Source organism: Phalacrocorax aristotelis, chromosome 6 (assembly GCF_949628215.1).
Source record: "Phalacrocorax aristotelis chromosome 6, bGulAri2.1, whole genome shotgun sequence".
Taxonomy (NCBI): domain Eukaryota; kingdom Metazoa; phylum Chordata; class Aves; order Suliformes; family Phalacrocoracidae; genus Phalacrocorax; species Phalacrocorax aristotelis.
In genome coordinates, this window is record NC_134281.1 from 35,205,187 (window position 1) to 35,276,070 (window position 70,884).

The following is a 70,884-nucleotide window of genomic DNA, read 5'->3' on the forward strand; positions in this document are numbered from 1 at the left end:
CGCCGTATCCGCAGGGCCAGATTTGGAGGAGGAGGAAGGAGTTTCAGGAAGGGAGACTCTTTTTCATTAGTTTTGTTTGCAAAGGGAAGAAAAAGAAAAGGGAAAAAAAGACAAATGAGCATTTTCTTTTCCCTCCAACTGATGGAAGAAAAGAAACCTTGCAGTGATTTGTCTCCATGTTTTGCTTGTCTAGAAGGAAAGCGTCAAGAAACTGCTGTGTTTTCACCAAATGCTTCCCCCTGCCTCCCCCTTCCCTTGCCATAAGAAGGCATCACTTGACTGGGGGGTGCCCAGGGGGACGAGCCTGGTGAGGGTGCAGCAAGCAGTACCGAGAATGGCAGCAGGAGCTAGGTGCTGTCTCTGCACTTGTTTTCCCAAGGCATGCCAGGTCTTGGCATCTCAGGGACATTTCTCAGCCACGGCTGAGGCCATGGCTGCAGGAGCAAGGTGTGTCACCACCATAAGCTTGGCCACCTCCTTGCAGGTTCAGACAGGGAGGCACCCTGGGGAGCCCACGGGGACAGGCAGCTGCTAGCAGGCATGAAGAAACCTCTGGGTGGAAACATTGCTCTCTGGAGAACCAGTTTTTCAGCAGCAGCTGTGAGATTCAGACTCATTTTTCTCCACTTCCATTTAAGGAGGTACCAATAAAAAACAAGCACAAAACCACATTGTGGTCCCATTTTTCAGTTTAGAGGAAAGTGGGAATTACACCATTTTCTAGGAAAGTCACAATCCAAATGCCAGGGTTTGAAAAAGGATTTTCCCCCTGAAAACAACCACTTTCATCATTATCAACTGGGGAAAAAACGTACAAGTCTTTCCACAGACAATTTCCTGGCTCTTTGGGAGCATCAGCACCCACCGGGTGCCAGAGGGTGCTTGGTGTCACCCTACTTGAGGACACAGCCCAGTGTGCCTGGGCACCCAGCCCTGGCCACTGGCCACCCACCAGAGCAGCCCAAACTGTCTGGTAATTGGGAGCTAATTGAATCCATTCACTATTACCTTTTCCCCAGTTCTGTTTCCACCCCGGAAGGCTCTGCTGTTTCGGGCTGAGAGCAGCATCTGAAATTCTCAGTGCTAATTCCCTATGGCTCTGTTTATTAGGCCAGAGGACTTCCCCAGAGTAATCATACCCAGCCAGAAATCACATTAAACCCACAAAACAAACACTGGTGTTTGCAGCACGAAGCCCTTCCTGTCTCATTAAGATCAATTAGGTTGTCTTGAGCAAACTTTCCCCCTTCTTTCTGCTAAGCCCGGACCATTAAGCCCATCCTCCACCTAAACAAGTTCAACAGCAAATCTGAAGGTGAAAAATACTCGTGCATCACTGCCATTGCTTCCAGGCAGGCTCTCTCCAAAGCTGGTCGTAAAGATAAAGGCATCAAGGTAGGGTGGGTATCCAGGACATCTCTCTCACAGCCCTTCTGCCCTCGTGAAGGGATACAGATGTGCAAGACATCGCCTCTCCATTACTTTCAGGATCACGCCAGCTTCTCTGACCCTGGCACAGGCTGCAGGAGCCTCTCTGGGTGGGTAGGGTGGCAGGCAGCTCAGCCCACGTTAGTGCCTCATGGTATTTATTGGAGACCACAACAAAGTCTTCCAGGGCCAAAAGTCCCAGCTGGTGTAGAGCAGCATGGCTTGTCTGTGGTGCTGATATACACGGAGCATCTGCTGCAAGGGAAGGGAGGGAATACATTAAAGCAGTGTAAATTCGGGTGAAGGATCAGCCCTGGCATGCCCGGCTCCCCAGCAGCCAGGGTTAGCCATCCCTGGCAGTGTGCAGAGTCCTGGGGGAGGACAGCCCGGAGAGAGAGAGAAGGAAGGAGAAGGGGTGTTGGCTGGTCCCCTGGCACCAACTGTATGTGGCCTGGAAGAGCTGCCATCCCAGGCTGAATCCTCACCCTTGCAGGCTGCACACAGCAACAGAGGTGCTGCATCCTAGTGCGGGGGGATGCTCTGAGGCACCAGGGGAGCTGAGGTCCCACACCCAGCGGACTGTGCACATCCTCTCTCTCTGGGCCAGAAGGACCATGCAAATTCCCAGTCCAGCATCAACGACAAGCAGCCAGAGGTAAGCACCCAAAGCAGGGACTTCAACTGCAAACCCTTAGATCTGCAGGCTCTGCCCCCCACCTCCCTGCTGCGTAACAAGGCCATTTTCTTGCAGACATGGCAGAGCAGAGCAGACGTGGTTTTGCTGAGAGCCAGCAAGAAAAGGAAAGACATAATTAAACTCCTGACTCTGGCTACAAACATTGCATAATGAAATTAGCCCCCCTGGTCCCAGGCTGTGAACTTCCTGCAGAGCAGGCGGGCACAGACCGCAGCAGCAGCAGCCCTCTGAGGCTACAGCAGCAGCACCAGCTCACGTTCAGGGGCGTTCGCTGGCCCTGCTCAAGGCTGGGCATCCTCTGAGCTCTCCACAAAGTCACTGCTCCAAACTGCTCAAGGCTTCTGGATGCTGGCACAAACTCATGGGGTTTCCACAGGGAGGAAGCTCTCTGCACTCGAAAGAGGACAGCAAGTTTGGAAGAGGATATTCTCATTCCCAAATGAGAGCAGCCTGGCACAGGAGTGCATCCATGCCAGGCAGCTCCTGGATCCTGCTGCTCAGTATCCCCAGCCACAGAGAGAACAAATTTGCGACTTCTTTGTGAGCCCAAGAAGTCACTCAGAGAGGATGCTTCAGGGGAAAGATGATGTTAATTCAATGGGGAGGGTGCCTGTGTGTTGCTTGGGGTGGAAATGGAGGAGGGAGGGGAGGTGCCCCTGCTGGATCGTGGAATAACAGAAGAATCTCATAGGACTTCTGCTAGAAGGCAGATGACATCAAAGAGCCTCCCGAAATTGTTTGTTTTCTTGGAAACCTTAACAAGCAAGAACTGGAAAATAAATAGCAATCCTAGAGAAACACCAAAGTATCTTATTTTTTTTGGAAGCCAGAAGGGGTGGCTGTGCAGGTCTTGCCTGCTTACTGTGCTAGGTGCTGCAAGGGATGCCTGCAAGGGGAGGACCAGGAGTCATACAGATGCAGCAAAAATGACAGGGTTATGTGGCCTGTTTAAAGGTTTAAACTTAAAAATTGAATTGGAGCCTGGTTCTGCCCTGACGTGTCTGGAAGCTGGTGTGGGATATTCCTCCTCCGCTGTGCTCTGTCCAGCCCTCTGCTCTGTCCCTTCGCCTGCCCAGCCGTGCAGGCAGGGGTCAGCATCTCCGTCCTGTCGGTTGGGTGCAGAGGTACATTTATGGGAGTAAAGCAACATAACAAAGCTGCCTCTTGAAAAGGGCCAGGAGCAGATGGTGTCACGCACATATGCAGTTGCATTTTCCCCTTCCGCCAGCAAAGCTGCTGAACGCCTTGATCCTGCATGGAAGATGTTTGCTGAAATCTACTTTAAAAGTTTGGTGCAACCCAGAGAGCCCATACTTGCAAGGACACAGGGAGTAAGGGGAAGCTTTGCAATGTGGGGATGAAACAGGAAAGAGCTCTCGCCAGTGGAACATGAAATAGTGGATGGAGCAGAAGAGCCATGTTTTGAACAGCAGCCTCTGCACTGAGCCCAGGGGGGACCCACGCTGGAGGGCGAGAAGTGTGAGGTGTGTTTGCAAACAGACAAAGCCATCAGCTGAAAAATTTGAGTGTTTGCAACTAATTATTTTCAGTAACTGACCAGCTTTATGGATGGTTGAATAATATTAATCAGATAAATTATTCATGATTTCTTTCCACTGATCAGCAAATCAATTAACCACAAACCTCTCTTCAATTTTTCATCCAGCTCCAGCAGGATAAATGGGGAGATTTATGACACGGACAACCAACTAAAGTATATTTCAAAACAGGGACCCTTAAAAACCTTAAATCTGGTTCTGAACCAGCTCAAATGACCCAACACTTTGATCCACAGTTAAACTCTTCGAGCTCAGGTCTTGTATGCTGCCTGTAATGTCTCCTGCCACCCAGCATACCTGGGAAGTGAGGCAGCGTGGACCTGCAGGCACAGGACATGGAAAGACACAGTCTCGGAAGGTTGAGCAGAGCTCACGAGTCGTGTGGAAACACACACATGCTCCACGCTGAAGAAACCGATAGGTATGGCCAAGGCAAATACGAGGTCCGGTGCCTGTGGTGTGCATGAGGTCAGGTGTGATGGCGTACAAAACTCTGTGGCTATAAACTCCACAGATATTGGACTGTTGGAAAGTTGCATTTCTGCAAATTAACCTCTACTGTTATAATTCACTGTAAAAGCACTCTCACACCAAAATTAAGGAGTGTTGACAATACTAAGCTGCATAGTAAATGCAAGTAGGAGTTATTAGACTAACAAATAGTCACATTAGCATAAGAGCTGGCTTTGTCTCACTGGAGTAGCAGCCATAGAGGTTATGTAAGTGGAGCATAATTCAGCATAAGTGTGTTAAGCAACCGGGAGTAATCAGAGTGATCTCTAAATTGCCCTGCTTTGCAAGGCTTCACATCCCAACTATATTGGTGCTCCAACTCAGAAGTGAGGCCTTCCTGCCATACCTGGCATGGCCACAGGTCTCTCATAGCAGTCTACAGTATTGCTTATTAATATGGTTGGAAATTAGGGTTGTGGCTGGCCTGCATAGATAAAGCACGTCCAGATGTAGGAAGGCAGCTGCTGTATATGCCAGGCAAAGCTGCTTTTCCTGCAGCGATGTAGGAATAGGCACAGGAATAGCAAGGCACTCCAGGGGAAAAGCATCACTTGCAGCTTTGATTGATCTGGTTAGTGGATTAAGCTCATAGTCATATAAACACACTTGCTGCCTTAATCTGATTTCGTTCAGCTGCCTGAGAGGGCCCCCTTCTCACATAGTCCCATCCATAATTGCAGAGGGTTCATTCATTTGGAGAGGCACCCCCCCCACCCTGCTGGTGTTCACAGCCTCCCCGGGGGCTTATGGGCTCAGCCTGGCACAGTGACCTGCTACAGAGCAGCTTCCAGCCTTTACCTCAAGAAACTGTTGGCTCTGGGTTCAATAACTTTCCAGTAGTTAGCATGCCAGTGCAGAGGAACAGTAGCAAGCTGAGCCAGTCAGTCGTGTCAGGGGTAACTGGTGCTTGAGAGGCAGTGAGGACTCTGGGCCAGCCAATTCTGCATCTCACAAGGGTGCCCCTTTCGTGCCATGAAGGGACAATGATTTCTTTTGCAAGGAGTGAGTGTGCCATGGTTCCCTCTTTGCAAAGTGCTGTGAGACTGCGGGTAGGAGTGGTGCAAGCCAGGCTGCAGGCTGGCATCCCTCTGCCCTTCACCTTTCAGTGCTGCATGTCCTCGGTGATGAAGACAGCAAACCAAGGAGCCACTTCTCGTGGATCGCTGGTTCTGTACCCCAGGAAACACTCAAACTGAGGCTGGATATCTAGGACAGGACTCACCACACTTCAGCCACTGCTGTCAAAAGCTGAGATTGCGGAGTTGAAAGATTTCTCGTGGTGTCAGCTCCCGTTCCTGTCACCCACACACAAAGCTCACCTATGGCAGGGTGCCTTCAGTGCCATTGGGGTCAGAGCTGCCACAGCAATGCCCTCGGTGAAACATCGAACCTGTGGCTGGGCAGGGCTGGGAGAGGTAGGAAGGCGGATCAGGGGCAGGAGTGGGACTGGAAAATTGATACTGAGACAGGGCATATGCCTGGCCTGAGTTCCCCATGGGCTGGTGCAGAACCTCCGCTATGGGGAGACAAGCTACGGGGTGGGGGAAAAGCCTGGGCAGCCCCCTCTCCATTTGATACCAGAGCAGCTAAACCACCCCCGGGGCACAGCCAGGAGAAGGGCTTAAGGACAGCGTCCTGGACTCTGGGACTGATAGAGCTTTCCAGGGTGGTGACAGGGAGTCCTGGGCTCTGGCACAGAGGCTAGTCCAGGGGCTGGGGCTGACGACTCCGGGGCTCAAGGGCTGACCCCAGCCCCCAGGGGTGGGGATGGAGACGGGGGAGAGGGAGTGGGGGGCTGGAGGCAGGGGTTCTGGCGTATGGTGTCGCTCTTAGGTCCCAGGGATGGGGACAGGTGTCCCGAGGTCTGGGACCAGCCTTAGCCCCCAGTGACACAGGGACAGGATCCCGGAGGACGGGTTGCTCTCGGGTGCCAGGAACGGGGATGGGGGTCCCCGACCGCAGGATGACGGTGGAGGAAACCCCAGCTCCCGGGAACGGGTGTCCCGGGGGACGGGGCTGCGCCTGGCTCCTGCAGGCAGGGTGGCGGGTTGGGGGCGGGGGCGGCGGCCGGTTTCCCCCCGGCGGCGCGGGGCGGAGGGGCCGTTGGGGACGGCCTCCCCCCCCCCTTTCCCCGCCGCACCGGCGCGCCGCCCCGCCGCCCGCCCCCAGCGCGCCTCCCGCGGACGACGGAGCGCGGCGCGGGGCCGCGGGGCCGGCGGCGGGGCGGCGAGCGGCGGCGGCCCGCAGCCCCCGACGGCAAGGGCGGCGATGCGGCGAGGCGGGGCGGCGGGCGGCGAGGCGGGGCGGCGGGGGCGGCGGGGGCGGCGGGCGCCGCGGGGCTGAGCGGCGGCCGGCCGGGGCTCCGCGGCCCCGCCGTGGGTGGGTGGGTGGGGGGGGTGGGGGGGCGGCTCACCCGCCCGCCCGCCCGGCGCCGCACCCGGCACCGCACCCGGCACAGGGATTTACGGCGCGGACTGCAGCCTCCGTAGCGGCCCCCGCAGGTAAGGCACCGCCGGCAGCACCGGGGGTTCCCGCCGCCCCCGCAGCGCGGCTCCGAGCATCATCCCCCCCGCGCTTCCCCGGGCTCCGGACGCGGCACAAGTTTCCCCCGTTGCGGTCCCACCGGGCACCGCCTCCCTCCACCCCCGCGCCGCTCCGCCATCGGATGCTGCAGGGATGGGGCTGCCCCGGGCTGCGCCCCCCGCCCCGCGCCGACCGCTGGCCCTCCCCTCCGCGCCCCGCTGTGCCGCCGGCTCCCCCCGAGACCCCCCGCGGGGGAGCGGCGTGGGCCGAGGTCCCACTCGGTGAGTCTGGCCGCAGTAGGGGGGATGCCGGGGGGGCTGCTGGCAATGCGCGCCCCAAAAGAAGGGTCGGCGGCCGGGTCGCGGGGGGAGAGCAGAGCTGGCTGCTTGGGGTGATGCGGGAGAAGCCAATGTTGCTTTTGGACCAAACTTGGCTGCGGGAAACCTGCCCTCAGCACGGGAGCCCCGGCGTGGGACCCGCGGGACGGGGATGTCTTCGAGGTGCATGCTCAGAGCCTCCTGCCGCTCGGGGTGGTGGGTGCCTCGCCTCGGCCGGTGCCCGTCCCGGTGATGCTCCCCGGCTAGGCCTCAGCTGGAGGATGCGAGAGCCGTGTTTGATCTCTGTCCTCCCCAGGGACTGTGAACTGCCTCCAGCCCTCCTCGCAGCGGGGCTGAGTGCCGGAGGCTCGCCTTGCGGGCAGGGATGCTCCCGGTCTGCATGCTGGAAACCCTTCCCCTTTGCAGCCGACCTCAGAAAGCCAGCATGGGAGAGGTGGCACAGCCCGGCTTTCCTCACACGCCCCAGGGCATAGTGAGGGGTCGGCTGTCCCCTGGGGATGCTGTGTTCCAAGTGGGACCTTCCCCTCTCCTACCTTGCTAGCAGAGGCACTGCTCACCTGCAGACCTGATGTGCACGGGAGGACATGGGTAGTGCCAGGGGTCCTGCCTCACTGGCGCTATCTGGTGTGGATTTGACTTGGGGGGATTTTGTGCTCCTGAAAGATCCCCGTTTGCAGTATTTTCCCTCTTTTTCCTGCATGGTTGAACACTGTCACCATCCATTGGGCAGACAGGCTGTGCAGTTGAGCCTTGACTTACTGTGGTTGTGGGGTATCGGTCCGCAGCTCTGCCAGAGCCCACGTGGAAGTTGTGCTCAGCCCAGCGTGTCACCTGGAGAGCCTGATCTGATGCTCCTGAGCTGGAATGGGGTCAGATCCAGAGTCCTCACTCTGACACACTGCTGTCATACTTCTTGTCAGGCATCAGGGCAGCTGGTGGGAGGGTTTAGGTGTCCCATGGTGGGTTTTGCCAGGGATCTGGATGCCTCTTTAGCTGTGAGCTGCCTTCATCTGAGCCTACCATAATGCCCAGTCCAGGTACCATCTACTCCACATCTCCCAAGCCTGCTGAGCCCCGTGGGTCCTGGGTAGCTCCTTGATCTGACACTGGGCTGGGCTGCATTCAGGCTGTGGTATGTCCATGCCGTGGCTGTACATCATAGGTGGCACTTGCTCTCTCACCCGGGTGCCTGTCGGGTGCAGAGGGTACCCTGGCCTCATCTGCAACAATGAATGTGAGTGGAAGAGTCTCATCACTGCATGCAAAATCCTCCTCCAGAACTCCCCTTCTCCTGATCATCACCAATGTAAGATGAAATAAGCATGGATCCTGCAATTCTGGGGCTCTCTACAGGTTTTGCTGCAACCAACAGTAGACCAAGCTGAATATAAAATGGGTTTTTCTCTAGTTCCCAATGCAAAGCTTTTGCCATCAGAATGAAAACAGATGTTTGGCTGCCTGTTTAAGCCAGTTTTACAGAAAATTGCCTCTTGTTAAGACACTAGTAGTACTAAGATCTCCAGCCCCGTCCTGTTTACTTCTGTGGCTTCAAAAACTGCCTCTGCATAAGCGTTCTTAAACTCCCCTGGACCTGGCAGAGCCAGGGTTGCTGCCAGAGAGGTGTCCCCCTGCTCCCTTTAAGATATAATAAGAGAAATCAATACAAAAGACCATGCAAATGCTGGAAGATGGTTTCAGAGCAGTGAGCTGAGGAAGGGAGCATGGTTTTGCACATCGTCACAGCTGGAGCTACGGTCTGGAGCCAGAGTCCTCAACACGGTGTCCCCATGTACCCGTCCGTCTCTGGGCACCCTGCTGTGTGCGGCAGGCACTCCAAGGAGCTCTTCAAAGGAAACCCAGTGGAGGATCTGGGACCTAGCTCCTCTGCTGCTTTGCTGTGGAAAGGCGGCGGCAGCAGCCGGATATCCCCCAGGAGCACCGAGTAAAGACACATACCAACCTGGGAGACAGCCCTGCTTATTCAGTTATTTAGCCCATAGATCCAGAGAGCGTGTTTTCTCCTGCCTGTTTTTCTGCTTTAACAAATTGATAGGTTGCGGCTTATATTTTGCTGTGGGCCTCTAAAAGCACAGCTCGTGCATTGTGGTGGAGCTCAACATCTTGCTGTTTTTTATTTGGCTAATGGGACTGTGACAGGTCCCATTTATTTGGCTAATGGGGCGGTGGCAGGAGGGAGGTGCAGGTCCTGCTGCAGGCTTGGGGTGTCCCCCTGTGTGCACAGGGGGACAGGAGTGAGCTCACGATGGCCCTGAGAGCCACAGCAGGGCTCTGCTGAATCACAGCTACCTGGGCACTCCCTCTGCCTTCGCAGGTTCCTGCTGGTGCTCTGACAAGTAGCTTCATGTGTAAACGGGGATTTCTTCAAAACTGCTGGGAGGAGCAGCTGGCAATGGAATAGGTCTGTGGCAAAAACCTGTGTGTGTGTGTGTGAACGCCAGTATAAACAGGAGAGGGAAAACATCCAGAGTTATGGAACTGATGCAAATGGAGTTGGCTTTCATCTCTCCCTGCAGCATCCTTTGTGGAAGGCATTTGCATTTCTCCAAAGTCAGTCCTTCCTTACCTGTCCCTCAAGCAAATCCAGAGCTACAGAGCAGAGGAAAGCCTTTTCACAAGGTGAGGGATGGCTTTCTGGATCTGGAGAGAGGTGAACTCAAAATATTTGAGAAGGAAAGCTCTTATTTTAAGGTAGCAACTCTGGACACGCTGGAGGATTGCACACACAGATTGCAGTGTGCTGTGCTGTTGAGAAGCCATTCCTGAGCTCCCACCAGGCACCGCACGCGGGTGATCCACCTGGGAGGGAGACGGGGGGCTCACACATGCCTCTGACCTTGCCCTGGCACAATTCCGGGCTGCCGCCAGGACGTGCTCCTGCGAGCGGGTGCTTGGAGCGGTCCAGCATTACCCCGTTTAGATGTGCTGGGAGACCCCTGTGGTTCCCATCTAACGGCTACCTGCTCTGGGGTCCCCGGGTGTCCTCTTCTCCCCACCCTCAGTGGTGCGGGGGGCTGCTGGGACTGGGATTTGCAAACAGCTCCAGGGTGGACTGCTGCCATTTTGGAGAAAGCCTCCAGCTCAGTAGAGACACAAACAAAACACGATTTCATGAGCGCTCTAGCAATAGCTATTAGCTATGCGAAAAGGATTAACAGCTCTGCAGGACTCATCAAGTGTTTAAAACATAACTCAAGCATCAAAGGCAGCTCTTACAGGCTCACATTTTCACATCAAGTAACTCTGAAAATTCCTATCCAACTTAATTAAAACATCCACTAGGCTGGTTAAAAGCAAAAAAAAAAACAAAGGCCTTTTTTCCTCAAGCACCAAGCCATTCTGAAGAGAGGAGTTTACAGCAAAGTATGCAGACTTCTTTGTTAAAGAATCACCTTTGTGAAAGTCTCCTATCCCCAGACCACTGTGTCTGATTAATCTCAAGCTTTCCAAAAAGGAAATAATTATGGGTTTTTTTGTTTTGGCTTTTTTTTTTTTTTCCTGGCTAGGGACCACAGAAGAAGGATGAAAAAGTGAGAAGAGCTTTGTAGAGAAAGTTAGATGAGAGGGTGGGGGAGTGTCAAAACCAGACCTATAATAGGAAACAAGCCACTGAAGTGCTGGTGAAAGTACCTTTCATCTTGGAGGCTCCAAAGTCCTGTGCGGTGCACAAATACACACCAGAGCTGGAAAATAATTGGCAACAACTAGCGTCATGAGATGAAGTCACCACCTTCGCTGGCAGCAGAGTCACCACAGGCAGGTCGCCAGCGCACTTGCCATCAGTCCCTGACTGCCTCTGTGCTTGCTGGATTTGTCACCGGTGTTGTGAGTTGGCTCAGCCAAGCTATTCTGCAAGACCCAAGGCCAAAGTTTTAGAAGCCACACTTGTGTGACACTTACATGAGGACGTATGGTCCTGAGCTGGCCTGGCATGGCCAAGGCATGATGGTATTAACCAGCCCCTTCCCAAGCCTTTCCTTGCGTGCTTGGTCCTGGGCAGCATCACCATCATCTCCCATAGAGTCATGATTTCATTCTCCTTCCCTGTGATGTACCCAGTCTCGGAGATGTTGGGTCATCCCCAGGCTTCAGCATATATCCTCCCTGACCACTCTCACCCTCTTCTGTCTGCCTCAGAGGCCTTAGTTATTTCAAGTGCCCTGGGGAGACTTAAAATAGGTAGAGAGGCTCCCTCTGTACGAGGTATAACTGATGTGGTGTCGCTGGAACTATGGGTGCTTTAAACACAATATTTAAACTTAGTAAATGCTTTTTTGACATCCACAGAGGCTTTGAACATTTTAGGATTTCATTCCATTATGTTAATTTTGTTGGGTTTGATCAATAATGAATTAGCATCCCCCCAAAAAAAGGATTAAATAGCTTCTCCCTTTCCTCTTGTTTACAGGATTGCTTTCTTCTGCTTCATGCTGTCCTGTGTGGTCAGAGGGTGCATGGAAGGACAGTACTGAGAAATGCCATCGGGGCAGAGCTGCTCCTACTGTATCTTCCTGAGATTTCCAGCACACCTTGCCTCTTACTTGGCTATTTTCTTGAGGCAGATTGTAGGACTTGTGCAAACAGCCTCCCGCCCCTGGGTACCCTCTGGGCTGACCCTGGGGACCTGCCAGGCTCTGGTGCTGGGGACAGCAAGCTGCAGTCATGGAGGGCTGGTGACATGGGAAGGTGTGTGAGCACAGACTCTGAGCCTGTGCACTCCGTGCACGGTTGGGATGTGAAATAAAGGAACTAGGAGGAAGACAGGATTTTTACATCAAGCGTTTATAGCACCTTCCTCACTTTGTGTCTAGACATAGCTATAAATGAGGGAGAGGGCTATTACCTAGGAATAAAACAACTGAAACCAGCCCTGGAGAGCTTGTTGCTGTATTTCCAAGGAACTAGGAGATTCCTTATGATTAATGTAACAATATCAAAGGCTATAAACCCACCGCAGTTGGGTACTGAGTCAGGGGACACACTTACAATGTACCTGCCACATGCAGCTCAGATTCAGCATTAACTACAGTCTCTCTCTAGCCCTTGGCCATTCCTAGGGCTGCTGCTTCCTTACAGATCATGGGTTCAGTTCGACTAACTCCATCGACAGCAGAGGCGTAATAAAACAGCCCAGTGATCACTGAGGTATAATTTCTCATTGCAGTGTGGACCAGCAGTGGTGGGGAGGAGACGAGAGGCTGTAAGGAGAGCCCGTGCTGTGTAGCTCACTGGGAAACTCTGCCTTCACACCTGCTAAGTTCAGGCAGGGAAAGCAGGAGCACGCGTGTGGACAGCTTGTGCCACTGCTGACCACTCTGAGCGGTACCGTGTGTGTGTGTGGAACCGTGGTGGGGGGCTCCAAGCTCCTGTACTGATGGGAAGTACCTGGGCTCTGAACTCAAACCCCCAGTCCTCATGCCAAGCCTGACGTGCAAGGTCACGCCCCATAAATACTGGTGGGAGAAGTTAGACTGCAGGATTCTCAGTTTTTGGATGCAAATTCTTTCCTCTGATCTCTGTTTCTACCATGTCCAGCACAGCGGGGTCTCAGTCTCTGCCTAAGGCTTTGCAATACTATTATAGCATCAGAAAAAGTAATAAAGAGGAGGATGGATTCCTTGGAAAAATGCCATGAAGCAAACCACTGACACGCTTTTGACAGTGTCCACAGCTAGAGCACAAAGACTTATTTTTTCAGCTAAGAGGAACCTACCTATGCTAGGTCTGAATGATGGAGCAGAGTGGCAGGGGATGTCTCTTCTGAGCCCTCAGCTGAAGGGCTGTCATTAGAGGATGAAAAGGGGGATAGAAAGGGTCAGATGAAGGTTGGAACCTTTTGGGACCTGGTAGCCCACAGCTGACCTGCTTTCCGAGGGAGGAAGGATGGGAAGGAACAGCAGTGCCAGCAGGTGGTGCAGGAGGCAGCAGGTGGGGAATTTGGGTCAGCATCTTTTTGTCTGCAGGAGACACTCCCCAAGTTACGTTTCCTCCCCCAGGTTAGGTTTCCTCCTCCAGATGAGGTTTCCTCCCCAGACTGTGCACTGTGTCCAGGCTTTGTCCCCCCCTGGAATTTTCTTGTGCCATGCACTCAAGATTAGGAGGTGCTTGGGTAATATGGGCCTCCTAAGTACCTAAGATCTATTAAAAGCTGCTCTCATTTGACTCCATAAAGAGTGCTGTTGGGAATACGGCGATGCTTCTTCGATGTGAATAAATATTGGCCCTGAATGAAGTCGCTGATAATGGGAGATAAGTTATCAACAGCTGTTTAACCTAATATTACTTCCATACAAGATAACACTGAGCTTTTGCAAGAGCTTAATAACTAGATGCAGAATCCATCACTGCATACAAAGACACCTGACAAGCTGCAGCCTTAATTTTTCCCCTGGAGCTTTATTACAGCTGAAGGAGCATGTATCAGGGAAATGTGCTGGTGGGTCAGGCCTGGCTCTGGCAGCAGCCCGAGGCGATGCTGTTGAGCATGTGGCTCTGCGCAGTGGCTGGGGGACGAGCATGTTTCCCTGTGAGTCTAGCTCCTCCAGATCAGAGGAGCTGGGAGGGCATCATTATATAGTTGTAGTAGCAGAGCTTTTGCTGCTGCTTATCAGGCTTCATTCCCTATGCTGGGCAATGCTGGCATTGCACATCCAAGCACAACGATCACAGAGCAAAGAGTGAAGGAAGGTAGGTTATGCCTGGCATTAATAAAAATATTTGGGAGGTGGTGTCAAAACACAAAGTGTCCATCAATTACAGATCACAGGATCTCCACAAAAGGGAATGCAACTGATCCTATACAAGATTTTAGCCCACAGTTATGGGTATATTTTCCACATTGTCTTAGATGGCTACTGGTCTCTGGCATGTCTGTTACAGTCTTCTATTGGACCTATAATTCCACAGGGTTTTTAGAAATAAGAGGTTGGCAAGGGCCAGAAGCACTCAGGGAGATGGGAAAGGCTCTGCTAGTGAACGGTGCTTGGCTCTGCAGCCAGCCACATGCACCAGCCTTCTCTGCAGAAGGGCTTCTCCCCTGACATTACCCAAAGCGTAATGCTGAAGCAGAGGAGATATCTCCAGCCACCTCCTCACTGCTGCGATGGAGGACACTGGCTGTTTTAATTATATTCTTCTCACTCGATCCAGGCCATGGATGCCGTGGCCTTTCAGCTTCAGAAGTCAGAGCCATCTGCTAAGGGAAGGGCTGGGATGGGATGTGGAGGGAGAAGACCACTGCCTGGCCTCCTCCCACTCCAACTGTGGGAGCCACAGAGCTCCTTGGTGCTTTCCCTGGCCACCATCCCCAGTGCTGCATGATCCCTGAGCATCAGGCAGACACGCGGCCATCAGTGTTAATGCCCAGCGGGGACACGCCTTGGGTGTCTCTGTAGACACTGATGGGTTCGACCAAGGCCTCAACAGAGGCTTCTGGCAGGAGCGGGGCTGGCGTTCAGTGCTCCTGGCTCCCAGCCCCTGCTTTGTCCAGCAGACCACACTGCTACTCAGCAAAGCTGGCTGCAGATGCTAGGATGGCAGCTGCAGTCCTGTTGATCCCTGTGGGGATGATGAGTCCCAATGGAGACCCTTGGGAAATCAGCACAGAATATAAAAATCTGGCTGCAAAGCAGAGGCTCGGACTGTGACAGGTCTGCAGATAAACCCGTGTGAGAGCCCAGCTGTGCAGAGCATCCATAGAGAGCCTGCTTTGAAAGTAGATTTGATGCTTCGGCTGCATAAGGAAATCTTTATCCCTTCCCAGGAGCCCATCACACCTTTCCTTTCTCCCAGAGGAGGCATCTGGAAGTGGATTCAGGTCCCTGCACCAGTGGAGGGGCAAGTCCTTGGTTTCTTGGGACCAAGTGGTTCTTCCTCAGGTCGTAAGGCTGGTCGTAAGAAAACAGATGAGCACCTTGGAGACATGCTCTCTCCAAACCTTCCCTGGTCTTGGGGCTCGGACAGCCCTCCAAAATGAAAGAGAAGTCTCTCCATTTCCTACCACTGCAACAGCTGTTGCACAAATAGATGGGGACGTGCGCATTTGCAGGCCATGCTGCACTCCTGGTGTTTAAGTCCTGTCTACTGAAATAGCTGGGCACAGGGGCTGTCTGTGCCTGCAGGCACTTTGGCCTTGGCTAGGTGGGTTGTTGAAAGCTGCTGCGCTACCCAGCATGGCAGGAGCTCTGGGTAGTTGCTTTTGGGCTACCCCTATTAAATAGTTCATAGCGTTACCTGCTTAGGCAAGCGCATCTTTGGGGTCTTGCTAGTAACTCCAGTTAAGAAGAAAGCTGCTATTATTAGTCCTTGTATGTGGCTGTTTTTTCCCAACTCCAGCATTTCAGCTGAACTTTTCCCTCTGTGCTGTTTGCAAACCATGCAGCGTGTGAGCATGCCCTCGCCCTTCCCACACATGAGACTGAGTAAGATAGCAAACAAATTGCAGGTCCCTGGTTGTCCTTAGCAATTAGCAGATAGCTCACGCTGTTGGCTGCTGCTGCCCTGGGATGGCTTTTCTATTCCCTGTGTGTTCATTTCTGCAGCAGCAACACAGCCGGGCGATTTAGGTTAGCTTTTCTGTAGCCACCTGCTGCCCTTGCACATCATTTACATTGCAAGGTTAGAGTGTAGTCTGATAGAAACTTTATTAATAAAGATAACGAGTTGTTGCGTTATTAAAGTTAGGACAGCCTGAGTTGACCCCTCTGGATTTGTATGTCTACATTAAAAAAGCACAAGAAATTCCTGTAGATCTGCTGGCAGTACGTGATTGATTCCCTTGTGCTAAGGCTAGGCAAGTTCTGCATCCAAGCAACTGCTCCCTGCTGTGGACTGCAACCTTGTGATTCTCTTCCAGAGCTGGATTTTAAGCTCCTGCTGCAGTTTACCTCTGCGAGCAAGATCCTGGCTGGTGACAGCTTACCTGCTTTTCTGCATTTCCCGGAGAACCTGCTGTGTAGTGGTTCTGCTCATCAACACCTCCTCTTGCCCCATGCAGGCTGTGTGCCTGCACTTCGGCTTCCCAACCTGCTGGTACCGCACACCAGTGGTGCTAATGAAGCTCTTACTGCTGCTACACGTCCTTTTCCTGGGCAGCTTCCACATAATTAATTTACCTGTGGAGCCATTCTAAAGCTTTCTTCTAATCCCTTTGCAAAATATCCAGCTTCTGGTTTGCTCTTATTCAAATTCCTCTGATGTATCTTAAATTTCAGTGAGAATGACTGTTGGTTTTCAGCGTGCGGCACAGCCGTGAGCCACCTCCGGCTCCCCAGGAAGGGGATCCTCTTCCTTCTACTCCTCCCCATCCGTTCTGCAGTTACAGTAATATAATCACTGATTTGTTCAGTTCTTATTTCCCTCATAGAAATCAATCTCATGTTTTCTTTGGTTTCTGCTTTGATTTCTTAGCTTTTCTGATCTTCCCATGTTTTCTGCAGCTACACAACTCATCCCACCTAAAAGCCAGCACAATTTTTCACCTCAGTAGTGCCTCCCTGGCTCGAGGTGGAGGTCATGGTAGGGCTTAATCACCCCTTAATTAATTCTCCCCTGCCCTGCTGTGTAACCAGGCTTTGGCAGTGAAGCCTGACAGTCCCATGTGGGTCAAATTCATGGGAAGAGAGGACTGTGGCTTTGAACTCCTTCTTCACACCCAAACCTAGCAGGGAGAGTAGAGGAACTTTATAGTTGCAAAAGAACTTTGTGAAGCTGTACTGCGCTCAATTTCCTTGGCAAAGGCAAAAGAAAACCATCCAGGGAAGAGGGAAGAAAGAGTAGAGGAAATGCAGCAGACATCAAGAGAAAATGCTGAAGGAGAGAGGAGAACTGGCATCCTTAATGTGAATCTAGGGGGAATTTATAAACCTGAAGTCAAATAATCATAGAGCTCGGATAGTTTAGGTCACATTATTGGGACTCATTGCTCTTCATTAACCTCCAGTCACCCAGGATCAGGTGTCAGCTCAACATCAAACTGCAGCCGATCAAAACTTTCTCCATTTGAAAAAATACTGGAAAATTGGGTTTTCAAGTGACTGAATGTGATTTCATGAGGCACCTGCCTTCCTCAATACTGTTAAATCATTCAAGATCAAAAATCTGAAAATGGATATTTGGGCCTGAAACCGAGTACCGGGTTCCAGCCAGAAAGGCTGAAAAAAGGGTGTTGCATTTATTTGTAAGTGAGGAGTCTGTATTTTTCCCCACATGCTATGGGGGCTTCCTTCCCCCTGCCTCTTCAAAGAAGTGGGGCAGGATCCAGTCACTGCCTTCCCTGGAGAGCAACATAGAAAGAAACTTTGATTATTTCCACAGTGAATAACTTCATTTTTCAGCTATCTCTTCTGGGGATGGCTCTTCAGATATCTCTTCTGGGGATGTCCCACCGAGCCCCGGCTCGGTGGGACAGAAACATGCAGGGAGAGAGTAAGAAAGGTGTCGTTGAGCGGGGAAGGACAGCTGGCTCAAGCAGCTCTGGGATGAGGGTGGTCCATCACAGCCATTTATTTTGTTGGGAGAAAAGGTGGAAGTGGTCTGGAGAGTGAAAGAGGCTTTCCCAGAATAGCCTCTCTCTCTCTGAGAGACACAAACCATACAAGCCCCAGGTGTGCTGTTTTATTTCTGCCTTGCCCCTCTGGAATATAGGAATCCCTGCTGGCATGACAGAGGTATCAGATGAAAACAGCCGAGTGAGATGTTACAGAGGATGCTGTGTGAGGAATGTGTGTCCTGGACGATGCGGTGGAAGCCCAGGTGAGCAGCCCAGCTACAGGCAAAGGGACTGAGTTTGGATCAGCAGTAGGTGCTGATGCCGCCAAGGCACCCCTGATCAAGGGCTTTTGGTTCCACAGTGGCCTCCTACAAAGTTCAAAGCCACTGTATAGTGCAGGGTGGCTAACCGCACTTCTGCATTACATTCACAGCAGAGCAACCTGCTCAGATTGAGATGTAGCCAAAATGTATGCAATCCAGCATGCAACGTTATCGTAGCATTCCAGAAACTTGGTGGGACCCTGTAACAATGCTTGCCTGATGCATGCAGCGGGGGAAGTTAAAGGTCCCTCCTAAAACTTGCAGCCTGGTACTGTGCTGCTTGTTGGTGCTCAACAGGACAAGCTCTGTCTGTGTCCTGTGGTGTGGGGGTCCTTTAGTGGCTGTTGCTGTAAAGATTGTAGGGGACTCTAGAGTGGTATCAACAAGTACAAATGCAGACTTTCACCAGTAGCTTCTACTGGTCTATATCACATTGTCTGGTTTAATATGAAGTGTCTGCAAGCCGTCGCTGGGCAGGAATTCATTATCAGCCAGCTGTCAAGCTTAATTGGGCTGTCCTGTAAAATATCTTGCATATAAGTAAATAAAAAAGAGTAGGGCCATAAAAGGGCCAGCGTGTGGCACGTTCCTGTTATTTATAGGCTTCTCTGTGGTGCTTATTGCCATGGCAGCTATGAAGGTCGATGCTGAGAGTTGTAAAGAAATGCCACATATTTTTAAAAAAACACATTTTTGAAATTAAGCAGGATTACGCATCCTGGTGGAGCTGGGAGTCAAGGGTGCAGTGTCCTGCAGGGAGCCCCTGGCCCCACGACAGCGGGAAGGGTGGAGAAGGGGACATGGCAGGTAATAGCAGGTCTGAGGGCTGAAGACTTTGGGGGTTTTAGAGCCCAGGTGCTACCCCCTGTCATCTCCTTGGAGAGGTTGGGAATGAAACCCAGCTCCCATTCTCTGTGCTGGGGCTGGCCCAGAGATCCATCCTTCCTTCTTCCAGCCTGAGTTTATTCATATCCAGTTTATGCTCATTTATTCTTGAGATAGCACCGTCCTTTGGCTTATATAGCTCTACTCTTTTGCTGGTGCTTATGGCCCTGCTGCATTTGGCCTTGCTGATCCTGCCTTGGCAGGCTGGTGAGTGGGATTCATGCAGGGTGTACACCCCATGCAGCGTGGCACAGCACAGTGGCTCAGCAACCCCAGCCAGGTGCATTCCTGGGCTGGCTGGGGCTGTCAACAGCCCCTGCTGAAGTTGAGGCCAAAGGGCCCAAAAGTACCCACATGGAAGATGCTAGAGATCTTTTCATCCAGTTTCTTCTCTTCAGGATGGAGCCCTCATTTACCAGCCTGTTTTTCATACATTTCTGTTTAATTATACTGAAGCCAGTGGTGATTGCTCGCTCCAAGCTTACTTTCTACAGCTGGCGTTTTTTTATAATGGTCTTTCTACTTAAAAAAGCAAACAAAACCAACATCTCCATATGTTGGTTCTGTAGTTGGCAGGTAAAAAGCCTACTCCAGTCATAACCAAGCAGAATCAGCTGAGCATCTGCACCTCAGTCTCTACCTGGAAAGCAGCCTTTTACGAAAAAATGTCAGTCCTAGCAGCATTGCTCCAAAATGACTCCCAGGGAGTCCTTTTATTCTAAAACTACTACTGGCTGGTGCCAATGATCCTAATTCCCCCATATAGCTGCTCAGCCTCTTTCTCTTGCTTGCGTCAAGTTGTTTCTTTTCGTCAGGGTATCATAGCTCAGCCTTGACCCTAGAAACCCAGGACTTTTAAGCTAGTCTTTCATGGATCTCTCTCTCCCTGTGAGAAAAGATTTCTATAAACCCAAATCTTCCTTCTCCTTACCTGGCTCTGGCTTTTCCATCTTTTGCCAGGAGTTTTTTCTCTACGGAGTGGCAGAGGTCTGAAAAGGGCTGTTTCTCAGCAGTGTAGCTAGTGCATGCAGTGTCTTTCCTGTTGTCCTTGCTCCCCTGCAGCAGAAACCAAACTCTGCCTGTTTTCCCCTCACATGGGGATAAGCAGGTGCTTCTTCCCCTCCTGTTCATGTCTCTTCTCCTTGCCCTCCACAGGCAGCCTTAGCTCCCTGACCTCTGTTGGTGATGGACCTTTTGTTTCCATGAAGTAAATGCTGTATCCCCACGACAGCCACCCCATTGGCTTGGGTGACTGCTCCCACCCCTGCACCTGAGCTGCGCAAGGACGCGTTCCTCACCGTGTCAGGAAAGCCCCAGGGGTCATAAAAGTTGTTACTAAAATAATTGTTTCTGCCTGTTGATGGTAACCATACTTCTGTTCCTGCAGCAGCATGGGGGTTCACATGTATGTTTGTAAGCATTCAAGTTATGCTTTCTTAATAACGGTAAAGTGCCTTTGCCAGAGGCATTTGGTTAAAGAGTTGAAGTAAATAAACACACTGTGAATTTTTTTTGGAGGAAAGGGAAGTCATGGGCTGTCCTGGAGCTTATACAACTGCTCCACTAACATTTACTACCCTGTTGCCTACTGTTATTCCCATGGGCACGGTGGGTCCTGCTCTTAGAAATGAGCCCATGTGTGTAATGAATGCTAGGCAGTTGGTGCAATGCTTTCTCTGGCTCCTACAACTCCATTCAAGAGCTGTTCTTGCAGATCAAATACATAGGGTCTCTTTTTGCTCTAAGACTTACATGCTTCTTAAGCTTTCTGCAGTGGAAAAAAGATTGCAAGGCAATTCAGCTTGCTAGCTAGGTCATGAATCCATGTATATGTTATGAATGGCAACGATATGCATGTGCCCTAGGCTTTACCCAATCATATCAAGCAGTAATACAAGTCAGGATGAAAATAAATCTTAATACAAACAGCCCTACATGAAGCAAATACTTATTTGACATAAAACCTAATTTTAGAATGTCAAGGCTGTAGCCGATATACTTTGTCTCACCATGACTTATTATAATGATATCCATATACATATGCATATAGATATATAAATATATATGTTTGTAAACACACTCTTTTTCCCCATTTTTTTTGCTGAATATAAGTGCCCCAAGAGCCAGCACTTGCTCTCTCAGCGGGGAATCTCTCTGTATGTTAGCAATCCCTCTCTTCCTCTCCTGGGCGCAGACAGGGAAGGCAGTGCGGGTGCCCAGCTCTGCCATGTTAACACGCAGTTAGCGTTATTTCTTTGGGCAGCATCATCTGGGAAATGCCACAGCATGGCTTTAACGCCGGCTTCCAGCATCGCAGGGATCACTGCACCGCCCTGGGTAAAACAAAATGCTGACGGGCATCAGGCCCTGAGGATGCTGGCAGGGGTTGCTGCCTGCAGCCCTGCCTCCCTCGCCTGCTGCAGCTGGCCTCCACTGTAGTGATCTCGGCTCTGGCAAAATAGCAGCGTCAAAATGCACAGTAGCGTGGGATTAAACAGTTTGCATGGCCTTTGTCTGCTGCCCACAGAGAGGTTCAGGGGAATGCCAGAGGTTTTGAGGGAATACCCTGAGGGAGTCGGGATGTGCTCAGATTTTCAAGTACTTGGAAAAAGTAGCAGAGCGCTTTGCTTTTCAGCAAAAAACAAGTACTTTTCAGCATTACGCTTTCCTACATCCCCCCTGTGCTGAGTGTCTGAGTTCATCTTTGCAGGTATATTAACTTTCACTTCACCTTTCAGTGGTGTTTCCTTCCCCTGCATACATTTTCCTGTGCACAGCCCAGCCTCTTCCAACAGGATTGGCTTAACAGGAAGGGTTTGGATGTGCAGCGGTGGGGTGATGGGGTCTGGAGAAGCCTGTCTCCTTCCTCCCTGGCCACGCAGTGATTCATGTAGCGGTCTGTGCCAGCCGGCTCCGGGGAAGGCCCCCTGGGACACTCCATGGGCCAGAACCATGCTAGGGCTCACACAGCTGCTGCCATGATGCTTCTGCCTACCCAGGTCCTTTGGGGCCCCACTCAACATCGAGAAGGCTGGGGTGTGGGGCTGGTGACCCATGTGGTTGCATTAAGTGCCTTGCAATCTCACCGCCTGGGAAGGCAGCAGGCTCTCGTGCTGCTGCAGGAAGTTTTTGGCTTGCCTTTGGAAGCCAGCGTGAAGTGTCTAGCGCTGATGGCTGGAGAACAAGGCTTTACATGTGAGCCAAGCAAGACTTGCAGGCTCAGGAGCCAGAAGGCAGAGGGAAATGCATGGCTTTAGATTCCTTTTTGAAGTATTGCCGTGATCATGAAGCCATTCATGAAAAATCTGTTGTGGGAGGCCCAAATGCTTGGGACTGGCTGCCGATGCTTGTGTGAGGCCACATCGCCATGTGGAACAGCTCTGAAAAAGCAAATGCCCATGCAAATATAGCAGCGTGTGGATCCCTAGAAGCTGTGGGGAAAGGGATGTGCTGGGCTGCCACTCTCCCAGTGAAGGGAAAGGTCTGCCAGAGCCACCCAGAAAGGAACAGACAGGTGCTGCCACCCTGGGAAGGTGTAGTCCTGCCTCTCCACTGAAGGAGCAGAGCAGGTACAGGAGATTAAATGACCTGCTGCTCTCTGCTTATTAAAAGAAAATGGTGTTTCCTGGCAGCAGTACAGATCTAACGTCTTGATCCATTGAAATGCTCTCAAAATACAAATCAGGAGAAAGTGATCAAAGGCCCCGGTGTGGGGAGAGGTTCTCCTCCCACCAGGGTGGGAGAGCCCTGGTACCCACAGCAGGGTGGGTGAGGATGGGGGTCCCTACTGCGGCACCGGTTTGTGGGGAGGTTTGACTTGGTGATGAATCACTGAGCCCTTTGCTTCTGGCTTAGCCTGAGCAGATCTGGAAGGAGAAACTGATTGTGATTTAAAGATGTCAGAATCAGGAAATCCATCATGTCCTTTGCTAATCTCCTGCTGAGATTAATTACCCTCACCATTAACTGCCTGTTACAAATATACACCTGGGCATGGCTGCGTGGTGCAATGATGTGTGGAGGAGCGTGCAGGGGCTGAGCGGCAGCGGGGCAGCACAGGCTGCAGGCACGGATACCCACTGCCACACGGGCATGGCCACTGCCAGCACCCACGGGCTGGGAACAAGGGGGATGGGAGTCCCCATGGCAGACACCCTCAGAGTGGCTCTGTGAGGGGGATGGGATGCCAGCTGACAGGCTTGGGGACATTGCAGAGGTGGTGGGGCCTGTGGAGGGAGCAGGAGGGGGACAAAGGGTAGCATCCTGCTCCAGCCCCTCGCGGGACCATCCTCAGGACCCACTCGCAGAGTGGTACATCACGTACCAGTCCCCTTCCCACACAGAAGGTCCTTCCAGCAAATGCGCAGGAAGAGTCTTGCTCTGGCGTAAACTAAATTGTGCAGGAAATTAAGCCTGATCTGCGTGAAATTTCCTCTGCACGTACATTCCAGGGTGAGCCTGGGAACAGGTTTTATCCAAATTCTCATCTCTTTTGTCTTTAATTTAAAAAGTTAGAATCTCCTGTAATTGCCTCTGTGCTCATGGAGAATTGGGGAATACTAAGAAACCCTCCGGTGGCTAATTGAATGCCTTACAAATGTTCCGACTGTAAGCAAAGTTCTCCGTCTTACATTATAAAGATATTTAGGTCCAATTCTGTGCTAGGGTGATAATTTTATGAGGGATTTTCATATCTTTTGGATGCAGTATGGAATGGATCATTACCTTTTTTTACACTTAATTGCTTTTATCATCCAGAAATATTCAGCATTTAATGATAATAAAGCACTTCTGCTAAGGAGGCCAAACACCATATACATTATTGCTCATGGTGCGGTAGTGCACAGCTCCTTGCTACTGCATTTCTGTGCGTCGCCATCCTCCCTTGGCAGAGGGGGATGCTGAGGCCAGGGGAGCAGCACCTTACCCCAAATCACCCTTTGGCCAGGAGGGAAGAGCACTTTGGTGTCCAAAGACGCAAGGCCAGAGCCCCACAAAACTGGGAAATTTTCAGTTTCCCTAGCAGCCATGTTTCCTGGCTTTCCAACGCCTTCCCCACAGCAGCCTACACATGGAGGATGCTCTGCAGCAGCTTGGGACAAGGTGGCCGAACTCCCTGGTGTGGGCGCTGCTGCATCCTGCTGCTGGGCTCAGAGGGGATCAGGAGCAGTCTGTCTTGCTCCAGCCCATGGAGGCACAGAGATTCTCTGTCATCGGCAGGATTGCCTTGAACAAAGGAAATTTGCTGCTCTTCGTGCAGTCGGGTTCCCCACCAGGCTGGCCTGTCACCTCTCTGCCAGCTGTGATCCTCAGAGGTAGGGGTTCAAACCCAGGTACAGATGCTTACTGTACTGCCCACAGCTTTCCAAGAATGCATTTTTCAATGGCCTTCTAAAGCTTTTAATTAAGAATACTCGCATAATTTATTAATTATTTCTTAACTCTTTAGAGCTGCTATAAGCCTGTCGCAGACATCAGTGAAGTCCTGCTGATGCTTATAAGCTCATCAGCAGACATTGTAATTGAGGGCTATAAGCAATCTGCTGACCTGTTGCGCCCTGCAACAATTGATTAACTATTCATTAAAACATCTAGAAATCATTTATGAACCTTTTATAAACTATTTATAAGTGAGCAGGGACAGATTTATTAATTACTGTTCATGAGCTTACAGTGGAGCGACGGAGGAAACCCTGAGCTGAGGCTCCAGGCAGCAGTATGTCCGCAGGAAACATGCCCGATATCACAAAAAAGCCTTCATCACTCCATCCATTTTCCCAAATTACACTGGCCTCCCACTGGCTCAGGGAGTCAGATTTCCAGACGGATGTGGGTCATTCTCCCAAGGGTCAGAAATGACACAGAATGGTGAATTTTCTGCTATTTTGCAGAGTCAGGTAGTTTAGCTAAGTAGGGGCTGGCAAGAATCCAGTGGCAGCTTTTTAATACACTGTTGGGCTAAACTTGTAGAAGAGGATGAGCAGGCTTGTGTGTTGCTTTGCTTCTGGGAGGATAGGATTAAATTACCCATCCCATTTTCCTTCGTATTAGTATTCAGGGTTATAGAGAGCCAAAAGCAGCTGCTGCCAGCAAAACCCCGTTGGCTGCTGGGCGCTCTGAGGCAGTGAGCTGATTCCTGGTTAAATTGGGGATGGAGCACAAGGCTCTGGTTCAGGGCTTGCATCCGAACGTGACCCAAGCATGGATTGCTTAGATTGGGTTTGTTCTGTTTTTTTTTTCTTCCCTCCAAGTGGATTAATTTCCAAATGAAAAAACCAAATCTGTTTTCTACTACTTTCAGTGCAGTAGGGGAGGGGAAAGTGGCATGGCCTTGCTTAGCTTAGACTTGATGACTCTTTTCCATGTTCCTGATATGTAACATTTGTACCAAAAGATGGAGATTTTCCCAGAAACCTTCCCTGGTGAGCACTGCCCAAAATGAGTAATGCCGGTTCTTGCTGCAGAGTCCCAGAACACTGCTGCTATGGGTTATCTCCAGCCCACAGGAATGTGCATCGCCTGACACTGAGGAGCCTCCTCATGTCTGGGAGCTCACCATCACCAAATAGAAGTTGCAGATATAAACTCTCCATGTGTTGACAGAAGAAATGACGCCTGTAATGGGATCTTAGCATCTACTATCACTTCTAACAGTCCATCTATAATCTTGCCTGCAGCAGATGCTGTCTAGCAAGACCCAGGGATAAGTGATGACTTCCTAGGATCTGGTGTTCAGTGTAGCATGTCTGTCAGCTAACAGAAAGGGGACAGATGTGCCCTGTGTTTATTGTAGGAGGTTCGTTCTTTCCTTCCTCCTTAACCGCATTGTTTTCTTACTGACAATGCTCAGCCGAGAGCTGTGGGCCAAACTATGTATGAACTGGGGGGATGACTCCTTGCTGAGCAGAAAAGGGAATCCCAGCATTAGTGGCAATCTGGCAGTGGCAGATTTGTATGGCGACAAATGGTTGGTTGTATTTCAAGACCTTGTTTAAATGTACAGAAGGGGTATATTTATGCACATGTAATTTACTCTTTGGAAAGCCGTGTATAGTTATTATTTAGTTATAAACTGCACTAATTCAGGATTTGTAGTGGATGTTCCCTAATCAGTTTAAAGCTGACCTGATGTCAAATTAGTGCAAGCCTGAATCTAGCTGTGCTCTCCCAGTCCTGCCATTGCTAAGGGCCAGAGACTTATGGGGCATCCTGCAGGATGTAGCGCACACAAACAGCCAGCCACCAGCCCCAGCATGTCACACTGGAGTAGGGTGATGGCTGTGACACACAGAGGAGGCTGGGAAGAGGGATTTGGAAAGAAGAGAGTTCAGGGAAGGGCTGTGGGGCTCCCAAGTCAGGAAGAAACCCCCCAAAATTGAACTGAAGCAAAATGCTGGGTGAAACAGCCCAAAGCACATCCCACAGAAGCAGGGATGCATCCCCGCTGGCCAAGAGCTCCTCTGAGACATCCCCTACCTGGGCCAGCACTCATCAGGGAAAGCAGCACGGAGCTAATAGCACTAATGGCTGTCCCCAGGGAAGGAAGTACAAGTGCCATGGTGTCAGCCAAGAGCAGCCTGGAAGGCCCGTCCCTCCTTTGGCAGGAGCCCACAGTTGAGTAAGCAGAAAGCTGAACTAAGTGATGAAGCAATTGCTCAAGCAATATACTCATCAGGAAGGGGTCAGGGCTCCGTAGGACATGGCACAAGGTGAAAGGAGGGTCCCACCATCCCTGTGTCCTACTGGGTTGTACTGGTGGCAGGTGCTGCTTGGCTGGAGAGCTAGGCAGTGGGGCAGCTCTATCCCAAAAGCACAGCTCCACTTAGCAGAGCACCGAGCTCCAGCCAGGGCAAGGAAGGCAGCTCCTCCAGCACCGTAACAGGGAGCACCATCAGCCCCAGACCAGCGTGCCCTCCCAGTGCGCAGCAGGAGCAAACACAGGCCAGGCCTGGCTGCTTGCAGCAGCATTTGGGTTTTTTTCACTCATTTGATTTACCAAAGCCTGAAATAGCAGAAATCATGATGAAATCAGCCCCTAGGGTGACTAGAGACACTCCATGCCTGGACAGAGCAAGAAGCCACTGCTACTACTGTTTCCCCTAGAAGAGCTCAGCTGCAGTGGCTTTTGTGCCTGAAAGCCATTCCCCAGTTGCACAGACCCGGGTCCTTAATGCCTCTTGTTTTCAGGGTGAGAATGCCTTGCAGCTGGTTTTGTAGTGAGCTAACTCTTTGACTGGTGCCTGCTGCCCCGTTCCCTTGCACCCTGCCTCAAAGCCACTCCACTGGGGCAAGAGGGGCCAGGCAGGCACCAGGTCAGGGCTAGGAGGTGCAAGGACCGCCCCCTCTTAATTGCACATTCCTGCTGCACCCCTCCAACAACAGAAATTCAACATTTTCTGTCCAATGGTTAACCTACGTGCTCACACCCAGCCTCTCCAGGCTGCCTCTGCCCAGAGAGCAGTGACTGCATGGGACATGGGACATCCCTGCGGCCAGGAGCTGAGTGTGGTGGTGGCGGCTACAAGGTGTGGCCTTTGTGGTACTGCTGCGGCAGATGTTAGCTACCTGTTTACACAGGAATTAACTACCCAGAGTGGGAGAGAGCTCGTGTCATGTGAATATGTAAGTACAGGAAAGCGTTGTTGTAATGCACAGGGCCAGGGAGCAGACAAGCACTCCTGGAGTTGTGGTGGCGGAGGGTCCCCCAGGCCCCTCTGTGCTGGGAGGTGGGCTGCCAGAAATCCTAACGAGAAACGGCTGCCTAAAAGACAAATCGGGGGGAGGGGGCTGCAGTCATGGGGGACCCTGTGGGAGGGTGGTGGTGTGCCAGCTGGAGGTAAGGCTGAGCAAGGGTGGGAGAGAGAAAATGGTGCAAAAATCAGTGCAAATAATTCACATAGGGCTTAGGGAGGCCAGGAGGGCCTCCAGAAGAAGGTTTCAGAATGCAAATAAAAGCTGATTGCAAGTGCACCCACTGTGCCTCTGCAGCCTGGTGGGCTTTCTCCCAGCTCAGCAGTGACCCAGGCTGCAGCAACCCTCCAGTCTCTCCCAGTCTCACTGCTTTCTTAGCAGGTCATTGTGATCGCCTGTTTTGTACAGGAGGAAGGCCTCTGTGTTGCTCTACAAACACCGTTTTTCCCATGCCTCTTACAGTTGAAAATTCAGTGAGAAACATCTGCCAGAAAGAGGCATTTACCACATTTCATGTTTTCTCTGAAAAACTGGGAAATTTCTGAACTGTTCCACACTTTACTGCCACGTCTGCAGGGATGAGCTTCCCTCCCACCAGGGGAGAAAGGGCAAAGGTTTGTGATAGCTCTGTGGCCATTAGTGGATAGAAAGAGGTTTTATTGCTCTTTTCTTTCTCTGACATTACTTGGGTGGGAATGAGGTTTGAATCCTCTTCCCCTGGAACTGTGTTTTCTAGCAAACCACACAATGTGGTGTTTATCTTCTTTATTCTCTCTGAAAAGTCCAACTAGTTTGCTACTTTAAAGTCAATCTAAAGTTAGCAGCAGAGGGGAGGAGGAGGAGAAGGGTAAAATAACCCCAGAGAGAAAGGATACTTTTCTGGGGATGAACAAAGTGTCTCAGGTTGATTCCTAACCATTCTTTGCCGGTTTTTATTTTGCTCAAAAACCCAAGTGAAAATTATTAAATGGCGGTCAAACAGAAATAATTTATTTTGGGTTTTCAGCCTGTCTGTTGGACCAAAACTAACTTCGCATTCAGACACCCCTAATGGAGACATGGCCCCGAGGAGGAGGAAAGCTGCTCTCCCTGCCCTGCCCTGGGGATGCCCTGCATCCCACCCATGCTCCCCTGCCTCTGTCCTCCCCAGCAGGGAGCCCAGCTCTGCAGCTGCCAGTTTTTGGGTGCCTGGGGACTGTGTAGCATGGGGAGAGCCACACGTCCAGGCATGGCAAGCCTGGAAGTGATGCATGATGGTAACTCCTGGCTGTAACCGTGCAAGGTCAATGTTCTGGTGTGGAGCTGCTTAATGTAGTCACTGCAACAAGCCGATGGGGTTGTTCCTGCGTGTTGCGTGTGCGATGTGGTGTTAGCCACCATGTGTTTGCTTGTCTGTGATCAGCAGAAGAGAGTTTTCCATATGCATTTTGATTTAAAATGTGAAAAAGGAGAATGAAAAATTAGTCTGTTCTGAGCACAGTTAGAAAGAACCGACTTCAAAAACTGACAATTTTGGGCAAGTCTCCCTCCTTAAAAGATGTTTCTAAATTAGCCATTTTGGGTCTGTCTCCATCTGTCATCCTGTGAATATTCCTTGTCCCTCCCATTTCACAGGGGGGAGAAAATCAGTTAGCAGTTCCCCACTCCAGAATAGCATCTTTCAGCAGCTGGCTAAGCTGCAAAATGGATTAGCTTTGCCTTACAGCTGTGTACACAATTTCAGGCTTGCACAGAAGTTGCATAGCCTTTCCAAGCAAAACATTTCCCATGAAGCCCCTTCTAGGGATACCAGGAGACAGAAACAAGACTCTAGGGGAGCAGCATGCTGGAGATTAGGGAGCACAGAACACCAGCCAGGTGGGAGATTTGCCATCATGGACAAAGCTAGCATCCAGCTCAGGTAGGGTGTGCTTTCCTATCATCAGGAATGAGGAGGTGAAGAGTCAGCCTGGAGCCTGGCAGGGACCCCGGTGCTGGCAGCTGAGATCCAGGGCTGAGGAAGTGGGGAGAGACCTTGGTTGAGCATCTTCTCCGTCCCCAGGCACCTGCTGTCATGGGGATGGGGATGTTGGAGAGACTGGTAGCAGGTCTTAGCCCACAGCCAGCTGGCTCACAGGACAGCACTGACACTCTCAGACAGGGGTTGCTTAAGTCCTAGCAATGTGTAAGGGCAAGGCAGGCAATCCCTGCCTCCAGGGATGCTGCATCAAAGCACTTCATCCTGCTTTCTTCCCTTGTCCTTTTAAGCCTGCCAGCCTCCCCTTCTCCAGGGGACCTGACCTGGCCACATCCCTCCTGGCAGGAGATAAATTGCTCTTTTTATGGTAGGAATTAGCTCCCATTGCCTGCTCTGATTGCACTGTCCCATGCATGGCATAGCTGGGAAACGGGTGCGATGCATGCCCCATGGATGCACTGGCTGGGGGGCAGCCTCTGCCCTCCGCCGTTGGGCAAGCAACGGCCTCTGCCCCGGGGCATTTAATGCCAGCACAGATGTTGGCAGCACAGGCCTCACGGACTCAGCAAGTCATTTTGTGGCCAAAGCACATTCATCGTGCACCCTCTCCCCTCCTCCCCTCCCATCCACAGAGATACCCGAATAGCAAGAGCCTGCTTTTGAGGTTGGAAGTCAGGTTTAGAATTTTAATGATATCCTGTATCCCACAGCCTTTCATTTGGGGAGAAACTCCTCTAAATGACCCATTTTTCTTAGTATAATGATAATCATTACCAAGAGGAAAATGAGCACTGAAGCCGGGGACAAATGCAGGCACAGAGTAGATGGGGTGGCTGATTCTGACTGGCAAAATGCTACATGGAGAAATAAACCTTTTGTACTTAGAAGGAATATAAAGATACCTTTAAACATGCATGTAAATTTGTAACAAATAAGTCACCGTGGCTTGAATCGGGAAGCAAGAGAGAGCAACCATAAATATTTTATCTACTTGGCAATGAGCTCCAGCGCAGCTCACATCCTCCTGGGGGAGCGGACGCCTGCTTGCGCTGTCAGACGGGGAAGCCGCAGCATCTCCCAGTTTCAGTGCAGCCTCTGTGCTGAGAGCTCTCCTTGCCTGGGACCTGGCAGCAAGGAGCCCAGGAGCTTCCCCACTCCCAGGGATGGGGCTCCTGCCCACTTGCCCTCCCTGGCTCACAGCACTCCATGGGCTGGTGTGACATGTGGGTCCCTTCTGAGCACGGAATCTCAACAAGGATTGATGACTTAGATTTTTTTTTTCTTTTTTTTTTTTAATGAAGGGTTGTTTTGCAGGAGGGAAAGAATTTCATTAGCAAAGAAAGCCTGAAAAACCAACAGCTCAATCCAAACAGGCCCTCAGCCAAACAAGCAGCGTATACCTCCTGCATGATGGGGTGCTGCCTAATCTGCAGCTCAAACCCCTGCAGGGGCACCTCATGGGTGTTTTGGCTGGGCCACTGGTGAGCTGAGCTCACGAGGCATAGAAGTGTCCCTGACTGGCTGACACCACGGGATGGATGAAAAGGAGAGGGTACCAGAGATCCTGACTGAGATATACAGGTTGTTACTTCAAATCCGCCAGCACATGCTCACTGTGGCTACCCTGACCCCTTCCCAGCTGCATGCTGGCTGGTGCCCATGCAAGGGGCTGTGGCAATTCCCAGCATGTCTCGGCTGTGGCTCCCAAGTGGCTTAGAGCATTGCTGTGTCGCTGCCTGCAAGGTGGATGGAGGACCTTTGAGGGGGCAGCACTGTGGAGACACAAATCCCTCCTGCTGGGAGCTGTGCAGTGGTTCATTAGCATGTGACACAGCATGGGTGATCCTCCTTGTGAAGACGATGATAACCAGAAGCCTTTGTCAGACATGCTCCTGGAAAATCAGGTCAGGGCATTTGCAGCTCTGGCTCTGTTGTGTGACCCTGCAGCCACCCAGGGCCAGGGACCAGAAGATGCTCCATGAAGCAGAGCCACCTTTCTGCCCCTGTGCTTCCAGGTGCTGGAGCAAATTTGGAGAGCTAGGCTTGGTCACGACTCTCCATGCAACCTTGGAAGTCCTTTGCCTTTAGAGCAGGAGTCAAAACCCAGCTGCTCACTGGAGATGGCACTAGGCTGAACACACTGCAGATTACCAAGTGCTGTATAAGGGTATAAACAGGAGGTGCTGTGGAGAGTTGTTCTCGAGATGAAATAGAAGGCACCTCATTTAGTGCCCAGACTTCAGTCTGGAAGTCATCAGCTGCTTCTGACCATGGTGTTCAAGCATCTAAATAAATCAATTAGGTGTGACCCAAGGAGAACCTATAAACATGTAATTGATCAGGAAAGCATGTTCTGATCCCAGGTAATTGCTCTTTTCTGGAGTAGCCTGCAGCAGCCTCTTGGCCTGGCTGGTAGGCCAAGGATGTAGCTGGTTAGGTCTGTGAGTGATATAAAAAGTCTGGTCTCTGGATGCTGGAATTGAATTAGACACCAGCAAGACAGATTTTATTAGAGTTATTAGATAGCTGGTAGAAGGAAGGCTGGAAACCAGGGGAAGAGAAATGTCTCCCTGGCGACCTCTGGGCTAGCATTATTTTGCTTGCACTGCATTGAGATGGGTGCAATGTTTGTTTCCCAAGTGATGTCAGAGCAGCAGATGCCAGCATTGCCCCCGTCCCAGCAGCTCAGGCACGCACAGGATGGGGAGAGTGACCTTGAGCTTGGTGCCTACATGGAGGGCCAACCACATCTGCCTGCCATTATCCTGAGCCTAACAAGCACCACAGCACACCCATCAGCGCACCACCCTCAAGAGGATCCAGCAGTGGCATGAACTTAAATGATGGGGAATGAATGTAGAGCAGAGTCCACTGAGGCCCATCTCCAGCTCCCTACCATGACTCAACCATGATTTAAGACCAGACAAGTGAATAGTTGTCTGCTGGAAGACCTACCACTGGGAGTTCTCATCTTGCTAAGATTTCACAACGATCAGCAGTGAGGTATTGCTATCAATAATTACAATTGTACCAGCCTTGCCAAAATAAATTCACCAAGTGCATGGCAAGGCAAAGGTCCCTTGATTTTGCAAGTCACCCACCTGCTTGGTCTTGCTTGCTGTCCTTGCATTGCTGAGGTTTGAGGTGAGCTTTGTTGCACTTGAACTCGGCAAAAAGAAATTATGTTCTTAGTGAAACTTTTACTAGAATACACCCATGCCCTGCTGCCTGTACACAAGTCACTTCACTAGGGAGCAAAAATAGCTGGGATGCCCTCTCATCTCACGGGGAACTGCCCCATGCAGGGCAGATGGTTGCCTTAAATCTGGGTGAGCAGCAGCAGGTGTCACCAAAGGATGAGACCTGCTGTCACAGGAGAAGGTCTGTCTCAGGAAGGTCTCCTCTGTGAGGAAGATGGGGGAATAAACCCTGTGGGAGCCAGCCAGGCATTGCCTGTGGCACAATGGGAGAACAGACAGCAGCAAATTTGCCCGAGATTAACCAGATCCCCCCCATCTCTGCCACTAGTTCACACAGCAGCTGAATCATGGCATCGCAGGACAGGGAGAGTTCCCCAGCAAGGTTTGGAGGTGGCATCACAGGCAGCCCACATGCATGGCTGTGGAGAGAGCAGCTTTGCCAGGCTCAGCAGGAGCCAGCAGACACGCTCTCCTTTTATCACAGTCACTGGGCTCTGCTCCCCCATTCCACCAGAGTGGCCAGCAGCTGCCTTGTGTTAATTAAGAGCAGAACAATCACTCTTAATCAAAGGCCAGACTGATGGCAGCAGCAGCAGACTGCCTGTCTCATGCTCTGCATGCTGCCCAGCTCATCCCACCTCCACTAACCCCATGCTCAGGGCAGAGAAGAAGTAACAGGGGCATAATTGTTTCTGACTGCTGCCAGGCTGCAACATGCCACCACAGCCTGGCAGCAGGGACAAACCTGAGGCAGCTCCCAGGAAGGGCAGAGAAGCCCCCTTGCTTTGTGCAGGAGCTGTCTCTTGGGTCTAGCAGGTGAGCCCGTTGGCCTCCAGCAGTGCCTCCCCACCCACACAATGCTGAAGCTAATTCCTCTCCTTGAGCACCCAGGCTTCTGCTCGCTTGGGGAGACAAGGGGGAAGCTTTCTCAAAGTAGCAGGGCGCAGTCATTCTTGCTGTCCTTCCACCCTATCACAGAGCTTCCTATGGGAGCTGGCACACCACCTTCCAAAAGCCATTGAGTGCAGAAAATGCTCAATACCTTCAGCATCAAGTAGCAGGGGTCTCCAGGACTGCAGTTTGAGAGTCAGACTCCTCTGTCCTTCCAGCTCTTACCTTTCAAGCTCACCCTGGCTTATATGTATCAGCCACTTGCTGCTCACAACCTTTCCTTGCATTGTGTGGGTAAGTAACAGGGTAAGAGGATAGGTCCCTCAACTACTGCCTTCAGTCTGCTAGCCTGTCCAGCCCCAGGTCAGAGAAACCAGCAGGTGCCTCTCTGCCCAGGGCTCTAGAAGAAAGCCTTCAAGCCAGCCCCTCATCCCTTCAGCCATTCACTGCAGAATCATCCCTGCCTAAATGCTGTCTCACATAGGTAGGAAATGCCTGCTTTGATGAAGCTTTAAGCTCAGATTCACCTTCCCTAGAAGGTTTCTGGAGTTCTGCCCCACAGCTCCCAGCAGCCCCTTCCCCTGCAAACATGTTTCTAGCACTGGGAAACTCCCAGCACTCTCCTATTTATAGCTTCACACATGAGCTTCCATTTTCTGTTAATTAGCTCACTCCCTCTCAATCATGCCTAGATGAGATGAGGGGCAGCCAGAGCTCCTTGGCTCTCAGGCACCTGATGCTGCCAGAGCAGTGCTGAGAGTACTCTGGTGTGTTGAGAGAGGGTGCTGGGAGCATTGCTCACAGGAAAATTCATGCCTCCCCGCCAGCACCCAGGAGAGTAAGGACAAAAACCATCAAGAGCAGGGAGCTTTTCCATCCTCCATCTACAGGGATTTCCAGCAGGCAATGGGGGAAAGCATCCCCCTGAGGACTGAACACTGGCTCCGTAATTGCCTTTCCGCCAACACCGATAAGGTGAGGTTATTTGAGGGCGTAGCAGTGATTCATACACAAAAGTACAGCCTCAAGCTACTGAAATAGGATCCAAGTTTTATGCTCCTGGCCTGGCTTGGTCCTGGTGTTTGCATTTATGCCTATTTGTAGCACAGAGAAAATCAAAGCTCTGACTTTGCTTGCAGGTGAAACTTGGTGACCAGTTTGATTAGGTCTGTCTGCCTAGGTAGGTACCAGCAGAGGTTAAAGTTGGTGGTGTATTGCTGTATTTTAGTTAGATCAGCTGTGCAGTGCAAGTCTCAGGTGCACTGCCAACCCTGCCACGGCTGGGAGAAGAGGACTTCTGTGCACGTGTGACGTGCTTCACCCCCAGCACAAGGATGGCATAGCTCCTTCAGCTGAAATCAAAGTATTTTCTCAGGCAGGGGACAGGTCCTGCGTGGGGAACTGGCACTTTCACCAGTGGCATAGCTAGGGGACCAGCGAGAGTGTTGGTTATATCTACTGACAGCACACTCTGGGGTGGGCTAGGATTGTACTGGAGGAAATGTTTAAAATCCATCGGTGTCTCAAAAAAGTGCCTGGAAAACAAGAAAAAAAGAGTATAGCTGGGCCAAATTCCCCTGGCAGGGGCAAGTCCTGTCGTCGCTGGGACAGCCAATGCTGAGCACAGTGTTTCCAGGAGTGCTGGGGTGGGAGGAGGGTGGGGCATGGGGAAGATGCTGATGGACTTTGGCAAAGGAGGAGCAGGTCCCTATGGGTGGGGCAGGTCCAGGAGGACCCCTGAGGTAGCAGAGGGTGGAAGAGCCCCAGGACCAGTGCGGAAAGCTCTGCTGAGGTGTGAGCAGAGGGTGCAGGGAGCCCATGATGGGGGGAAGAGGATGGGGACGCTACTGCAAGCAAGACCTGCATGCCATGGGCACTGAGCTCCATGTGCATCTCCCACTGTGACAAATGCACACCCAAACAGACAGGGCCCTGGTTTTTATGTCCAAACCAACAAACTGTGGGGGATTTTGACACTTAAATCTGGGGTTTGGTCCAGATCAGAATGAAATCTTGAAAATCCACCCAACTTGGAAATACCAGGCAATTCTTCTAAAGGAACAGCACATTTTGCTGGGAAAACGGTAAGTTGTTTTGGTAGTGTCAAAACATAGTATTTTAATTTAACGTTTTATGTACAAGTCAAAATGAATCATTTACCTTCTCTAAACACTATGTTTAAACACTCGAAATATCTAAAAAGCCTTTTTTTCTTTTTTGACACATCTGTCAAATATCATCAAACTCAGCATTTTGTGAACAGGGAGATGTTCCTGGCAGCTCCAGCTGGCTGCATTGGTGGGGGAGCCCTGGCCAGGACAGCCACGGGGGACAGGGCTAAGGACACAAAAGGCCATCCATCTCACGCAGGGATCTGCTTTGGGCAAGCAGAAGTTCCCCACCCCATCACAAAAATGATGTGATTGAGAGAGTGATTTTATATTTTTTCTACTCAGGCAACAGGTCTGATACCTTCTGCTTGGGTTTCTTTTTGGGAAAGGGGGGAGAAATGAATCCCCTGAGGGAATCAAGGGGTTTGCAGTGTAAGAGCACAGTGGATGCACTCACTGGTATAAGCAGGAGCTGGTTTCTCTGCCAGCCCTGCTGCACTGTTTATTTTGGGCAGGTTCTGGTAACAGTTTGCAGCTCTTTCCCTGTTTCCCCTGTGCCTATGGTAAATTATCTGTAATCAATACCGAGCGGCCTGTTTCCTCCTTCAGACAGTATTAGTGGGCAGAGTCAGGAAAAATCTTCCTCAATCTTATTTTCTTCACAGGATGAGATGCCAGTGCTGTCTTGGAGGAGGCAGGGCACAACCTTCCCCGTTCCCCAGGGTACGAGCATCCCCCCCCTCATCAGTCCCCAGGGACTCCCCTGTAGGCACAGGAAAAATCCCAGCCTGCAGGTCAGTGAGGCTGAATGAGACACCCACCAGCACTGACTTTCAGCAGAGTGAGGCAGGAAAATGCAATGGCACGGGGGTGACATGATTTATAGTTCCTTAGTCAGAGAAGAATTTGCTCTCCCTGTAAATCCCATCCTTACGTGGTGCACAGAGCTTGCGAATAATTCAGTGGGTCACAAAAAGCGCAAGCAATTAAGAGCCACTTCCCAGCCCTGACCTCTGAAGCACAGCTGGCTTTTAGTCCTCGCAAAAGGTGGCCTTGTCCATCGCCTCATCCCGCCCCACAGTGCGGACAGTGCCATGACCCAGCGCAGGGCATGGTGGGGTGGACACTTCCAGCTGGGGACTGGAACGTGTGTGGGAAAGGGCTTTGTGGAACAGCAGCTCTTCAGAGGGTGGAAGGACTAAAGGGGAGCTTTGGATTTACACCCAGCAAAGCTGGAATAAATCAAAGTAATTAAAGCGCAAATGAAGCTTTAAGCAATATGGCATCCTAACTACCTGGGAAGCACGTTGTGTATACTTTTGCCTCGCTCACTCCCTCTTTTATTTATAGACAAAATTCAAATCATTTAAATAATTTAAACTAATTTGCCAGGTAGAGCCAGGGTTTGGGAAGTGCCTGCTGGCATTAATGAGGCTGTGTTTTGACAGTGGCTCCACAAGCCCTCCAGGCTTGCCTGTGGCCCCTTGCTCCCAGACCTGGGAGATGGGATTTGTGTGGGTGTGCAGGGATGCCAGCGGCTCCCTGCACCCGCGCGGCTCTCGAGTGCGGTGCTTGGTGCCATCCCAGGTGATGCCGGGCACAGGCAACAGGCGGAGGCAGGAGGGGATGCAGGAAGGCACTGGTGATGGGTAACAGCAGGGTGACCAGTAATTAATCACACTGCAACAAGCCAGCAGCGTCGCAGTGGAAAGCACAGTCTAATTTTCTTCCAAATTGCCTGGGTTAATGGTGAAGCAAGGCTGTGACCACCTGTCTTCAGATAACCACAGGTGCTTTATAGCAGCTGGGAGGGCTGGGAAAAACAGGTACAAGACCAAGAAATAACTCCACGGTCAGAGCAGAGGCACTAGAGTAATAAGGGCAGGGGCTGGCTGCATCTCTGCTGCTTGTTTTCCCTCAGTGCCAAAGGAAGCAGGGCAGGGGTGACAGTGCAAACCCTGCACTTCAGTTTGGGTTTGGACTCAACTGCAGGACCCCCTGTCTCTCCAGGAAATCACAGCCCCCCACATTCCCACCGCAGCCTCTCTGGCCTTGTAGGGATGCTGGGAAGAGGCAGGCTGGGCTGGGAAATGGGGTGTCCCCAAGCAAGCTCCTGTACCCTGCCTGGCCCAGAAATGGAGAGGGGACATGCTGCTGCTGCATGTCCCCATGCCATGCTGCCAGTCTTCACTGGTGTGGCTGGACACTGCACTTGGGCTGCGTCTCACCAGCTGATCATAAGCTGCTGTGGTATGTTATCGAGTGCACCTTTTTGCCCCAATACAAGCGACAGAGTCGTTTGCATAGAGTAGTGGTAGAGGAGAATATGCGATTATGGATTGAATTTTGTCCTGGTAAGGAGGCCCATAGTTGCCAAGACTGATGCATCGCTGCAATACGTGCTCGTGGGAGCCCTGGCATCAAATGGGATGCAAAGGGATCCCTTCCTATAGGAAGGTGCCAGTCTGGCTTGCTGGCATCCATGACACTCTAAGCTTACTGCATTCAGGTGAGCTGCCTTTTATTTACAAGCATCCCTGCAGGAAGAAAAATTTTGTGAATACTTGTCTAAATAAATATTTGCCTCAGATATGCTCTTATGTCTATCTGACATGCTCATTTTCTTGTTTATCCAGCACCTTTCTCAAGCAGTTGCTGAATGTACAGTCAAATGCAGTTGTTTAAAAATTATGAATCAGCATTTCCAAGAGTATGGCTGTTTAAAAACTACCTGCTTTTCTTAATAGTCCTCTGAGGAGAGTTTTACGTGCCCCCTTCCTGGTAGGATGGTCACTCGTCACTCAAATGAGCAAGCTCTGCTCCACGGATAAGCAGAGACCTCCGTATTTCCATATAGCACCAGAGCTGCAAGAGGCGGGAAAATTACCAGTTCTCGCACAACTAGAAAATAATAAGAAGAGCTTGCACCACAGCAGATGCTTGGAAACTATTTGCAAAAGGCAAGAGAGGTTCTCGCCCTGGGTACTATAGGATTTAACTCGAGAGAAAGCAGTGCTCGAGCCCTGTGATTAAGCTCAGCCGCGCGATCCCCTTCATCTGCTCTGAAAGGTCACCGCGACAAATGAACATGTTTATCAAACCTATCCCAAGCTGCTGCGAATCATTCAGGAGCGGATGGGAGGGAAGAATCCACTGTTTGAGCATATTTTTTGTTGAAAACAATCTGCTCAGCACCAGTGGTGAAAGACTTGTTTGCTGCTGTTGTAAACACCATGAATTAATAACATCTGGTACCCTGGGTATTCACTGAGAGGCAGGGTAGGGTTTTTCTGTGTGCTTTCATATAGGCGTGAGGACAGCTTGGGCTGGGAGTGCGTGCCTTCCCCCGGCTTCCCAGGTCACACATGTAATACACAGGGGCAGATTCACCCTGATTTACAGAGGGGTACGATTTACCAGCAAGCTGCTTCTTAACCTTAATGTGCTGTGATGCACCCACTGCCCTTTAAATAACCGCTGTCTTTTGAAGACATAAATACTTAAGGGGGAAAGAGAAAAACCACCATTCCCTCCTGAAAGACCTAATTTATCTGGAATTATCCATCCTTGGCTATAAATCCCCTGTAAAACTTGGCATGAGTTTAAAAGCCATTACAGCAGTGACTGTATATTTTTATCCAAAACCTCAAGAAAGAACAAATTGAGGCACTAAACGGTAGATACAAGGCATCGCAGAGAGCCGCACTGGTGAGAGCAGGGCTGTGGTGAGTGCCTTGTCTGGGGAGCACTGTTTAGGGGTACTCTTGAATCTCCCTGGGCTCTTTGGTTTCTTTCTGAGCAATTCCTGCCTGAGCAGTGATTTTAATATGCCAGTTTTCCCAGCTGTGTATGAGTCTAACAGTGGGACCAGAAGAGCAACATGTGGGTCCCGGCAGGGGCAGAAGTTTTTAAGTCCCCTGCTAACATTTGCTGAGCACCATGTCCTTGCCTGCTATGTCCTTTGGGAACCAGGGCACAGGTACATGCGTCCCTGGTGTCCACCTACTCAGGCACACGTTGAGGCTGGCTCTGACTCATCTGGCTTCCCACCTCTTCATTTTTGTTGTTCTTCTCCCTGAAGCAGGAGAGAATCCAGTTTTTATTTAAATGAGACCCCATAAACATAAGCAGCTGCAATACACTTGCCGGTGCAAAGTAGGGCAGGTTTTTAATGGCTTACAATTCCCTAGGCTTGGTTTCTTCCCTTCAGCCTCCACCTCTGCCTCTCTCCCAAAAAGATGAGAGAACCCAGGTTTGTGCGTGTTCTTGTTAAGCCAGCCAGTGGGGAGCAGAAGCAGTGCCACTGAGTCCTGAGCAGGCTCTGTGCTGAGTCCCTCTGGCAGCTCCTGGGGCTCTCCCTGGGTCCTGGTCCCCCTCCTGCAAGCAGGGATGCCCCCCGGCCCAAGGGAAGGGCAGCCAAACTGCACGCATATGTGGGGTTCAGCTCAGCACCTATGCAGCCCTCCAAATCCAGGTCTAGGTTCAGCCTAACCCTGGGGGGCTGGGTAAGGAGTGCTCGCAGACCCCAGCAGCCTAGCTGCATCACCCTGGAGATGTTACCTCCAGGGCTGACATCCGAATGATGCAGGCGGATGGTGCTGAGGGCTGGTGAAGCGCAGGTTGCCTGAGAGATGGGGATCTGTGGGCAGACATGGCTGTGGTGGCCAAGGCTCCACAGGATGGGATGGGGTGATCTGTAGGGGGGTCTGTGGGGTCAAGCACTTTCATCCCAGGGAGCTCCTACCCATGCAGGGCTTGCTGTCATGCAATGTGTGATGTGCACATCCAACTGTGATCATTATGTCCTTCACTCTGTGTAAGCAGTTTGACAGTGCTCTCGAGTGCACTGGGATTTATTCATATCCTGGGGGTGTGGTCCCTGCACAGAAAAGATTAACAAATTATGCAAGCATAGCTCAGTGAGAAGGAGCTGTGCCCATGAGCAGCTGAGCCAGTCCAGAAAGCTGCTGAGACCTCATGCCACCCCAGGGACAGCTTTGCTACCCCCTCTCCTGCCATGCCAGGGACATCCCAAGCCCCATGGGCCAGCCCTAACCTCACACCTACTTGAAGAGGGACGTGCCCCACATCCTACGAGCTGCTGTACCCCCTCCCCTGCTGCAGCTGTGGGCAGGGGTCTGGCAGCCTGGCACACCAAATGCCTCCCCACACCCCATCAGGTGGCTGCTCAAGCTGAGAGAAATAACCCCAGAGCTCTCTCTGGAGAGCTCACTGGAAGCTGAGTGCTCCCCTCCTCAGTAACTGGTAAAACCCCAACATAATTTAGCAGACTCCCCCCAGGCTGGCACCTCCGTAGAGCATGTGGGTGCCTCTCCCTGCTGCAGCTGTCACGCAGCCGGGCTGGGACACTTGGAGCTGGGGTTGCTGCGGCCCCAGAGGGATTTTGTGGTGTACACTGCACTTGTGGATCTGCCTGTCTCCACCTGGGTTGTGTTCCTGCTTTCTCTGCAGGAGCACCTAGGGCTTGAGCTTGCTGAGGAGTTTTGGATGCAGGGTGCCTGTGTAAGGGCAGCACACCATGTTTCCATGCAGGACACCCTAGGCTGTGTTCATCCTCAATAAAAAGCTGTTCTGCATTAAGTCATGCACAGGACACGGTGGTGGGTGCCCCAATGGTTGGATGGTACCTGGCGGGAGCCTGGCACATGCTGCAGTGTGGTGGGAGCTGAGGGGTGCTGTCGTCCTCGCCATCCCATGGCCAGCATGTGGAAGGACCCTAATGCTCATTCTCTGCTATCTTTTCCAGGGATGGAGGGATGTGTATACAGCTGGGAGCGGCAGGAGCATGGCACAGCCCCGTCGTGATAGGTGTGAAGGTGATTCCCTGTGAGGACACAGTGGGACCCTCCAGACCCCAGAGGAGCACAGGGTCTCACTGGGAAGAGGAAAGCTCCCTTTCCTTCCCTGCCAGCCAGGCCTGCCTGCTGCCCAGTCACCTACTGCATTTCCAGAGATCTGTATCGGGATCTGGGGCTTGGAGCCTGGAGGTGCATTAGTGCTGTAGGATCACTGGAGACCCTGACAACGATGGGGGACCTGCCGCAGAGGAGGGACATCCCTCGAGGAGACCCTGCACCTCTGTAAGCCCTGGCTGCTGGTGACAGAGGCTGGGCTGGGGCTGGGCTGCTCAGCCAGCCGAGGCCTGGGGGCAGAGGCACGGTGCTTGCAGGGCACAGCCAGCGAAGGGTGAAGAGCTGGGGACAGGGTCTGTAGGGGCAGCCCAGAGCCCCAGGAGAACAGGACTGCAGGGAGAGCAGGGCTGCCAGCTGAGCTGCTGCTCCTCCAGGGACCTCTTCCTGGGGTTAGGGGACAGAGCAGCCCTTGGTCCCTGGGCTCACCACGGATGTGCCCCCGTGCCCCGCCGGCAGGACTGCTCCCCTAGTGCCAGTGCAGAGGGAGGTCCACTCATCTCACCATGGTGCTGCCACCTCCTGACAAGCGCCATGTCTGTCTGACCACCATCGTCATCATGACCAGTATGGCCTTCATGGACGCCTACTTGGTGGAGCAGAACCAGGGGCCCCGCAAGATTGGCGTCTGCATCATTGTGCTGGTGGGGGACATCTGCTTCCTCATCGTGCTGCGCTATGTGGCAGTGTGGGTGGGGGCGGAGGTGAAGACAGCCAAGAGGGGCTACGCCATGATCCTGTGGTTCCTCTACATCTTCGTGCTGGAGATCAAGCTGTACTTCATCTTCCAGAATTACAAAGCAGACAAGAAGAACCTGGAGACAGTGGCCAGGAAAGCCCTGACCCTGCTCCTCTCCATCTGTGTGCCGGGGCTCTACCTGGTATTGGTGGCCTTAGACAGCATGGAGTACATACGGACCTTTCGGAAGAAAGAGGACTTACGGGGGCGCCTCTTCTGGGTGGCCCTTGACCTGCTGGATATCTTGGACATCCAGGCCAACCTGTGGGAACCTCACAGGACTGGCCTGCCCATCTGGGCAGAGGGGCTCATGTTCTTCTACTGCTATATACTCCTCCTGATCCTGCCTTGTGTGTCACTCAGTGAGATCAGCATGCAAGGGGAGCACATTGCCCCGCAAAAAATGATGCTCTACCCTGTCCTCAGCCTGGTCACTATTAACATTGTCACCATCTTCATCCGGGCCATCAACATGGTCTTGTTCCAGGACAGCAGGGTCTCCACCATCTTTATCGGCAAGAACATCATCGCGATCGCCACCAAGGCGTGCACCTTCCTCGAGTACAAGCGGCAGGTGAAGGAGTTCCCCCAGAATGCCATCGCCCTGGAGCTCCAGCAGAACTCCCTCTCCCACAACCAGACCATCCACAGCACACAGGGCATCCCCCACGAGCCATCGCCCACCAGCGAGATTCTTGACACATGAGGGATCACCCCCAGCCGGGCGTTGGTTCAGATAGCCCTGTGCGAGCGGAGGTGGGATGCTGCTCTCTTGCTGCGTGGGGTGAGCGCAATGAACAAATCCTGGCAGCAAGGGCTCTTCTAGGCACAAAACACCAACCATGTTTTAATCGAGCTATGGAGTGTCCCCTAGATGTCTTCATCTCAGGTATAACCCTAGGAGTCCTCCAGACAAACCAAATGAACTTGCAAAGGACCTGAACCAGCTAACCTTCTTTCTCCCTCCTGCCACCTTCTCCCCCCCTGAGCAAAGACCACTAAGGTTGCAATGTCCCTTTTTACTCCTCAAGCACCTCACCTTTACTCCAAGCCTGGAATTAAGATTTTGTTACCAGAAACCTTTTTATGGAGTGGGGACAGGGGCATAGGTGTACGGGTTGGGGGGAAGGGTGGGATGTCTGAACCAGTAAACCCTGTGATAGTAGATGTCTCTTATCTCCAATGGTTGTGTTTACAGTTTCCTATTTATAACGGCTCCTGGGGGCCAGGGGCCAGTGTCCTTGCGGTCAGCAGTGGGCAAGAGCAGCAAGCCCTGCGGCGGGGAGCAGGGCCGGGGCCAGCATGGCTCCCCTGCCCCAGGACGAGGGGGAATGTGCCTCCACCGGAGCACTACACCAACTCTGCTGGGAGCAATATTTGACAAGCTAAAGCTAATCCAATGCTGATGTTTTATGTATTTCATTCACTCCAAGCAACTCAGCACAATATTTCTATTTTTAGAAGGGTCTCTCTCTCTCTCTCCCTGCCGTTGCAAGCCTCCCTGCCTGCAGCAGCCAGTGCAGCTGCCCTGGCCCCGTCGGCACTGCTGCAGGCAGGCACGGGCACCCAGGAGGGCTTAGTAATAAGGATGGCAACAATGCATTTCACTCTGACATCGAGCGTTTATAAAGAGGGCTGCTTTCCACAGCTACTATATTTTTAAAATAAAAAAAAAAAAAAATAAAAAAAAAGAGCCAGGAAGGACGCGCTGTCCTGGGCAGGTGGCTGGGCTCAGGGCTGGGCGTGGGTCTCCTCTGCTGATGTGTGCGGTGTCGAGGAGCTCGGCTGGCTGCGGGCAGCAGGGCAGGAGGTGAGGGCCAGCCGAACAATAAAAGCCCCATGAGAGGAGTGGCTTCTGGTGGTTTTTTTTCTGCCAGCGTGGGGAGGGAGGGGGGCAGTCTGCCGGGGGTCATCTCCCACATAGCCAAATCATTTATCTCCTCCTATATCCAGCTCCCATGGAGCCCCAAGCACTGTCCTGAGGTGCTGTGCCCCGCATTCATCGACAGAAAGCCTTATCAGCTGAAAGGCTGCCCTAGGGGTAGGGCACCTCTCAGCTGCCTTCGCCTGGAGGGACACACAAGGGAGATAAGCAAAAAAGCTGCATCTCAAACACGCTGAAACAGGATCTTTTTGCTTTTTGCTAAACTAAACATTTAATTTTGAGGAGACAGAAATAAAATGCCTGGTGCTGTTTACATTTCTCTTCCACATTTTCTCCTGGCTCTGCTTAACAAATTTGACCTAAATCCACAAATCATTTTAGTCTAATATTTTCAGCCCATCATGATCTGTCCAGAATATTTCACCCAGCCCTGATCCAGCCTTCCAAATTTAGGACCAGCCAATCACAGCCCTACTTGGCCACACTGTCACCCAGGGATGACATTGGGGGTGTGGGTTCTCTACTGGGAATAAATCCACTGAGAAACAAAATGGTATCTTTGCCAACAAAAGTGAGTTTGCAATAGATTTAGCCAACTGAAAAAGTTTCTTCCTCCTTTCCCTCAGAGAACAAGAGAGGAAGAGGGCAGGTGATTTAAAAGGTATTAGCAGAAATTAATTAAATTGCTAAATTATTCTGGAATACCTATGGAATTACATATTACATATCTACTGGTGCCATTAAAATACATGCGATTAACATCAGTACAATTAACTCTCAAGTATCTAATAACATTCTGCCACTCTTTTAGGTAGGTAATTGATTTATGAGCCTTTGTTTTACAGCTCTTCCCCAGAACCGAGTGGAGGAAAACCTGCAGGTGCTGGAAGTGCAGCGCTCCTGGCGCCAGCACGGTGCTGTGCAGCCTGGGGCTAGGATGTGCCGGTTTGGGCAGCACCCAGCATCAGGCTGCACCCGCGGCAGTATTTTCTCCTGGGGATAAAATAAATTACCCGGGAGTTACTCTGACAGGTTGTTGCATGTATTTTTGTTCTGCCTCAGCCTGCTACCTAGCTCTCCAGCCATGCCTTATATTGGGTTAAGTTAATATTCCCTTGAATCTTATCTGTTGCTAAGGTTGCCCTGGGGGATGTCTGGCTATGCTTCCTGGATGGAGCCTGCATGGATGGGGAATAGTGCTTTATCCTCCCGGTGCCGTAACCTCTGAGCAGGCTTAAGAGTCCCCACAACCTTTTCCCTAAGGCTGCAAGGCCCTGCTCTCCACTGGTGACATGGGGTTGTTGTGGTTGTGGAGAGGGGTGTTGTTGGGGAAGGGCTGCCCTGAGCCCCTGCGTTAGGAGCAGGTGTGAGAAGGGAGGTCCTGGAGGTGATGCTCACCTGGGATGCAGTGCACTGCACTGCTTCCGTAAAGGCATCTGAGCTCACTGGTGCTCAAAGCCTGCTCTGTGGCGAAGGGAGGGAGGAGAGGCTTTTCTCATCTTCTGCAGTTCCACGTACCCCAGGGGCTCTGTGTGCGTCATGTTTCAGACTGAGCAACACAACCATCTTGAAAGCAAGTGTTACGATCTGGCCCCTCCACAGCAGCTGCTGAAGGAAGGCTGGGAAGCAGAGGAGAGGAGAGTTAGCTGGCAAAGTTGGCACAGCAAGCATCTGTGAGCAGAGGGGAGACCCAGCACTGCCTGCAAAGACCTTGGAGACATGGAGACAGCACAGCAATGGGTGTACTGCAAATGTTCCTTGGCTGGTGCTTGCTGAGGGCAATGCAAGCTGCCACCTCCTCCCTGAAATCCAGTCCTGCCCAGCACAGGCAAGACCCCTGGGAGCCATGGGACCAGCAGGAAGGACAGCATGGTGGTGGTGGCTGTGCAGGATGACAGGCACCCAGCTTGGTTGTTGGGTGGGGGTGTGATATTTTGCTGCTGGCAATGAGAACTAAAGGAAACAATTAAATTTAAACAGGACGGAACTGAGCAATTTTTCAGTTTTCCACTGAGGAGGTGTGTTGGCAATAGAGCTGCTTTGTGAAATGAGAAATCCTCCTGGTAAGCTATAGACTCCCACCTGCTGAAGTGGAAGCAGCACAACAATATCGCAGAAGGAGAGATGCAAATTCCAAGCTCTCCAGTGGAAAACCCACAGGGGCAGCATCTCTTGCTGCTCTTTGAAAACAGGCCATGGGCATGAAGGAGACCTTGCCCTTGCTGTGGAGAGCCCAGTGGTACTTGGGAGCCCAACTGCTGCCATCCTACCAGCTACCAACCCACTGGGCAGTGCTGAGGTGAATGCCTCCTTCCAAGCCAAGAGACAGCCTCTGAAGGAGCCAGTTCCACTCCATAGCTTGTAGGGGACACCAGAGCAATGGCACCCTCTGGAGATGCAAAGCCAGAGCCTCTCTGAGCCTTCCTATCAGGCTGGTCCCAAAGGGCAGCAAATTGTCCCAGCCCTGCACAGCCACAGACAATCTGTGATCGCTCTCCAGGCAGTGAGGATGGGCTGGACTGAACCCATCCACTTCCCGAGCAGTGGAGAACTGCAAAACAGGAACTCAAAGTAAGCAGAGCAAAGCAAACCATACCAGGCTGTCATGAAGCATTGAGCCCAGTCAAATCCATCTGGGTCCTGTCCCCCTGCCAAAGAGTTGGATGAAGAGGCAGCATGGGCTTGAGCTGCTGCATGGTATGCCTGACACTATCTGCGAGAAGAGCCTGGACCCAGCTCTTGCATCCCAACAGCCTCATGGTACCTGCAGTACCTCCACCCTTCTTGCCACCTCGAGCTGAATTTTATCCTCCTAGGAGCTCGCATCCAGCACGTAGCAGCACAAACTCCTTGCTGCTATGTTGTCCTGTGTGATGGCATGCTCCACAGCCAAGGGCAGTGGGAAGATGAGTTGGGCACAAGCTGTAGCTTTTCTTTCCCGGGGTCCTGGCAGCTCTCACATGTCCTGCTTGTCCTCTGATGGTCTCCTTTTGGCAGGTGAAAATATCTGATGCTGCAAAGCCTGTGCACAGCTGGGAGGGGGACAGCTGGCATCAGGCTTTGAGCCCAAAGTGCCTTGTGGTCCTGCAGCCAGATTCTCCTTGTGGGCACAGCACTGGTGTCTTTGCAGGGTCCAAAAGTGCTTGGGACAGTTTGGGAGAAGAAAGACCTGCCTGGGCAATACAGCACAAGGAGAGCCCTGCGGTCAGGCTGGCTTTCAGCAGCAGGGGATTTTGCAGATGACACACCAAGAGTGGGGTGCCTGGGGACAGGCTGTTCTTCCAGCCCAGCCCAGCATCTGCTCCTTTTTTCTGGGATTTAATTACCGTTCCCACCCTCGTCTTTCCCAGAGCACAGGCTCCCTCGCAGCCCCAGGGCATGGTTGCTTACACATGGCCAGGGAGCACCGAGACCCAATCCCAGCCAAACACCCACCTCTGCCTCGCAGGTACCTGAGAGCATCACACCCTTAACTAACCCTGAAAAGGTGGGGGGGGCAGAAGCTGCCTGAGCTGCAGGGAAGCAGTGGCAGTGTGCAGAGAGATGCTATCCCGCAGGCAGCGGAGCAGCGGGATGCTGTGCCTCGTAACCTGCACAGCCCCAGTTTCCTTCTCATGACCACCGTGTGCTTGTGTGCACAGCCCCGCTGCCGCAGGCACCTCAGGTACAGCAGGGAGGGGTCAAGGCTGTCAGGTTGTATTTAACTGAGTAGGGCAAAAAGGCTCTCCATTCCCTCCCTTGCAAAATCCGTATGGCCTCCCCGCTGGGTGCCATGTGTCCCAGTGCCACCCAGTGCAGCCCCATGCACGGTTGCCTCAGACCGTATGCAAATAAGGGTGGGGTTTTTTTGTTTTCTTTTGTTCAGTCTGGGTTAATTTGTTGAGCAGAGGGAGACTGAACATCCATGCCAGTAACTGGTTTCCTCCTGCCTGTCCCAGATTCACTGCACTTCTTTAGCTCAGGCCAATGCTGGAATAAAAAAACAAAGAGCAGGTATCCAGAGCACCATGACAGCAATTCCTGTCCACCTAAACTCCTCCTGCCCAGGCTCTGTGGCAAAAGTTTGAGTTTCTCATTAATTTTATCCTTTGAATGCCCTGGATGTTTCAGCTGTGTCTGGTTTTTAGGTCTGGCATCCTTGAAGGATAATACCCATTTAAGTTACTGATTCAGGCTTGCACATTTAATTTCACCTTAATAAAGGTTTTATGTGGTTTTGACATGTTCAGTGTCTCAAATGTATTGACATGGCAGCCTGAAGAAACGTTACGACCATAACGGCTCAGGAAGCATTAAAAAGACACTGGCAAGGTATATTGATCGCCCTCTTTTACAGTTGTTTGAAGACAAAGACCAGTCAAAGGGAAGAGTGAGTACTTTAGTTTGCTCTTATGTGAGATTCCCTGATGTTACAGCATTTCCTGTGTGTAAAAGGCATTTGCAAATATATCTCTGGAAGTTCTTCATCGGGATGTGGAGAAGCAGTGGTCTTGTTGCTGGAGCTGGGATGCTGTCAGGAAGGGGATTTTGAAGGAAAAATGCTGCAGATAGCAGAAGAGTCACCTCCAAGGAAGGGGTATCAAAGTGTGAATAAATAAATAAGTGAGGAAGATGACCAGATCCTCCCCACTGGTGTAAGAAGTAAGGAAGAGCCCACAGGCTGACCATGGCTTACTGGGGACTTGCTGTAACACGTTGAGGGAAACGGTAAATCATCTTCCGAAATCTGTCCTTATAGCTGTGGATTTCTCTATTGACTCTTCCCAGCTAATGTACCCTCAATATCTGTGTGAAAAGGCAAAATTATTATGGGCATGGTACACTACATGCAATGGAGAGAAAAATTAGTTGAATGATCCATTGGCAGAGGTAGGAATGTGCTTGAGATGGGAGAGGAGGATAATTAACCTCGTGGCCAGTATTTGCATACAAATATACATCCCAGAGGCCCCTGTGCAGCCACCTGCCCAACTGCTAATGGGAGGCATTTCTGAAAGGTTGTTTTACTAGTTGCAACCAATTTCCTCCAACCCAAGCAGGGTGACTTCTGTTCAGAGGAGCCATGTGCCAAGGAAGAAAACTGGCTGTAGCAAAACAGCATTATCTCTAACAGTACAACCACGTGTTATTTTGCTGGGCTGTGCTGGTCTGGCCTCTGCCCTCTGCACCAGCACAGTGTGAGGGTGCAGGAGCCAGTGCTAGGCTCCTGCTTGGCTTTTGGGTGGGGTAGAGGGAGCGGGGATGTTCTGAGAGGCAGGTCAATACACATGCAATGAGAGAACTGGCTGAGGTTGAGGTCCAAGGAAGGACCTTCCTCCTTCACCCTTAAAGCATAACATAGCAGAAGAGATATTGTCATGAAACCAGACCAATATTTCAAACCATAAGGCCAGCAGGCATGAGATTCTGCAAGCTGCCATAGCCACAAAGCCTTTTCCTGGTGCCTTTACATTGCCTTAGATGAGTGATCACTCTTGCCTTGGTCTCCAGGGTTGTCTTGCTTCTCCAAATCTGCTGTGAAACAATAACCCCTTCCTCATGGGAGCTCATGGGGCTGAAGATGCTGAGAAGCAGAGCTCAGTGCCCTGACCTTGCCAGGCACATCCTCCCACACCCCGGGTGAGCCATGCCAGCAGGCCCTCAGCTCCCGGGGCTTTGCACATGGAGCCTGCTCTGCCCAGCAGAATAAATACCTTGAGCAGAAAAAGGCACTGTTTCCTTTTTTTGCGCTAGTGCCAGGAAGAACTTAGTATTCAAAAACTGTTTTCAGATGTTTCACTTCACAGCTGGTGAATGAACTCAGAGAACTCAATAAACCTCTTTGTAAGAAATTATCTCTCATTAATCACTCCGGTGAGGCTGGCACCTGGAATAGCATAAATCTTTACCTGCACATACCAGGAGACAGGGGAATAGGCCATAAGCAGTAAGCGTGCTATACTGGGAGAGTCCCAAATGCCAATTACAGAATAAATCCTCATAAGATTTTCCTCCTGATCCACTCATGGGAAGAGGACATCAGCACTTGGAGGAGACTGATCCTTGGTGGAAGGCCTTTTAGCAGGAGATGGGGCAACACAAGGGCCTTGAGCAATCTTCAGGCATTTGTGGGGAAACCTCTCCTTTTCTCCATCAGACATTCCAGAAAATGTCTAAAAGCTTTAAATGGTGCTGCCCGCTCAGGAACAAACTGCTCTACAAGCACTTCCAGCTCAAAGACTAGCTGCTTTGGAGACCACATGGCTTCTGCCTCATCCTTATCCTCAGCAATAAGTAGGGCTGGCTGTGCTGGAGCATGCCATGCACCTCCAGTGTGTAACATCACACTCCTACAATCCTCACAGCTACCAAACGCATCTCCCAAGGCAGGACAGCTCTGAAAAATGCTACATTTGGAAAGGAGAAAGGAGATCTGCACAATTGAACAGCTCGCTGTAGAAATAGCATCCAGAGTTTTCTCCCTTGCAGCGGATTTTGAAGTTTATTTCGGTGTTGCTTGCTTTGGTGCAACAGATGGCAGGGAGATGTGGTGGCCCAGAATATTACTGCTTCTCTCCAGCATCCATGTCCTCGGAGCAAGCAGCGTCTCCAAGCTCTTGCTGAACATCATGCAGCCTCGTCTTCTGTCTCAGGGCCGTACTCTTCCCACATCAGCGAGGAATTTAAATGTGTGGCTCTGTCCACAGTGGCCCCCTCAGGAACAGGGCATTTTGCATCAGGAAACATTCAGGGCAGAGGCTGGTGCTAGGAAGCAGGGACATTGTTATGGCAGAGGTATGGGAGATAAATGAAAAAATAAAGACAGTAAAGCAAGTCTGTTCTGAGGCCATAACCACCACACTGTGCTGGAAAGAGTATTCAGCCCATATTTTAAGAGTTGCCTTTTATTGATGCTTAGTGTCCCATGACCAGTGTCCAATGAGGAGCAATTAAGCATTTGCTTAGACAAAATATACGTCTTTAAGTGATAACTAGGCAAAAGATCTTCCACCATAATGTCAATATGTGATTTTGTATCATGAAAATAATTGTGTCATAAAAGCTGCTCTGCTCCCACATCATGGCTACCGTTTCCCTTTTCCCACCATGTCAGCAGTGGCTCTTTGCATGCTGGGGCTACTGGGGCTGTGAAGCGTTGCATGGCTTGACTTTCCAGCTCACTGGTAACGAGAGCCAAGCTCAGCCTGCTGTGGTCCTTCAGACATCTCCGGCTAACAGGCTGTGGCAAAGAACTGTAAGCCATTCAGAAAGGATAAAATTATATTGCTCCAAAGTTTAATAATACGAGCCCCAGCAATCACAAAGATAAATTTAATGGTGACCACCTAGAGACCTGCTGGCTGAACTGTAATATTTGATGAGGCTGCTGAATAATATGCCAGTCTTTCTCAGACCCAGGGAGGCCTATAAAAGCCAGTGGGATGGAGACCATCATTTCAGCCCTCTCCAGCTCTGCATAGGAAGGGGCTGGCATTACATTGCCTGTGAAGCATGGACAGCATTGAGTCTTACACCTCCCAAGCACAACACTGTCAACAGGCCAGGATTTTTCTGCTGGGAACATGATGCTACCAGCCCATTGGTACCCTGCTGTCTGTGCCACCCCTGCTTCAGGCTGTTTGGACTTCTGAGCATTGCTTCCTGTGGCTGACTGTGCCCTGCAAGATCCCCTTTCTGCCTCCTCACACCTCTGCCGGGCACTTTCCAGGGGGTCTGCTTGATGAAGTTCTTCCTTTATTCATTTTTCTTAAAAGTAGGAAATTACTTCCATACTATTATGTGCAAAGAACACAAGTGCTGTGGGGTTCAGGATTTAAAAGGCAGCAAGTACTCATAGCAACTGTGCCTGTGCCATCCTAACACACGCACCATAAATGCTCTTTGATTTTTGTTTCAACAAGAGCAGCACCAGGTTCAGGGCACATGGACTTGCAAGGGAAGAGATGTCTTTTAATAGCTGGCTCTGTTCTTCTTCCACGGGTTCATGTGGGATGCTAGAAAGGTTGCCAGTGTCTGCAGTCAGGTAATATCTGGGGCCTTGTGGAGAGATCGGTGGTGCTGGGAATGCCCCAGCTGCAGCAGGTCTCCTCTCTTACAAACCCATTTCCAAAGCACCCTGGGCATTTGCTTTTGTCAGCACCAAGGTTTCAATAGGTTTCTGCTTCTTTTTCTTTTACCCAAACATCCCTCTGCAAACCACTCAATGGCCCATTCCATATTTCCAGTCTGTCCCTGGAAGAAATCCTACCCCTGTCCTGCTTAAGCCTTGCCACGGTGCCCATTTAATCACTCCGTTACTGGGCTGAGCAGCTTGCCATACCTGTCTCCTTCAGCCCAGACCTTTGCAGGGCATGTTCCCAGCGGCATGCTGGCCCCAGGAGGGGTGAGATGCACCTAGCACGGTTCTCAGGAGCACAGTAGTAAGCTTCGCATTTAATCTGTGGCAGCACCAAGTAGGATTTAGCAAAGGATCTATCTGTAATTGTCAGTGCCTAAAGAACTTTTAGATATGTCCTTTAACTCATTCCTGAATGACTTGTACTCTTTTAATGAGCATCTCAGGAAAGAAAACCTCTCTGTAGAGTATGAGAAGCAATCTCACCGACACAATATCAAGTTTGATTGACAAGGCCAATACCCATGAACCATGCTGATTGACATTAATTAGCCTGACAGCCTTTAATTGCTACTGATCATGTCCTACATCACTCTGATTAAAAAATTACACCCATGCAAAAAAAAAAAATCAGTGCAGCAGGAGGTGGTTAGAGAAGACCTCAGCTGGGCCAGGGATTTCACACTCAGCACCTTTGCTCACAGAGCATGGACAGATCCTTTCAAAGGGACATCACGGAGCAGGGTCAGGCAGGCAGGGAAGAGGCCTTTCAGCCTAATAGTTATCATGAGCCTCTCCTGCTGAAGGTATTTTTGCTTCAGAAGAGCCCAAATCCTAGAAGAAGAGAGCAGCTAGCCAGGCAAGGTGAGTCCATGCCAGCAGCCAGAGCTGCAGTGTTATGGGGTAGCAGGAGCAGGGATACAGGCAGGACCCAGCTGAGCAGCCGGTGGGATGCAGGCAAGGCTACCCCTTGCCCCTTGTGTCACCCACAGCTGTGCACCATCACAACCCCTGATTTGAGGCTGGACTTGGGTCTCTTGCCACAGAAGAACAGTAACAGACCTGACAGAGAAACTTTCCTTTCGCCCAGGCCCCATCTGACCCCTGCTAGGGCCCATGTCCCTGCAGCTGTCCTGTACTCCCAGCCCAGCAGATGCACACCCCCCCATGCCAGGTTCTGACCTTTATAAGCACTGGAGCTGGGGGAGCTACTGATGAGGCATAGATGAGGCTAACTGCTGCTCCTTGTGGTGTAGAGGGTGTGGGTGGTCAGTCTGGGGTCAGCTCACCTGGGCTCAGCTTAATAGCCAGCTTTCTGAGCTGGAGCCAGCTGGCTGGGTGGACCCAGCGGAGATGCTGATGTAGGTACCCAGGACCCAGTTGAGGTGCCCAGCTACCCAGGGCAGCACGGGTGCACCTGGAGCCTGCAATCTCCTGCCAAGCCCGAAACATTAATGGCAGCCAGGACCAAACTGCCTTTCTCCATTTCTCTCCCTTTGCATTTGATTGTGCTTGTTAATATAGATAGACTGTCCTGTCTCTGCTGCGCACAGGCAGGCTGAGGAGGGGGCAGGCTGCAGTCCCCACTCTCCTCTCCCCTCTGGCCACTGCCTGCCTCACTGCCCTGCATTTTGGAAACACTGTGGGATGCAGGGAATGCCTCCCCACTCTACTTCTTTCCCTCCCCTTGGATAACTTTCAGGAAATCTCTCCTTTTCATGTCCCACAGAGGCACGTTGCAGCAGGGTGTCTTCCTGCGGGGTGCACAGCCAGGGACAGAGGGGGTTTGTTCCTGGGGACAGCCCAAGGGTGGGCCGAACATTGCTCCATTCATCACTCACACGCAGGTGCTGTGGCTTAGCAGGAGAGTCCTTCTTTTTCTCTCTACTTCCCTCCTCTATCACTTCTGGTTACACCCAGCTCAGCCACAGCAAGGGGGTTGGCAAGCGGGTGGAAGGAGGATGGGGGGGCAGCAGCCTGCCAGAAGAAGAGCAATGCTGAAGAGCAGCCTTGGCCAAGAAGGAATGAATGAAAAAGTCCTAATGGATTAGTCTGGGGAGAACAAATCACTGGATCCTTGCAAAGCAAGGACATTTGGGGGGTCCATCACCTCTTCCCTTCTTTTGATGCCTACAAACCAGAGCTGAGGAGCTATGTGAAATTCGCAGTTCCCATGGCAGCCAGCAGCAGTTCCCAGACCAATAAAAGCCAGGATATGATCATACTCTATTAGTTTGATAATATCATTTATAGTTGACTTAGAACTGCGTCCTATCTAATTAAAAGGGAGCTGCTTGTAAAAAGCGCAGGAGCAGAAAAAGGCAGAGCAGATCATTGCCCTGAGCCCCGTGTCTGTGCAGCTGTCTTGTCGGTGAATGGCTTTTTATTTCCCATTTCACATTGGAGCTAATTTCATCCATCACCAGAACCAATGTGACTCATGCCCCCAGTGAGAGACCGATTCAATGAGAAAACACCAAGAGGGAGGGGAAAGCACCATTCTCTACAGCCAGTGTCATCTGGAGTGCTTCTTTTCCTTAATTACGCTGTTCTGTCTCTTGGCTTTTTCAGGGGCTCATGTTTCTGCAAAGCCAGGGGAAAGCAGGCAGCAGAAACACAGGATCCAGCCCAAATCTTCCTCCTCTTCCTCATTGCAAGCAGGCAAGTGGAGGGAAGCAGGGATGGTGCAGGGATGGCTCAAGCACTGGTTAAAAGGGTTCAGGCTGGAGGAATAGGAGAGGGCAAGGATTCCTCTGAGATATATGTCTTGGCAAACTATCAATTTTTTGTGGAAAACAAAATGCTGCATTTTTGCTCACAGCCAAAATGTCAGAATTCCCCAGAAAGCCCCCAAATTAGCAGGGGAAAGGGAGCAGTTGTGTACACAAAGGAGTAAGAGCTGAGCTGACCCTATTTTCCACCTGGGCAGCTGCGCTCCCAAGACAGCTTTCAGCCACTGGAGCAGTCTGGATGCTGCATTTTCTCCCTGAGCCACGGAGGTGCAAGCCAACGGGCTGCAGTGGGGCTATGATGCTCAAATACCAGATCAGCCCGTGAGCTGGTAAGTAGTCTCCCACTCCCGCAGGCTGCAGTGGGTGTCCTCTAGTGTCCTCCTCGAGGTGACAAGGAGCTAAAACACACCTGGGAGCTCTCTGGAGCCCACCTTAGGCAGATGATGATCTCTTGTATTTCACACCAGGGCTCTGCAAAGCTTTGCCAGCGTGGAGCAATACAGCTTCTCTACTAAGAAAGTCATCCTGGGCAGAAGCAGTGCTTCTTTCATGGGCAACTAATTGCCAGAGTTGGAGAGGTGCTGAAAAACATTTGGAGGAATTAGGTCATGCTGATGAAGAAAATGCAGACAGACAGGTCCCTGGCATCTGATGGCCTGATAGAGCTGCTGCAGCCACAGTGGGCGCTGCCTTGCCTTCCTCATGAGGGAAAGGAGGAACAGCAGGCTGTCGAGCCTGCTCGGGTCCCTGGGCCCATCACTGGTGCTGTGGGATGTTTGTACAACTGTGGGCATCACTAGTACTTCCTAGGTCACGCAGGCTCCTGAACTATTTAGGTGCTTTTGAAAGATGTGTACTCTGTCCCTGAGCAAAGGCACCGAAAGAGCTACCAGCCCAGAGGATCCTGGAGCCATTGCAGCAGCATTCACCTCCTGGGATCTCCTGATGCTGTGGCACCAGCAAGGAGCTCCTCTCCTTGTTCCCACCTGCCAGCCGACCAGAAAATCCCCCTGGCTGTGCTACAGCCAGCAGCATTTCCAGCACAAACTGCTTTCCCAGCCAGCCCCAGAGGGTTTGCAAAGGCCCTAGCAGCGCTAATCACAGCTCTTCAAGATCGAGGGAATATGAGCTGTTGCTTTCCTTAAAGACTTGTTAGCTGGAGCACTCTCCAAGGAGAAAGCTGTGCAGGGTGCTGAGTGCTTAGCGTGCGGAGAGGGGCAGCTTTCACAGAGCTCAAACTCAGGGGTGCACAGGAGAGGGGTGTTTGTGCTGGTTAAGACAGCAAAACCACTCATCTAACGTTCACCCTGTGCAGGGACCCAAGCAGGCTGTGGCCCCCACAAACTGGGCACAAGCCCTTCCTCGCCCACCTCCTGGCTGCCTCCCGGGGAGGGTTTTTCTTTGATTTCTGGTGAATTATGGAGTGCAGCATCCTCTTCTCCTTCAAGGTGATCGCCAGCATCTCATGGCATCATCGCCCGACTGCTCCGGCTGAACCTACACTTACAGGTGAGATTTTCTGTGCCATCAAAGCATGCAGGGCTGGCCAGCAGTCCTCATTCAGAGAGCAGAGACCTGCTTGCCTTTCAGAGCGTGATAATAGAGCTGTGAAATTTCTGCTGCTTTATTCTGCAGGCAGCCTCTATCACACTGTTGCTCTCAGAGAGATTGCCAAATTGTCTCTTCTCACAACACATTAGATGCGGTCATTGCAGGCTCTCACCTCGCCTCATGAGTGCAAATATCTCCCTGGTGGATATGGGGTCTGCTCATCAGAAGTCCAGCTGCAAGACCAGAGTGCTCAGCCTCCAAGCTTCACAAAGACTAATTCCTCAGTGCCTTTTTTCTAGGTATTAATCTTGTGTGCTTTACGTTTACCTGAAATTCATGGCCTGATGTGAACCTCCCCACCAGAAAGATACTACCAACAGACTCTGGCTTGTCCTCCACCTGGAAGCTTGGGACCAGCTCCCAGCAGCACTGCACATCCCTCAGCATTGGGACACTGGCATGGGTACCTTCCCCACTAGCTGGGTTAAAACTCATAACCTCTATGTTGCATTAAATATCTTAATTTAACATTCCATCTAATCCATGTATATATTGAGATCCAGGGCCATCTTTCCATTGAGGCCATCACCAGACTTCATCTCACAGCTTCCAATCTCAGCCATTTATTCCTTCTATAAAACACCCTTTTCCTGGGCTTTCAGCATTATGCTGCTGATCTCCTTCCCAGGAAGCAGAAACCTGAACAGAGGCACATCACCTCCAAAGAAAGCTGTCTCCATGGGGCTGGCTGAACTGTCCGTAAGTCACAACTTGGACAGGCTGCAGTTAGTGGGTAGGATGCTTTCTCTAAGCCCTCTGCTTTTGCAAGCTGCTAGCTTCACCATGACGCTTTGAGGGCACACGCTGAGATCCTGAGTCATACCAGGGAGCAGGTTACAAACCCTGCCTTCACCTCTGTCCCTGCCAGTTCCTTTCCTCAGAGGCTGGTGGCAGCTCTGCTGATGGGGCATGGACCACAAGTGGGGTTTTGCAGCTTGGGTCTATTTTCTGCTGCCACATCCTCCCATTGGGCACTGACATGAGGAATGCAGTCAATAATCAGAGCTGATGAGCTGTTTAAAGCAAAGACTCTGTCTCCATGTTAACACACCCTGCCAGGATGCGGGAAAATTAAGCAAACTCACGAAGCAAAAGCTGAATTATTTCCAAATAGGTTTTCTTTCCAGCATCGCCTAAGAGGTGTCAGTCACTTTTCAAATTATTTTCCCTAGCTGGGGATGATGAAGGAAGACATCTGAGATAAAGGTACCTTCTGCTGCCGTCACGCAGAGCAGCTGTGTGACAGCCTCTCCACCTGACAGGCCTGAGGAATCAGATCATTTCTCTGTAAAATCAGCTTTCACAGTGATGTCCCCAGCAGCCAGGGATGAGAGGCTGACAAGGAGCAACTAGATATGGCAGGACAAATGCCAGTGTTGGGCAGAGCACAAGTTGGTGTTCTGTACACTTTAATGGAAAATTAATTTCACTCTGTACATTTTAATGGAAAATGAATCCTGTCAAACCCTGTGTGTTGCAGTATTTTCCCCCTGTAGTTACAAGCCTGATTGATAAAAGTAAATGTGTTGACATTACACATAGGCACCTGCCATGGTATCAGTCTGATTAATACACACGCAAGGTACAGATGTGTGCAGTTTATGGACTGAAAATTAGCTCATAGATAGATCTCAAAGTATTTGGAAATGGAAAGGCATCACTCAATGGTGGTAATTCTGGTGACACTCCACAGGTACCAATCTTCTGTTGTATTATTTTCTTATTGAGATGGTTCAAAGTGAGCAGGAACACAATTTTAAATAATAAATGGGCAGCAGGGCAATCCCACTGAAGGCAGAAGGCAGAGAGCCAGCCACCCTCGCCGCATTTACCCCTAGGGCTGGGAGCTGCTCTGTGAAGCTCCATGCTTATTCCCCATGAGCGGCTGCCAGCAGCATCCATTGCTTCACGGGATGCTGCAGCAGGATGGAGAGCAGGTCAGGCCATGCTGCAGGACACTGCTTTTACTGTAAACCCTGTGTCCCTCCAGCCCAGAAAAGTGCAAGGGCTCTGATACAGCCTCTGCAGTGCAAATCAAAGGAGCCACATCAAAGGAGACAACAGCGGAGGAGAAAGGAGACTTCAAAGGCAGCTGGGCACAGGGCCAAAGAGAATTTATCTTTTATCACATTCTCCTGAAAGGGAGAAAATCCTGCCCATCACTCTGGGCTCTCCCCACCTAAGGTGTGAAGTGAGTGGGGACAACATCTGCCACGGCCAGCATGAGCAAATCATGAGAGCAAGTGGTGTCTCCCAGGGCCAAGAACACATGAAGAAGAGTTCAAACCCATAAAAATAAAGGACCTCTGGGCTTCCCCTGTGATGGAGAGTGCAGGCATTGGGCAATTGGGCTCTTGAGCCTGCTTCAGCTGTGCCTGGGGAGCAGGAGGCTCCTGCCCGTGGTGGGATGCTCCCTGCAGCAGATGCCTAATGCATCACCTGGGCCTTCCAAAGCAAAGGCAGGTAGACGATTTCAACCAGTCCCATCAAGAGCTGTTTCTGACCACAGCATTTCGCCTGGGAAGGCAGCTGATGAGCTCCAGGTGATTAAAACATGGAGGCCATGCGGTCTGACCTTGTCAACATTGGTGCAAAGACAGCTGGAAGCTGGTCTGCGTGCTAGGAGCTTGCTAGGCCAGCCTGGGCAATCCTACCCCAACTGTCCTGCACATGGAGAGTGGTGGAGTATGTGGTCATCAACAAGCTTGGGCTGGCAGAAGGTCCCTTGGGTGCAGAGCTGGTGTCTTCTGGCTCAGAGGGACAAGCCAATGGAAATGTCCTCTTCTGCACCCAGGAACGACCTGCATTGTGTCTGCTGAAATGCAATTGTAACACGCAGGGTCACTTCTTAACCGGTCTCTATTTCATATATAGATGTGTTTAAGGAGAATGTAAGCAGGAATTCATACAGTATCCTGGCACCAGAACTGCTGTGTAAAGCAGGCACCCGGGGTGAGCCTGGACAAAGAGGGCATCCTGCCATGGGCAGGGGCACGCAGGCTGCTTCCCACACGTGCTGCTTTGCCTTGCATTCTCCACCACCCAGCTCGCACTCTCCAAACACCATCCCTGATTTCCCCGTGGCCCCCATCAGCCAGTGGCTGTTCCCTTCTCTCTCCTGCTCCCAAATCAGTGTGAAGTGGAAAGCGGAGGGAAAGATTTCAATTTGAATGCTTCGAGGCTGATTACACTAGTAAAGCAACTGGGAATAGGGCAAACATAATCACAGGTAGCGGTATTAGCGTCACTAATTCAGGCTCTGAAAAAGCAGCTTCTTCCAAAAAATAATTTTCTTTAATTTCTGCTTTTTGCTGGGCTGCCAAGGTATTTATAGCACCTTGTTTGGTGCTGCATTAAAAACCCTGCTCAGTGCAAGCAGATGCCATCCATGGAGCAGCACTGGGGCTTGGCGCCTGATTGCTTGCAGATTAATACCAACCTGTCACACATCTAATCTCTCCAGCCGTGTAGGTGTAATCGCTCCGCAGAGGGGATGGTGTCTAAGAACTTCTCCCCAGTGATGTTATTTTTTTATGCTTTCTCAATTATATAAAGGATAAGGAAAATACTGAGGAAGCAATAAGCTTTCAGGAGCACAGAGCAAAGACTTTCTTCATTGCTGCAAGGAAAAGTCCTTACATACTGAAGTTGTCAGAAAGATAGCCTGAATTATTTAGGGGGAACTCTGTGATGCCTTCACACAGTGCAGCAAACTGCTGCATCTACAAGCTGTATGGAAAGCAGCTAACTGGCATCTGACACCTAACATCATGAGAGGGCCCAGATTGGCAGCACTGTTTTTACAACATCAATTATGGATGTCGCTCCAAGCATCCCCTGGCAGATACCCTCTGCCTGGAGCCTCGCTGCTCTGCGCATTTTGCTACAGCATCAGCTTGCTCCTAGGAAAGACATACCCCCATGAGCAGGTGGAGGGGTGCAGGGGCAGCACAAAAGGCCTTTTGATGAGGTTGGCAGGCTCAGCTGTTACATGCATTTATTTTTCAGATGCGAGCAGGCTTGACCTTGTGTGTGGGTGCACCAACATGGCCGGGTCACAGGGCTGCCTGTGCTCCTGGGTTGGGTGGGCTTAGTTTATTTGAGTATTTCAGACCTTTCTTTTCTTTTTTTAAATGCACACTAAGACCTCAGAGGATAGGATCTCTTCTACTTCAACATTTTCATGTAAGCTTAATTCTTGATTTTACTAGAAACTGGTGTTCTCTCTGGAGTTGCCATAGTTACTGATGCATGCATTTCTGATTTCACACAATAATGACTGTCCCAACCTCTTGTTTGTGGAATAAACTATGTAATCCTAAAAGCAACATAAAATGAAATATTAAAGCACTTATGGTTCAGAAAGCAGACATCATGAATCAGCGGTTGGAATTAATCACATTATCAAGCCTGGATTTAAATAATCCAAACCTCTAGGCCAAGCAAGAGAGCAGGACAGCCCCTGGGGGATGCTTCAGATCCGAGGGGTGGTGTGATGATGTGGGAGTGTCATGTTCCTCCTGCACACCAGCACTAGCCAGGTAGCAGCTCTGGGTTTGCTGCTCCATGAAATGATGTTGAGAGAGACCTGCCAGGCTGGCATTGGAGGGGCAGGTGCAGAGTCATGCGCTGGAGCAGCCCAGGCTGAAGAACAGCATCCCTACTGAGATACCACCTCCATTTCCAATGCTTTTTTCATGCAGCACAGAAAAAGGAGAAGCAAATATCTTCCAGAGAGCATTCGAGCGGCACTGGCTGCTGGAAGCAATGCACGGACACTGGCCTTGCAGCAAAGCCCTGAGGCTCTCACCTTCTTCTCCCTCTGTGTTTCCCAGCTTCCCAGGACCTGGCTGCAAAGACACTTCTGGAGCATGCCATTGTCTTGGGACAGCAGCAGCCTGCTCTGAAAGACTGGCACCTCCCTTAGGATCCCTGTCCACAGGCTCTCAGTGCCCCCAGCATTTGATAGGGCACATGAGAGTCCCAAAGGGCCATCTCACCTTGAAGAGGAGGGCAGTGAACCACCCAGGGCACATCCCCTGGGCACTGCAGCATGGCTCTCAAGCATCCCAGCTGCTTCTGCATGGCTCTGCTGGTCCCACCACTCGCCTCCTGCTGGAAGGGTGGTTAGCTAAAGCCTACCCTCCCCCAAGCGCTCCTGTCTCTGCCTTTTCCCACACCACAGCCATCCTCTGGGGACAGCCAGCAGTTCTCGCACATCTGTGTGCTAGCCCTGCTAGCCTCAGGCCTGATAGCCGATGGTCCTGTCCTTAGAGAGGTCACTGAGCAGCAAGGTGTCCCCATCAAGGGCAGTCTTGTCACCTGAGAACACGTGGGGTTGGGTGAGCAGCCAGTGACAGTCAGGCGTTGCGTTTCCCTATGCCGGTGCTGATACAACTCATTACGCACTTGGCTAGCTTGTGTCTAAATTATAATAAATGCATAATTAAATATTTAACTTTCCAGCAATGGGATGGAAATGCAGCATCGTTTGCCCTGCCAACACTGGGCTCTGCTAACACCGCCCTTTCCCCCTGGCACCGCGGGGCCCATTGCTTCTTCCTACAGTGCACCCACATCTCCTGGCAGCTTGTGGGGATCAGAGCCCCTCCAGGCATGGCAGCTTTCACTGGGAACCAGCTGTGGTTTGACCTTGGCCAGCTGCCAATTCAAATTCATTTGGAGAGTTAAAATTAAAATAAACACAAATTAAAACAGAGGCCAGGCTCGGGGAGCAGAAGCAGTGTCTTGCCTTTGACACTTGTGCTGGGTCTGTCTGATGGTTGGACTTGGTGATCCTAGAGGTCTTTTCCAACCTTAATGATTCTATGATTCTATGTTCGCATATGCCACCTGGGAAGCTGGGCGAGTGCTGCCTGCTCCATCCGCGCCATCCATGGGCACTACATCCCATGGCAAGAACAGAGCCTGCCACTTCCAGGACACGGGATGAAATCTTGACCCCAGGAACCAATGATGGCAAATTAAAAAAACCTTTCTAAAACCTTGCCTGGCCTCTGGCTCACACTCCCTCCTGCTCCATCACTTGGGAGCATGGCTGTGTTTCACCCAGGAGCAGCTTGAAGGTTCGGTCTAGCAGATGCACTGTTATTTTTAACCCACTCTCTGCTCTGGCAGATGATGGCATTGGCAGGAGATTTTTGCAGTGTCACAATGCCAGGCTAAGCTTAGAAACATCCCATTGGGACCACTGGAGAGATGGATAAATGGCAGAGAGTCTCTCGCCAGCTGCAGCCCCACGTTTGCCGGGGCAGGCATGCGCAGGGCAGTGTCCCTCCAGTCAAGAAGGAGGTCTGAGCCAGGCTGCTCCTTTTTGCCACCTTGGCTATTGCAGTTTAGGCAACACAAAGGGAAGGCAGAAAAGAGGTTCCTCCCTGAAGCTTTCCTCACCCAGTTACTGGCCAGAGACCAAACTGGTCCTGGAGATGAGGCTGCATCACCGCAGCCAGACCATGGGGGTCCTCGGTGCACCAGAGCAAGTGAAGTATTTCCTCCTGCCCACCTGCTGTTGGTCCTGCTGGAGCACCTAACACTGGTCTTCAGCCAAGACAGCAGTGAAATGGAGGTGGGGCTCTGGTGAAGCTGAGACCCTGGTGAGTGCAGTGGGGTGCACTGGGGAGAAGGTTCATCCCGGAGCCATGATCTGCTCACCACTGCTGACTGCTACGCCTGCAGTGCCAGCCTCGGCCCAGGGAGCCCCCAGGCTAAGCTAAGGAGGCTTCATCTTCCTGTCGAGGACATCTCTATATCGAGGGCCAGCAGCCCATTATGCTCCACAATGCGCTCAACTCAGGCTAGCTGCTATTAACTCATGATCGATACCTCCCTCAGCAGGGTGCCCTTGGTTTGTTGGTGCTGTGAGAGGCACACAATAAACCCGTAGCTAACTGCAGTAACTGGGGTACAACCCCGCCTCTGTTACAGCTGTGAGGGTTATGGCTGCCAGGTCCCTGCACCCAGGTGGCTTCCAGTGTGCATCTCCATAGCACTATATCCCTCTGACAAATAGGGTTGCAACAGATTGAGGTAAGGAGACAGACAGACAAGCAATAGACAAACAACCCAGGTGCATGAGTGCCATTTTCCTTAGGAAGTCAGGCTAGAAGTCACTTCTACAGATCCATGTTCACATTGCTTTGCGTCCTGAGCCCTGCCCCCAAGGTAATTAGCTCTATAACTGTCTTTACATCAACTAGTGATTTAGGGAGCTCGATCTGTTTAGCTTATTAAAGAGCTGGGAAAAGAAGAAATTTAGCCACAGCCTTCAAGCACCTGTGCAGGGAGATGATGTACAATATTTAAATAGGTCTTTGCAGTAGCTGAGGAAGATACCACAATGTCCAGCACTAAAAATCCAGCAAATTTCAAGTTAAAAATGCAACGAGCACTTTGCTTCTAAGAGCAGTTGGCTGCCTAGGGGATTACTGAGAGGCCTGGTGGACTGAGCACCACTTGGAGTCAGGTCACTCCCAAATTGTTGGTGTCCTCTGCAGATGAGCAGTGAAACCCCCCTGTTCGGGCTTATGCAGGTGCACAAATGTGAAAACTTACACTGTAATCTGCAAGTATTCATAGCAGTGGGTGAGAAGGGCTGTCCCAAGCAGAGTGGTGGATGGACAGACAGACCCTCAGAGAAAGCAAGGAGTGCATAGACCAGGAGGAGAACCAGGGAGTGAAGGATATAGATATAAAGGAACCAAACCAGAGAAAGAAGTTGAGCAGAAGTCCTATAAAAAAGGCACAGGAGAAGGCGTGCTCCAGGTAGGCTTTCACAGTGCACTCTGGCATGGGCATATTTCCTGCAAATACACAGAACTCATTACTTTTGCTCATCACTTCTGTGGGCACAGACATACGCTTTGAGTTCTCCCACCATCGTCGCTTCAAATTCTTCAGCTTCCCTCTGAATCACAGCTTTACCTTATCTCTGTAAGTATGATAGAGGGAAGAAATTGTACATGGAGGAAAGCAATTAAAAGTGTTAATGTTTTGTGAAGTTGTTAAAAAGACAAAACTAACATCATTTCTTAGCACAGCATGTGCTCAGGAAAGATGATTTTCAGAGAAAGGACATGGAAATACATGATGGCTACCTCGCCTTCAGGATCAGCAGCATGAAGCTGGCCTCGACTTGCAGCTCCTAGCTCCTAGCTTTGTAGAAACCTAGAGGTCGATGATACATAAGGACCCTGAAGGAGATGTAAAGCAGCACATGGAGAAGATGCATTTGGTGAGACAGCCCAAGCAGCGCAAGGCACTCAGTGCTCCTGCCAGCCATAGCAGTGAGGCCATGGGGTCTTGCAAGTCACAGGGAGCTTGTAAGTCTCTGAGCTGGCCTGCCAGGGCCCAGGGGATGGACCATGAACACGGAGAGGATCCAGACACATTTTCTGCTCCATGTCCCATCAGCCTTCACACCTGGCTAGTCACCCGGTCAGTGATTCGGTCCAGAGACTTCTCAGTAATTTTTGGAGATGTTTACTTTACTGTCTCATGCAATGTATTTGCATACATCCAATTTACAGTTCCCATCATCTAACTGCCTCAGTAATTGGGCAGCTGGTCTCAGAAATGCTGATTTACCGCTCTGCTGATGACATAATGTGTGTTTGCACTTGCGAGAGGCAGCCGTGAAATCCCTCCCTCCTGAACTGAATTCCACTATTGATTTTGCTTTATTGGATTAATATTACCATGACCTGCTGTTTTACTCAGGATGTTTAATATGCTGGCAAGAATGTACCCGTGCAGCTCTTTTGCCACAAACTGCGCTTCCCGCATGAGGCACGTGCTTCTCCCCTGCTTTGGCACTCTTGCAGGGAAATAATAATCCCTGACTGCTGGGAACAGCAACGAGACTGCAGCCGGGAGTGCAAACAGCAAATGCCACCTCGAAATATTTCTGGTTGGGTTGTGTTTTGCTTTGCCAACACCTGCCAAGGCTGGGAGCAACTTTGCTGCTGCCTCCCCACGTCTCCCTCTGCCCGCTGCCAGCTGCAGGATCTGGCACGGCTGCCAAGCAAAGGGCTTCGCGGTGACTTGTTCAGGTGGCTGCATGCAACCCTGCCGAGCTCCATGCACCGGCCATTGCCGGCACTGGTAGCAGCAGAGATGCCTGAGCTGCCCAACCCACATCAGTACAGCTGACTCAAGGGGGACAATGTGCAGGACAAGTGAAAATGGTAATGAAGTGTTCCCGTCGCAGAGCGAGAGCACTCAGAGCCAGCTTCCCACATGGCCAGCTGTCTCGTATGCTTTTTACATTTGGTTTCTGTCCAACCTGAAATAAGAGCAGTCTCCAAAGGAAGGCATTTGTCACTGCCCAAAAGGACTTGCAAGCAAGGTCAGCCCCGATCGCCGCAGTGCAGCTTGCCAGTGCCTTGTGCTGAAGAAGGGCACAAACATACTGTCCCCAGACCTCCATCCATGTCCCCCCTCAGCTTCCAGATGCACAGCAAAGGAAACAGGTACAGCACAGGCTTGGTACAAATAAGAAGAGCAAGAAAGCCATTTTTCTTACAGCCATCCTTGTTCTTGCAGTCCAGCTGGCCTGATTATTTTTTTTTCCTGTAGCTGGTAACTCTTGTATTTTCTTATTTCCTAAAGGAATGCTTTATCTTTGAAACCAGAAATGACAAATGCTGGTGTTATTTTCATACAGTGCTTCAAGGCTTGCACATCCCTGTGCAGCCTGCCATGGCAGGGAGCTGGTACCTGTGGGACATGGTGTTGCTTTGCCTCACCCAGTGGCATGGGACGTCCAGCAGCAGAGCACAGAACCTCTCCCACTTAGTTTCCCTTCATGACTTTTAATGACACTATGCAAAACCTGACAGCAGGGACATGCAGGGGGAAATATTTTCCAACAACTTTCAAAACTCCTGTGCAGTCCTTATGTACCGGGACTTACAGAAAGACCCATTTTTTTCCAGCACTGCACAACACAATTGACTCATACATTTCCCTTATGTGCAAATTTGGGTAGCAGAAAACAGGCACCAGCCAGAAGGATAATTGCAAGAGAGCAAATGATGAGAACGTCACAAAAATGAAAGGCACTATAAGGAAAATACTTGCCAAAAGCAAGTTGAGGCTGCCTGGATGGGACCGGGCAGTGGATCTCCACCTCTGTGATGGATAATATTTTCTACTAGTTCTTGAGTTGCTTTAATTTCCATGGAGCAGCAGGAACAAGCTTGGCCTGTGTCCTCTACCTGTGCCTACCTCACTCTTCCCCAAGCCCTCCATTTCTGACACCAGGAGTCCCGCAGGAGGCAGCAGCAGCCGGGGGCTCGGGGGGACCGGGAGCAGTCCCGCGCCGATGAGTCCCAATCACAGCCTCCACACAGCAGGTGGGCTCAAGCATATTAAAATGCCAGTCTTCCAACTTCACCCATACTAATTTTTCTCCTGTCTCTTAGTAACTGACTGGTACAGGTTATGTTAATATGGATTTAAATTCTCCAAACAGCAGAAAATTAAAGGAAATTATGAATCAATTTACATTTCATCAGATTCATAAACCTACACACTCTACAAAATGAGTTGATTTGAAATAATTAAGGTTAAGAATGTCCTCATCACCTCTCCAATAATACTACTAGACGCTCTGCATTTTCCCTGTCTTTACTCATGCTCTCTTTAGCATTTCAAATTACACATCCTCCTTTGTTTTCTTTCAAGCTACCACAAATTTACCAGGCAATTAAAAAGTGATATGTAATAATAATAACAGCAATAACAATAATAACAGCAATAGGCGGTGTTTGCAGCAGGAGGAGCAGAACGCCAAAGGAAGGGATGGAGATGAACGGGGAATTCCTGCTTAGATATAGCCCTTTAAAGAGCAACCCCAGCGCATGCTATTTGTCGAGCTGTGGGAATCTGATTTATAAGCCCTTTCACATGTGAAAGCAGGGGTAGGGTGGGATATGGCGCTCTCTGCAGCTTCAAAACCTTCCCCAGCATAGCAGCCCCTGACTTAGCAAACATCTTCCTTTGCCTAGCAGACACCCATGCTCCGCTATAAGAGTTTCTTCTGCAGAGCTGCGAGGACAAGCAGCCCAACCCTTATGAGGATTTCTCATCAAGGTAATTTTTTTTACCAGCAGGTTTTACTGTCAGGATGATACATTTAGATCAGCTCCACCACAGTTAACTCACATGCGAATAGCCCATAATGAGGAAAAGAACCCACTCGTCATGGGCAAATTTTACAGGGAAGTAAAGAAGGGATTTTTCCATCACCTCAGACCCAGCACGACATGCTCCCCAGGCCATTGGGATGGTAAGATGACCCAGCTGGTCTGAGACCTCACAGTACAAATGCATGGCAATTTTCTTTACCTGTTGAAGAAGGAGAATGGCAGTTGTCATGGAAGCATTTCACAGCAATGGGATGCATTGCTCCAGTACGTGCTTGCTTCCATTGCTGCTTTTTATTGGCAATTATAGATTTGTCAGTCGTTACAATAATTCTCTCCACTGGCAAATACACATCAGCTACATGTAACTATGTGGCAGCAGTGGTATTTCGCTCCAACAGACAAGTGCTGTCTGTCCAGATTGCTCCAGTGATAAAGCAGAAGGAAAATGTCATGCATCCACAGTACTGCTTCCAAAGGTCTCCAGGGAAAGACGACTTGTCCTTCCCCACCCAACCTCAGACAAGCATTACAGTGGGGATTTGTGAGCAGGAATTGCCACAGCCCTCTGCTTGGAGTTAGGACACAGCAGGCAGCAAAGTACCCGAGGAGCAGGGCCCGTTGCCACAAGAAAGCGGCACCTGGTGCCAACTGAAGGGCTCTGTGATGCTGCCAATGGAGCAGAAAGGCTCTGCAGGCACTGACGTATGATGTTAAACAGAAGTGAATCGTGTCTTTCCTTGGCTTGGCTTGCTGAAACCTTCAGTGCTTTGCAAAGGAAAGGGTGTTTCATTTGATCAGGGCAATGCAGAAGCTCAGTCATCTCCTTCATGTGTTTATCCTGCTCCATCCACTGCAAACCAGAATGTTTGCTTCATGGTGGGTGATCCTGTGGTCGGTGGCCAGCTCCCTGTCATCTCAGGGAGGACATGGATTTGGTTTGTCCTCCTCAAACAGGCCCATGGGCATGCGGCCTGCAGGTACACCACAGGACAAGGCAACCCTCACCCTGGGCTACTTTAGGAGGAGCAAAGCCAGGAGATGGAGGGGAGTTATAACCTGCCTCTGCTTGGTGCTGGCAAGGCTACACCTGAAATATAGTCCAGTTTTGGTCCCTGCCCCCAGTTCAGGAAAGACATGGAGAAACCAAAGGCTACTAAGATGGTCACGGCAATAGTCCTGCCCTGAGCCAGGGTCTGGACTAGGGACCAAACAGCAAACTGGTGATTCTGGGGTTCAACATGCACAGCCTTCCCTGTGAAGGAGGGACTGTGACATCTCTGGGGAGACAAGCATGTTGCTTCTCAGCATACTGCAGAAACAGCCTGAAGATATTAAACCCCCATGAATCATAGCCTGAATTTCAGCCCTGCTAAAGAGACTCAGCAGTATTTGAATGGTGAGAGAAATGTCATCGGGCGATGTCAGACCCTGGGAAATGCAGAGCAATTACAGCAACACACGACTAGGCGAGCCTGCAACTTAGGAGTGTAGCTGCGCTTTTCTCTTCAAGCTTTCTAGTTCATGTCACGTCTCAGGAGCTATTCCCTGTCTTCCTCCCTGTGGTGTGGACCAGCAGCTTGCATCCCACTTGTTGACACAGTTGTAAATCACTCTTGACAAATTTAACAATGACTCAAGGGCAGTAAAGAAACGTCAAACAGCAAAGAAAGAATGTTGTACCTGCCAAAAATCAGTGCGTGGCCTGGTGCCTCCTCCTCCCCCAGCCACCTGTGCCTGCCTCTGTGGGTCTGGGAACACGTGCTGACCGCAGCCAGGGAGGTCATTCACCCCCACTTAGAGATAAAATGCCAAATCACAGCTGACATTTAACTTAAACTCCCCTTGCTGAGTGTGCTGCAACAGGCATGAGAGCCTGCTCCAGGCAGGCTTGTGCCAGCAAAGGCAAGAGGAGCCCCCAGCACCTTTGCAGGTGGTCTCACGTCTGCAGCTGGTGCTCAAGGCTTGGGGCACTGCCGTCCCCAGGAGCTAACAACCACAGGCAGCACAGCTCCTGGTCAAACTTTCCTTGCAAGCTGCAGCTCCTGCTCAGTCTCGGATCGTGCGCTCTATACTGCTGGCTGGCTGGAGCTTTTAACCAGGCACAATCCTGTCCATCCTGCAGAAGAGCCTATCTCCCATTTCACACTTTGCCAGCAAAGCAAAGGGCTGGGTTTTCCCCTAGCAAAGGGGCTGGAAGTGGAGTCATAGCTCACTATACCAGTAGCTAATTCCCCTGTGGTGCTGCAGGCCACTTCTCTCCTAAATAAAGCCACGGAGCATGGTCAAGAGCCCAACCCTGCAGTCTAGCAGCCAGGATAGCCTGTGCCCTTTTGGTCCCTGCTCCATTCCTCACCACTGCATGCAGAGACCACAGTTAGCACCCAAGGGTGGGTCCTGGGGACCCACAACCAGGAGGGTCTGTGACAATGCCCTCCAGCAGCACCAAAGCCAGCACTCGTCTACCAGGGTGCCTGGTTCTAGGTGCCACCCTTCCCCCCCTGGCCCCAGTGTGGGGTTTTTGGGCAGTGCATTAGGTCACGGAGGGCTCCTGTCACTGACAGGTCTCGCCTTGATTTGTGCTTCAGCTCTTCTGGTCTCCAGAGTTCTGGAGCTTGGGTGCTCTGCATGCTCCCAGCAGGAGCATGTCAGCCACAGAAGCAGGCAGGGGTGGCAGAAGCCTGACGAGCTATTTGCATTGATAGCAGGAGATATGATAGAAGTGAATATCAAACTGTCATCTCCGTCATCTTGTGGCCAAGGTAACGGTGGGAAATGGGTTTGCCTTGTTGAATCCCTCTTCAGATGAAAAATAGCTAGCATCAAGCTGCTCTCGTTCACAGATTCCTCCTGTTCAGTTTCTAATATAACGATCCAATTTGCTCAACACAGCTGCAGTTTTTGGGTTCTTTCCAACTTCCGTGTCTGATACAGAAATTCTGCCTCCTGTGCAGAAATGAGCTGCCCGTCACATGAAGGATCCGGCCCCTTCCCCCTGCGATGCTCCCTGAACAAGCTGTCCCCCTTGCTCCTGGGTGCAGGACAGAAAGCGGCACACGTGGGAACCTTTCCTGCCCTTTTAA

General features: G+C 51.1%; 1 protein-coding gene across 2 annotated transcripts; it reads left to right on the forward strand.

Annotated features, from left to right (window-relative positions):
- Positions 1–6,579: 6,579 nt before the first annotated feature.
- Positions 6,580–46,168, forward strand: TMEM121 (transmembrane protein 121). Of its 2 annotated transcripts, none has more exons than XM_075097160.1 (2): positions 6,580–6,698; positions 41,391–46,168. In XM_075097160.1, the coding sequence occupies exon 2, from the start codon at positions 42,060–42,062 to the stop codon at positions 42,996–42,998; it is 939 nt and encodes a 312-aa protein (XP_074953261.1). In that variant the 5' UTR covers positions 6,580–6,698; positions 41,391–42,059; the 3' UTR covers positions 42,999–46,168. The 2 variants fall into 2 exon arrangements, with proteins under 2 accessions (XP_074953261.1, XP_074953262.1); XM_075097161.1 differs by lacking the exon at positions 6,580–6,698 and adding an exon at positions 27,253–27,395.
- Positions 46,169–70,884: the final 24,716 nt, after the last annotated feature.

Coding starts and splice junctions, on each gene's coding strand:
- TMEM121 (XM_075097160.1), top strand. CDS start 42,060: ATGGTGCTGCCACCTCCTGACAAGCGCCATGTCTGTCTGACCACCATC.